The sequence below is a fragment of the Primulina eburnea genome, chromosome 2 (assembly GCF_022965805.1).
Source record: "Primulina eburnea isolate SZY01 chromosome 2, ASM2296580v1, whole genome shotgun sequence".
NCBI classification, from domain to species: Eukaryota; Viridiplantae; Streptophyta; class Magnoliopsida; order Lamiales; family Gesneriaceae; genus Primulina; species Primulina eburnea.
In genome coordinates this window covers 10,027,263-10,088,899 of record NC_133102.1, presented here as the reverse complement: position 1 = coordinate 10,088,899, position 61,637 = coordinate 10,027,263, and the positions used below count along the sequence as shown (strand labels likewise).

General features: G+C 34.9%; 2 protein-coding genes, 1 non-coding gene and 1 pseudogene across 3 annotated transcripts; 3 read left to right on the top strand and 1 right to left on the bottom strand.

The window, feature by feature from the left end:
- Positions 1-5,379: 5,379 nt before the first annotated feature.
- Positions 5,380-5,486, top strand: LOC140824881 (small nucleolar RNA R71). The gene has a single exon (XR_012116499.1). It is a non-coding gene; the product is annotated as a small nucleolar RNA R71 (small nucleolar RNA).
- Positions 5,487-11,768: 6,282 nt separating this feature from the next.
- LOC140822946 (probable WRKY transcription factor 40) lies at positions 11,769-13,711 on the bottom strand. The gene is made up of 5 exons (XM_073183958.1): positions 13,403-13,711; positions 13,243-13,302; positions 12,731-13,030; positions 12,338-12,454; positions 11,769-12,232 (listed from the first exon to the last, which is right to left on the bottom strand). Exons 1-5 carry the CDS (start codon positions 13,481-13,483, stop codon positions 11,876-11,878), a joined length of 915 nt encoding a protein of 304 aa, XP_073040059.1. The 5' UTR covers positions 13,484-13,711; the 3' UTR covers positions 11,769-11,875.
- A 5,679-nt stretch (positions 13,712-19,390) lies between these two features.
- Positions 19,391-23,863, top strand: LOC140824100 (uncharacterized). Its single transcript, XM_073185698.1, has 5 exons — positions 19,391-21,100; positions 21,786-22,148; positions 22,293-22,448; positions 22,646-22,741; positions 22,814-23,863. The coding sequence occupies exons 1-5, from the start codon at positions 19,391-19,393 to the stop codon at positions 23,861-23,863; spliced, it is 3,375 nt and encodes a 1,124-aa protein (XP_073041799.1).
- Positions 23,864-54,372: 30,509 nt separating this feature from the next.
- On the top strand, positions 54,373-57,734 carry LOC140824098 (metal transporter Nramp1-like; annotated as a pseudogene).
- The last annotated feature ends 3,903 nt before the right edge of the window (positions 57,735-61,637 follow it).

Below are 61,637 nucleotides of genomic sequence, written 5' to 3'. Positions count from 1 at the left end.
CATGGTCTGAGATGAGTGCACAAAGGAGGAGCCCGGAGTAGTAGATGTTGCCGGAGCTTGAAAAGAACGGAAGAGATGGCGGCGGCGGCAGCGTAGAGGCGGCGGTGGCGGCGTAGGTGGTAGGAGAGTGTAGATTTGCCCGGAAAAATCGTGTCTTGAGCTTTGAAACAAAGGAGATTCACAAATATACCTGTAAATTGGCAAGAAACCACGTTAATCGCTTCAGATCTGGCGTGGGGGGGCGGAATTTTGAGAGAAAAGTGTAGGGTTTCGAGTGGGAGAGGAGAGAAGTGAGGCGCAGTTTTTAAGTGAATCGCGACTCGCTAGGGCGGTCAAAAGTGTCCGCCCTAGCGAGAGTCTTTCTGTCCGAAAAACTCGAGTGCTCGCTGGGGCGGATACAAGTGTCCGCCCTAGCGAGGGGTTTTCTGTTTTAAAAATTTTTTTGAAAAATTGCGAGTGTTCGCGAGGGCGTTCAGTTTTGACCGCCCGAGCGAGAATCTCTCTGCCCGAAATTCATGAAAAATTTGAACCTCTCGCTGGGGCGGTCAATACTAACCGCCCTAGCGAGGTATTTTCTGAAGAGAATGCAACTACCTAAATGCGAATGATGCGAATGCTAAAAAAAATCTAATTAAAATCAGAATAAGGAGTAGAAGTAGTTCTCAGTTTATAGTCTAGAGCTCGACTTTTCACCCATGTCCTCAACGACTGTCTTGGAGCCGAGTGACTCCAATTTGTGGCTCAATTGTGCCACCAATATAGTGCTTTAACCTTTGGGCGTTCACAGTAAACGTCCCTTCCTTCCCATCATGCAACACCACTGCACCTGATGGGAACACCTCGGCTATAACGAATGGTCCTGACCATCTTGACTTCAGCTTGCCCGGAAAGAGTCGTAAGCGAGAGTTGTATAACAACACCGCTTCACCCACTTTGAATTCTCTTCTTACAATGTGTTTATCATGGGCTCTTTTGGTGCGTTCCTTGTAAGATAGGGCAAGATCATACGCTGTACCTCGGAACTCATCCAACTGACTCAACTGCAACAGTCGTTTTTCACCTGCAAGAGCAAAATCAAAGTTCAGTGCCTTGGTCGCCCAATATGCTCTATGCTCTAATTCTACGGGTAGATGACATGCTTTACCAAAAAGTAACCTATATGGTGTAGTGCCTATAGGTGTTTTGAACGCAGTACGATAAGCCCACAAAGCATCATCTAACCGAATGGACCAGTCCTTTCGATTCACATTAACCGTCTTTTCTAAAATCCTCTTAATCTCTCGATTGGACACTTCAACTTGTCCACTAGTCTGAGGGTGGTATGGAGTGGAAACTTTGTGGGTGACACCATATTTGCCCATCAGTTTATCAAAAATTTTGTTGCAAAAATGGGTGCCACCATCACTTATGATTGCACGTGGTGTACCGAATCGATTAAAAATGTGTTTTTTCAAAAATTTTAACACCACTTGTGCATCATTCGTGGCACAAGCCTCCGCCTCCACCCATTTAGATACATACTCCACTGCCACCAAAATAAATTTCTTTGTAAAAGACGCAGGAAAAGGACCCATAAAATCAATCCCCCACACATCAAATATTTCACACTCAATAATGTTATTCAAAGGCATCTCATGACGGTTAGAAATATTACCTGTGCGTTGGCATCTATCACAATTGAGAACATACAAACGAGCATCCTTAAAAAGAGTTGGCCAATAGAAGCCACATTCGAGTACCTTAGATGCCGTCCGTATGGGTCCAAAGTGACCACCTACCTCACGGTCATGGCAGTGGTTCAGAATTTGACTGGTTTCCTCCTCCGCTACACATCTCCTTATCATGGCATCTGCACAGATTTTAAACAAAAACGGTTCCTCCCAAAAATAATATTTCACGTCAGAAAAGAATTTCTTTCTTTGGTGAAACGATAAATTTGGGGGAGGTGTGCCAGTGACAAGAAAATTTGCGAAATTGGCATACCAAGGGCACGCATTTACCTCAAACAATTGCTCATCAGGGAACCAGTCATCTATATCAGTGTTAACGCCATTAATTCTAACATCCTCAAGCCTAGACAGATGATCAGCAACCACATTTTCTACACCCTTTTTATCTCGAATCTCGAGATCAAATTCTTGCAACAGTAAAATCCACTTAATTAACCTAGGTTTCGCATCTTTCTTAGCAAGTAAGTATTTTAGGGCAGAATGATCTGTATACACAATCACTTTAGACAGAACAAGGTATGAATGAAATTTCTCAAAAGCAAATACTATAGCAAGTAGTTCCTTTTCAGTAGTAGCATAATTCAATTGAGCATCATTTAAGGTCTTACTTGCATAGTAGATGGTATGAAATACCTTGTTCTTCCTTTGACCCAGCACCGCACCAACAGCTGTATCACTAGCATCGCACATTACCTCAAACGGTAACTCCCAATCAGGGGCAGTCAGCACAGGTGCTGTCACCAAGCTCTTCTTGAGTACTTCGAATGCCTGCAGACAAGTAGAATCAAAATTAAACTCAACATCTTTCATCAACAAAGAGGATAAAGGTTTAGCAATTTTAGAAAAATCCTTAATAAAACGCCTATAAAAACCCGCATGGCCTAGGAAACTTCGAACTCCCTTTATCGATGAAGGTGGTGGTAGATTTTTGATCACTTCCACCTTGGCCTTGTCGACCTCGATTCCATTCTCCGATACTTTGTGTCCTAACACAATCCCCTCTTGCACCATGAAGTGACATTTCTCCCAATTTAACACCAAATTGCTCTCTTCACATCTAATGAGCACCAAATTCAAATTTTTTAAACATTCATCAAATGAAGAGCCAAAAATAGAGAAATCATCCATAAAAACTTCAAGAAAATTCTCAATCATGTCATGAAAAATAGCGGTCATGCATCTTTGAAATGTAGCAGTTGCATTGCATAGACCAAAGGGCATACGCCTAAACGCAAAAGTACCATAAGGGCAAGTGAAAGTAGTTTTCTCTTGGTCCTCGGGTGCAATTGTGATTTGGTTGTATCCCGAATATCCATCCAAAAAACAGTAAAATTCATGACCGGCTAATCGTTCAATCATTTGATCAATAAATGGCAAGGGGAAGTGATCTTTACGGGTTGCATCATTTAATTTCCTATAATCCATGCACACACGCCAACCCGTGACGATTCTAGTGGGAATCAACTCATTTTTTTCATTGGTAATAACAGTAATCCCACCCTTTTTAGGCACACATTGTACAGGACTTACCCACGCACTATCAGAGAAAGGATAGATAATACCTGCGTCCAGAAGTTTGATCGTTTCAGCTTTTACTACCTCTTGCATCTTTGGATTGAGTCTCCTTTGTGGTTGTGCTAGAGGTGAGTACTTATCCTCCATTAAGATTTTGTGCATGCAGATCGAAGGACTTATCCCCTTGATGTCCGAAACTTTCCAAGCGAATGCTCCTCTATGCTCCTTAAGGACTCCCAAGAGCTTACTCTCCATATCATCTGTCAAAGAAGAGGAAATAATAACAGGCAGTTTATTATTTTCTCCTAAATATACGTACTTGAGATGTGGAGGTAGTGGTTTGAGCTCCAAAGTGGGTGGCTCCTCTAGGCTTGACTTTTGAGGCATTAAATCTTTTCTATCCCCCAATTCCTCTAGTCGAAGCCTCACTTGCTTTCTCCAAGGTGGAATGGCATTCAAATGAGCTACCATCTCCATCCTTTCCTCGTCCAGCTCGTCCTCCTGTTTTTCAGTAGTGAGAGTAGCCTCCAATGGCTCTTGCAATCCATCCTGCACAAAATCACAAACAAGAGAATCTAAGACATCAACGCGAAAACAACTATCATCGTGCATTGTGTGCTTGAGAGTATTAAAGACATCAAAAATAATTTCTTCTTCTCCAACTCTCAGTCTCAATTTTCCCTCGTCAACATCGATCAGTGCTTTCCCTGTAGCCAGAAATGGTCTCCCTAGGATTAAAGGCATCTCCAAATCTTCCTCCATATCAAGTACTACAAAATCTGCAGGAAAAATAAACTTATCCACTTTCACCAAGACATCTTCGATAATCCCACGTGGATACTTGACAGATCTGTCAGCCAGCTGCAATGACATCCTAGTTGGCTTGGGTTCACCCAATCCCAGTCTCCTAAACACAGAATACGGCATCAAATTAATACTCGCACCAAGATCACATAGAGCTTTATGAAAATTAATATCACCAATAATGCAAGGTATAGAGAAACTCCCTGGATCTTTTTGCTTAGGAGGCATCCTGTTTTGAACTAAAGCGGAGCAATTTTCAGTCAAGTTCACAGTCATATGATCTTCTAGCTTCCGCTTGTTTGCTAAGATATCTTTCAAGAATTTTGCATAACTTGGCATATTCAGTAAAGCATCAGCAAAAGGAATGTTAATATGCAATTTTTTGAATATCTCAAGAAATTTACCAAATTGTGCATCTAACTTAGCTTTTTTCAGTGCTGCAGGAAAAGGTGGGGGGATAACAATTTTACTCGGTGCAATAGGGGTAAAAGTAGAGTTAGAAGACTTACCTCCTTGTTGTTCCACCTCATCCTCACCTTGCTTGTTCTTTTCCTCCTTAGACTCAATTGCCTTTCCACTGCGCAATTCCACAGCTTTCACATGCTCTCTCGGGTTAGTCTCCGTGTTGCTCGGCAAAGTTCCTTGCTCCCTATTAGCAATTAACTTAGCCAATTGTCCAATTTGATTCTCTAACCCTTTTATGGATGCATCCTGATTCTGAAATCTCGTCTCGGTTGCAGAAATAAATTTAGTCATCATTTGCTCTAAATTTGACTTCTCCTCCCTAGGCGGTTCTGGCTTGAACCCTTGGTGCATCCCATATGGTGGACCTCTTTGCTGGCGATTCTGGTTGTTTTGACCTCCCCATGAAAAGTTTGGGTGATTCCTCCATCCCGGATTATATGTGTTTGAATACGGGTCATTTCTTGGACGGTTCTGGAATACCACTTGCTTTACCGGTGCTCCTTCAGGCACATAGAATGGATTTCCATCTTGGCAATCCTGCACGTCATGCTCACCTCCACACTTATCACAGAAAATTTCTTGCAGACGCATAGCCGATCCACTCGCACTCATCCCATCAATCTTTCTGTTCAAAGCCTCTAACTGTGCTGACACCGCAGACAAATCAGTAACTTGATTAACCCCAGCACCTCGTCTCTGTCTATCAGACTGAGGCTGATAGCTACTAGCAGCCATCTCCTCTAATAACTCATATCCTTCCTCAGCCGTCTTCCTCAGTAAGTTACCACAGGCAGCAGCATCTATCATAGTACGGTTAGAAGTAAGCAGACCGTAGTAGAAAGTTTGAACAACTAACCCGAGAGGTAGCTCGTGGTGGGGACATCTCCTCAACAAGTCCTTATAGCGCTCCCATGCCTCGTAAAGTGATTCAAGCTCATGTTGAGCAAAAGTAGTAATGTCGGCTCTGAACTTCATAGTCTTCGACGGAGGAAAGTACTTGGTCAGGAATGCCTTTGCCATATCCTCCCATGTAGTGATAGACCCTACAGGTAAACAATTCAACCACGACTTAGCTTTATCTCTTAGTGAAAATGGAAATAAACGCAAACGAACAGCATCATCAGATACGCCATTAAACTTAAAAGTATCACAAATTTCAAGAAAGTCAGCTATATGAGAATTTGGGTCGTCAAGTGCACTTCCCCCAAATTGAACAGTGTTTTGAATCATCTGAATGATAGCTGGCTTGATCTCAAACTGGTTAGCTCGGATGACTGGTCTCACGATGCTTGGACGTGCTCCATCAAGAGACGGTTGTGCATAATCCATCATCGGAATGCGACGTGGTATCTCAACTTGTCTATTGTCACGCTGTTCCTCTCCACGTTCTTGCTCGTGTCTTTCCATCTGTTCTTTGAGTCTTTGTTGCTGTCTTCGTCTGCGGAAAGTTCTTTCGATTTCAGGGTCAAATTCAAGCTCCACGTCAAGTGATCTTGGCATGCACCACAAGAAAAATCTGCAACACAATGAGAGTATCAAATAAAAATGAAATAAATAATACTAAAGAATTTAAATGAAAAATAAAAAATTGTGAATCAACAGTCCCCGGCAACGGCGCCAAAAACTTGATCGAGCAAAACTTGCACAGTGAATGGTCCCAAAATTTGTTTTATATATGAAAGCTCGATTTAAATATCGCAAGTGCACGATAGTCAAGTTATAATAAACGTACGTGAATACGAGTATCGATCCACAGGGACTGCGTTACAATAATTTTTTATTCTCAATTAAAATTTCTTTAGCAACGATAAAGTGGTTTGGTAATTAAACTAATGTAAATCAAATAACTAAAAGAATTAAAGCACAAAGAGAATGTATGCAATAATGCAATGATTAAGTTGGATTAAATCAAATGAAAGATGACTTTGTTGGGAATTATCAGTTCACCTACCACTCGTGTTTTAATAATTACCCTCGACTCTTACTCGTGCATTCGACGGAATTCCCTAGACTAATCAATATACTCTGTCGAGCTATATTAATACTAATCATAAACATGCAGTAATCAAGTGTCCTCAATTATTTAACAGTTTAAGATCGCCTTACGTTCTCTGGAATCCTCTAGCTTTTATCCGGGTGAACTATCACTATCGACACGTACCCAATTCCGTATGTCTACTAAAATTGTAAGGCCGAGGTTTATACTATGCGATCCTATTGTTAATTAGTCTGTCGACATCGTTAACAACATGCAATAATCAAAGGAAGATAGCTAGGCTTCGCTTGAAACAAGAAATAACAATAGCATAAACAAATCACTTGTAAAAACGTCAAGAAATAATGTTAAACAACGAGTACGGGTAGGATCCCCTCAAATCCCAACAAATTTAGAGTTTAGCCAACCAAATTCATACTAGAAATCAACAATCTATGCAAGAGAATAAAATACTGAATAATAAAATACTAAATATGACGATGGAAGATGGCTGCGATGCTTGGAATTCTCGAGTTCTTCGAAAGTCTTCCTTACTCCTCACCTTCTCTCCCAGAAAAAATGATGAAAATATGATGAATAATCCTCCCAGAGGCGCCCAATCTCGTGTATTAGGTTAGTGGTCTTGGATAGAGTCCATGAAAATAGAAACAAATCTCGCAGAATCTTGCTGGATCGCGTGACTCGCTAGGGCGGTAGGTTTTGACCGCTGGGGCGAGTGACTCTCGAATAAAAACTTTGAGCCTTCTCTCTAGTCTCGCTGGGGCGGCCACTTTTGACCGCCGAGCGAGAGATCTTCTGTTAAATTCTCTTGTCCAGGCTAGCAGTCTCGCTGGGACGGTCAGTTTTAACCGCCCTAGCGAGAGGTCTTCTGTTCGATATCCTCGGTAAGGCTAGAATGCTCGCTGGGGCGGTCAGTTTTGACCGCCCTAGCGAGGCTTCTTCGTTGTTGTGCCCATTTTCTGCCCTATTTGGTTCCATTCCTTCAAAATACCACAAAACACACGAGATCAGTCATATGCTAAATAATGCAAACAAAATGCAAGAATAAACTAAAACAAACTAATATGATGTATGAATACGATTCGAAACCAACACTAAAAACACGTAAAAACGAGTCCTATCACCTGACACCAACCAATGTACAACAATATCCAAATACATAGTTTTACACAGAGTGAACATGCCAGGGAAGCCAGGGATATACCTATCAACTGATGTACAAGAATGACAAGTGGAGTAGCTAAGACGTAGGCCAACGTGTCAAGATAAGCCAAAGGATAAGTGGTAGCCACAGACAAGGGAGCGATATTTAATGGTGGAGTTGATGATGCTCCACAGCTCCAGCAACTTGGGATATGGAAGTCACCCCAGTTTCAGACATATGAACCAGAGAATTCAAGGTTAAGATCGAGTAACTCCCCCACTCCCCATTAAGTCCAGAACAAAACAAGAAGAAGTTTATACATACTGCACATAATAGTGGTTTCCTTGGAAAGCTAAGGCTAGCAACCACGATAGCTAAGGCGAATTAATGACTAAATAGCACAAACCGCCCTACTCTCCACAAGAATTTGATATAAGCAAAGAAACAAATGGTGTTGGGATATAAACATGTCAAGAAAGAAATCACAAGGTTAATAGAGCGACATAGACGGACCATGAGACGTGCAAATTTCCAAGAACAAAATTAGAGTTAGTATTAACATATAGCATAAGCTCCCTGAAGAGGCCAAAAAAACAAGAACGAAGATAGACACACTCGATTATTCATTTATTGAACCGTTGTGCTTCAAAGAAAATGGGGTGTTTTGATCTTACTTGTCCTGAATTTGTTCAAATCAGCAATGAGATATCTCTTGGTGCTGCAATCTATCATATTACAAATCGTACAGGCCTCCCATATCAAATAACCATTTACATCGACAAGGATTTGATAAGAGGAACTGGTGGGTACAATATGGATAACGAATCAATATTGGATACTGGCCGCACAAATTCTTCAATGCGCTCAGCCACATGGCTGAAACCGTACAATGGGGCGGCAAAGTGCACGGCTCAAGAGTCGGAACACATCCCCACATCACCACAGACATGGTCATCTAGTCGAGGAATGGCAGCGAGCATCACAATATGAGCGAGGAGCGATGACTGACTGAATCTAAAGTGGGGCAACTGTAGCAGCAGAGTGTCGTGTGACCAGAGTAAGCGCGTTGATGGCTTGGGTCACAAAAGTATGAATCACATCAGCTGCACAACGAGTGAGAGGATCTAGGTCGAAGCAAGGATCATGGTGGCTAGTCAGGTTGCAGACGGTGATGTGGCGGGCTACTGGTGAACATATCATTTGGGTAAAAGACTGTTCAATGGCATTCAGGTAGTGCCCTCCAGCATGCTAACATAAAGATTTGGGGTTGGACTTTTGGACAAAGAATGGGGAAGAAAAAGAAAACGGGAAAAGAAAATTTTTGAATTTGACTGTTATGATTTTTGGAAGAAGACTTGGGTTTTATGGGCTTGACCAGTAAAAGAATTGAATTGATGATTTTGGTACAATTAGGGGTGGGCATAGTGTGGTTAAAATCGAAATAACCGACCGGACCGAAAAATTCGGTTTAAATGGTTCGGTTTTATCGGTTTTTCGGCCGGTTACGGTTTCAAAATTAAATAAATTCAGTTTTTCGGTTCGGTTTACGGTTTTGATCCCTAGAAAACCGAAATAACCGAACCGACCATATTATATTTAACTATAGGGTTTTTTGTGTAATGGGCTCATAAATGGGCCTTAGTCATTTGACAAGTCTAATATTGGAATTTAATGACGGTATATTTTTTTTATTGAGAGAGTTATTGTTTGAAATTGTATTTCAAATTGTTATTGAAGCTTAGATTGTTAAGTCATAAGTGTATTGTAATCATATATTTTCTACTCATCTACTGTCATTGTTTTTTTTATATGTGTTGCATCCATCAAGCATCAAGTGATGTATAATTTTATTTCTTAACAAAATATTATAAAACCGTATATATAACCGACCATATAAACCGGACCGTATTACAAAAAAATCGGACTGAACCGTAATAAAATGGTTTGGTTTTGGACCAGATATATTCAAAACCGAAAACCGAAAAATCGAACCGTTATAGAGAAAAATCGGACCGAACCGACCGACGCACACTCCTATGTGCAATGGTCTTTTTGGGTTAAAATTATCTAGGCCCAATTAATTTGGCCCGAGTCATAAGAAAGGATGTCCGACAATTAATCGGTTAAAAGCCCATCAGTTTCCAGATAATTTGAATTAATAGAGCAACGAACATTCAGTTTTATGGGGAGACTGTGAGATGAAGTCATGGATAATGGCAGACGTAGAAAAGCTCTCCGGAAGTTGGACAAAAGAGAATGAGGCAAAAAAGTAACAAACAACTCAACTAAACAATTTGTGCAAATTCTTTGCAAAATATCTAGATTTCATCTTCAAGTTATTTATCATTTAGTCTAACTAGTATTTAACCCGTGCGATGCACGAGATGATATTATTAAAAATTACTGAAAAATGAATAGATATTTAAATTGAAAAAACATATAATTATAAAAAAATAAAAATAAAATTATTTTTTCGCTAATTTTTTTGGCTAATTTTTTGCTAACACATTAAAATCTAAAATTTTGATATATGATAACAATAATTGTTTCATCAATATCTTTATCCAAATGAGTTGTGATTTTATTTACAAAATCTCTTCATAATATACACAACAACCTATTATTCAGGAAAAAAATGAAACATGTGATCATAAGTAAACTATTTATAAATTAGAAAAGTTATTTTATTAACACTTATTATGTGTATTCCAAAACAATGTCAATAAATTTTATAAGGTGTCTTCTAATAAGATGCTTACTTTCTTTAGAATTGGTTTCATTATTTCTGTTACGGAAAATTTTATATTATCATGTATCCGTGAACTTTGTAATATAGAAGAAAATTATCACATTAGTAATACGTAATAATTAAAATCTGGTACAAATAAATGAATAATATTTTTTACTTCTCAATCATGAAAGACTTATTTCTAACTTAATGTTTCGTTGTTCTTCCATAATTGCGGATTTTAAGGATCTATGAAACTAAAATCATGTTGGGATTTTCTTTTCTTCCATTTACAGTGTCGTTTCAATAAATTTCTTTTATTTTGGTGCATATTAGTTCATGAGATCAGAACTAATTGTTGAATTTAAGATTAACTTCGTTTAAATAATTAGAAATTAGTTTTTTTATTATTATTATTTTTCATTCAAATTGATGCTTGTAGCACTTGACACACCCTCTTTCTCAAAAAATAATGCAAACACATATATCTATCAATTCCATGAAAACTTCATCTTTTGTTAACTGTGCCACATATTTCGTTGAGAATGTTTGGCTCAAATCTTCTGCTAAAACTAGTGGTACAGATATTTACCAAATCTTTTTGCGCTGCTTAGGAGTGTCAAAATGCGACACGACACGTCAACCCGACACGAAAAAAATCAGGTTCGGTTGGGGTTTTTCGGGTTCGGGTTGGGTGGATTCGGGTTAGTGCCATGTTATGCGGGTTGGTCGGGTTGGGTCGCGGGTTGACCCGCGAACTTTTTTTTAAAATATTACCTATATTTTTATATATTGTATGGTTGAACAAAATTTATTGTATATTTATATGATAAATTTTCATCATTTAATATTTATTTTGCATATTTTTACTTTTTTAATAATTTTTTATTTGATTTAGTAAATATACTTTTAATTTTCTACGATTAAATTTTCAAATTTAAATCGGAAATTTTGTTACTATGTATTTAAATTAAAATATTATTATTTTTTTTATTTTTTTGAATTTTTTTCATTAATTTTTTTAAAAAATAAATAAAATTCGGGTTAGGCGGGTTAGACGGGTTGAGTCGGATTATACAGGTTTGTGTTCGGGTTGGGGGTTTTCGGGTTGCTTCGGTTTCGGGTTGAAAAAAAATAAAAAAAATTTCGATGGTTGACCCGAAACCCGACCCGACCCACTCGATTGACACCCCTAACGCTGCTTAAATGTTTGGTGCTTTAAAATATAAGGAAAGCATCAATAAGTATAGCAAGTGTATAGAATTAAATAACATTTAGATATACAGGTTTCACGTGAAATATATCCAAGGACATGTCATGTTTTTATTCATCCAATGATGCACCATATACAAGTGTTTGGCGGAGATATCTTCAATTACACCAAGCCAAGCTTGAATGTACAAGAATCTTGAAAATAACATCCCATTGTTTTAATCGAAGTAGTGAAACAACAAAAACAAGCGACATGTCTCATTGTCTACCTTCTTATCATTTTATATATGCTCATTTTGTAAAAGAAAATTTCTTGTACTGGCAGCTGCCAAAGCTGCTATGAAATTGCGGTCCTTGGTTAAAGTCGACACCATTTGTTCAACAAGGTAATGTTGAAGTTCTGATTCATCATTCTTGCCTCTTGAATTTATCGTCTCTTCATGGCGCGGTTCTGATGTCGTTAAATCAAGAGTTATAGTTGGTGCAGAATAATGCGGAGACGTCGAATACGGTGAAGTGCCGGGTGTCAAGCTCTTGTTGGACCCGGAACTCATCTCTGCTTTCAAAGGCGGAGGATGGTTGTGCTCCCCTTCATAAGTTGCCACTACAATTGATTGATTTTCTATGCTTCTTTGCACCTGAAATAAAGAAAATAACACATCAGAAAAAGACTAATTGGTATTCTAGTTTATAAGTTCTCATTTGATTAGTTGATGAGGAGGCCTTAAATCTTGAGTTGTTACCTTCTTTTTGACAGGACAGCTTGGAGCAAAAGAACACTTGAAGTAAGCTCTTGGGCATGGGTTATCCCTGGTCACCTTCTGTCCATATTTCCTCCACTGATACCCATCCTTGACAATCTACAGTTAAGAGTAAATGGTCTTTCAATAGAGGAACAAAGACAACCAAAACTTTTTAGAATAAAACCAATTTCTTGTGGAGTTAAACAATGAACCTCGTCAAGCTTAAGCCGTTAGAAACAGGCCAGCAATATTAATGGTCCTATAAGCTAATGCCTGTCTTAATAACAGAGTTTCGTATTGATTGTATTGTACCGAGGTCACAAGACAAGAGATTCCGAGATTATCCACAGAAACTGAATAACCAAGGCATTGACAGTATTCATGACAACTTACAAGGCTTGTATCAGATGCTTCAGTTTTTGTGTAACTATGCGAAATCTTCGTTTTGATTTGCACTTCCTCCCTTGGTTTCTTGGATGAATCTTCTTCACTAGAGCTACTTTCAGAAGGCCCGATATTGTTATTGATGCTGCTTTCAGCTTTCCTCTTCTTCGATGCTCCAGGATTCTTGGTTGTATGCTCCATTAATTGGTTTCTCAGTTCTGTGTAGCTCTCACACACCACTGTTAGCATGTCTGTCAAGTTCTTGTTTTCAGCACTCACCCGCTTTAGTTCTTCAATCAAAGCGCCCCTCTGCAGACGGGAAAAGTTCAGATCATTACATAAACCCCTCAAAATAACCAATAACACTTGTTCATTCCAGTAGTAAAAGGCTCGATTCTCAAGTAAAATCTCGGTTAATTTCTCGGATGAGCTTCAATCACAATAGATATGACCCGGCTCGACTGCAGATTAATTCGAATCAATATAATAATACCAAACAGAACACACTTATAAGCACTAACCTCTTCGTTCACTGTTAAATTTCTTCCCAACTCAATGAAATCGTTCCCCACTTCTTGTTTCTGCACAAACAAAAAGTTCAGTACTGAGAAAATTATATATATATTCATTTTGCATTTGAAAGTCCTAATTTCTCCACTCAAATCGGATCCATAAACTTACCCATATAGGAACTTCATCCAGGAATCTGAAAGGTTTGATATTAAGATCCAACGAAGTGTCCAACAGACTTGTGAACTCCATAACTTCTTGTGCAATCTCCTTTTCTTCCCCCCTTGAAAAAAACTCCAAATTTGCTTAAACTTCTCTCTGTTTTCTGCGTGTACGTGCAATGTTGCAGCAGCAAATACGTCAACCAAGGAAGAGAAGATCGTAGAGAAGATTATATAGAACACGGAGAGCCGCACATTTTGATAGTAGGAAGGTGCGGAGGAAGATGGCGAAGGAAACGAAAATGAGTTGTAAATTAGAATCTAAAGCCGTATGTTGCCAAGAAAAAGTCACCCACTTGTAACAGTTGGGATATTAAAGATAACCTAAAATTGGCAAAAACTTGTGTGAGACGGTCTCACGGGTATTATTTGTGAGACGGATCTCTTATTTGGGTCACCCATGAAAAAGTATCACTTTTTATGCTAAGAGTATTACTTTTTAGTGTGAATATGGGTAGGGTTGACCCGTCTCACAGATTATGATCCGTGAGACGGTCTCACATGAGACTCACTCCCTAAAATTTGGTATAAAAAATCTTGTAAAACCTTCTATCCGATCGAAAAGTAATTTTTTTAGGAAAAACTGTTTTCTATTTTTGCGATTTTAGTATTTTATATTATAAAATTACGATTTTATTCATATATTTTCTGATTTTTTTTATAAATTTAGTCTTTTTCATCGAGATTGACATCACACACGCCGACTATAAACTTTTATATAAATAGTATTACTTTTCACTCTCTCTATAAACTGAGTAAACATGTTTCACTAGTACGGATACGTTAGACTCTACGAGACCAACTCAATTTGGAATGTATTTTAGGCTCATATGTAAAATACATTACCATTCATTTATGTTATAATTTACGCTCATACGCTCATATGTTACGTCAAACGCTCATATGTTAAAATTTACTGTGAACTGAAATTAGTTAGTCCTAATTTTGCAACTCCATTTATTTGTAATAAATTCAAAATTCTCACTAATTTTTTCCCACTTTATTATATGTTATCTCCACGTTAAGTAAATCAAGTGTTTAAACTTTTTATTTCGTAAAAAAAAAATCAGTTATATTATAAATAATCGTATAATTTACACATATAACGTGTGCGCAGTTACATCGATAACAACACTATTTATCAGTTCAATCTATGGTACATCAGATATAAATATAAATTAATGTTATGAATTCAAATAAAAAATATAGTGAAATCAACAAGAAGATCAAAATATATTCTTATATAAAATGACCATAGACCGACCCTGTTTACTAAAAGTGGACAAGAGATTCAAAAATTGGGTGGTGAAATTCTTCGTATTTAGTCAAAGTCAAGCCGACCTTAGGGAGGAAGACCAATCTCTCTAGACGAAACGTGTTTTAGGTTTTGTCTAATCGAATATGTGGGCCCCGCGATTATAATTGTTACTTTTATTGTCGAATTTAAATTTAATTTATTAGCAATATAGTTATTTAAAATTTATTGTATGAAATAATAATGTGGATCTTGTTCATACGAGCTATAAATAATATTGAATTTTGGGGGGGGGTTGGGGGGGAGGGATAATTTAGAAATATTTTATGTGAGATTTTTGAGATAAACAAATAGACTTAAGTAGTTCAATATTATAATTTATCTAATGTTTCTATTTCTTTGAACAGGCAAATGAGTTAGCTCATCTACTAGCCAGGAAATGATGTTTACATTTAAATCCATCTATTTGGCATGAGCTACCATCATTTGTAGAGAATCGGTTACTGAACGATGTTATTATGTTACATTGAATAATAAAAAACTTGTTCTTACTAAAAAAAAGAGTTGTAATTTTGTGCGTATATTTAAAAATACCACTAAGAGATGGTCTCTTTTATTTATCACTAATTAATATACATATTTACTATTATGTAATATATCTTATAATATATATATAAGAGATATTATAAAAATTTAATATAAGTAAATAAAAAAAAAATTAGATCGATACTATAAGACAAACCGGTTAAAAATCTGTTCGACCAATTCAATATTTTTCTTTTGAATTTGAATATTTTATTACATTTTTTTAAAAAAATATTTATTATATTCTATTTTTTATTGGTATTTATATATATGATTATTTGAATTTTAATTTTGTTAAAAATATAATTTTAGTAGTATTAGAGTTTATTTAATTTATTTCTTTCTTATAAATAAATAAATATATAATTATATTTTATTAAATATATGTTTTAAAATTTAAAATTTGATAAATACTTTTTATTATTGTTTTATATATATTTAAGATTTATAATTTTAAATAATTTTTTTCACTATATTATATTATCACTTTTCTGGTTTGACTGTTCGGTTGAATGATCTGACTGGTTAAACTATTTTTATAAAGTAGAATGGTTCGATCGCTAATTCATTTTTGAAAACATTGTTTTTATGGCACTTTATCGCATTTTCCTCATTTTATTAATTAATAGGTTATATTTTTCTTAGTTAACTTTCCTCAATTCTCATAGCGAAAATTATAACACAAATACATCCCGTAGATCAATTTTGTGAGATATATTTTTGACCCGACCTGACACGTGAACATATTACTTTTTATGTTCAAAGTATTAATTTTCGCTGCAAAATTATCAATTTTTTGTTACTTATCATGTATAAATATAATGTAACATATGATGATTTGAGTAAAAAATATCACTTTTTATTAGAGAGTGTAAAAAAATAAACCTTACCTATAACTCGATAAACATGAAAAAATATCGGGTTAGGGTTGTGGGTTTTAGTGTTCGGATAAAATCAGGTTGTATTCAAAATCTTATCCGAAAAAATGGTTGAGTTCGGCATGACCTGAATTAAGAATCAAGTCACTCAGCAACTTGAACCCACCCAACCCATTTATATTTTTTTTTCAGTGTTTGACTCGTACAAAAGGATGTAAAATGTTGGAAAAGTGGAGATTGAAACTTGAAAATTACTTTGTCATGTTCGAATTTTTTTTATTGTATATTGGTATCATAATATTTATTTGATCAATTAAGAGGGGTGTATTCAACGTGAGAAATTTATTGACTTTTAATGACTTTTGTAGATTTTAAAAATCTAGAGGTATTCAATCAAGACTTTTGCATACTCTATAGAAGTCTTGTGGTATTCAAAATAGACTTTCATGGAGTTTTAAAAAGTCAAGTGGTATTCAACATTGACTTTTATAAACTCTATAAAAGTCTACCGGTATTCAAATTTTCCATGGACTTTTAATAACTCCATGAATTCATTGACATACAAACATTAAAGCCTAAGGTACAACTACAAATTGTAAAAAATTGTATTTGGTTCACCCCAAAGTTTTGAATGGATTTTTAAATCCTAGCCGAACTAAACTGTTTATGTGAAACTGAATATTCTCTTGAGTAACTGATTATTTTTCGATCCAACTGATCTTCGAGCTCAACCAATCAACGAGCCTAACTAAGTATTGAAAAATAGATTAATTATAAGGCCACTGATTCAATGATCACTAATGACCCTACCTAACTGAATCAATCAGATTTTTCCGTGGACATTCTCTAAAGACTACCAGATCATTCCTTGTTAGTTATCATATTCCAATTGATGTACGAGCGCATAAAGTGGATATCGGTGGGGGTCGGATTTTCTGTTGAATATCAGAATCCATACGCACTATCCAAAGTATATTAGCTGTCAGAAAGGATGATGAATTTTTATTCAATGATAATTTTTACATACTAAAAGAATAATGTTGCATATAATCAGATCAAGTTGGTCGGTTTGTCCGGGTTCGGGTTTATAATTTTAAGGTTGGTTCAGGTTGAAAGTTTTTTTAATACCGCTGCATCGAACCAACCTGAACCCACAAGAATTGACATCCATACTTTTATGTTCAAAAGTATATTATATGATGATTTAATTAAAAATTATTGTTTTTTATGTCAAAAATATTACTTTTCATTAGAGGTATGGATCATGTTAACTTGTCTTACAGATTAATTTTATAAGACGGGTCTCCCATCGACCTAACTCTTGAAAAATATTATTTTTAATGTCAAAAACATTATTATTCTCTGAAATAAATCATTTTATTTATACTATGAAGAAATATCATGTAATATATTATGATTTGAATGCAAATTATTATGTATTGATTTGAGTGAAAAATATTATTTTTATATTAAAAATATTATTTTGCATTGCATTTATAAATCAATTAGACTCGTATCATATATATAGATTCGTGAATATAGATTCGCGAGACTGTTGCATAGAGACCTACTCAAATTTTAATATTTTTTCTGAAGGATGTATATATATTTGGGAAAAGTTCATTTTTAATCATGTATATTTGTTTTTTTCATTTATTATTTTTATCTTCAATGTTATTGAATTAAGTCTTGTTCATGTATATTCTAATTTTTAGTAATTTTAGTTCTTATTTAATCGGGAGTACTTATGTGGCTCACATCATAACTACGTCTAAATTATTGATAAATTGCCAAAAAAAACATCAAAACTGAATTTGATTACATAGATGATTAAAATCATAAAAAGACTAACATACATGATAAAAATGCAAATTTTCTTATATATTGTAAAAGTACAAGTGAAATATTGTTATTTGTGTTAAAAGTAAAAATTTATGATAAAAGTAAAAATCTCAAAATCACAAAATATATTAAACAACACACTTTATAAAATTTTTCTCTCTACTCAATTGTGTTTTTCTTCATAAATTGAGATACCTATTTATAGAATTTATTTGAAAATAATCCAAAAATAAATACATCATTGCATACATCATCACACACTATTTTTCAATATTTACAACTCTTATTTTCAAAATCTAATATTTCAACTCTTATTTTTCAACACTCCATCTTGTGATGATGATCATGATACAATGATTGTTTTCATTACGTATTTTATATAGCCTCGTTAAAAACTTTACTAAAAAAAACTCATTGGGATAAAAACCATAGTAAGGAAAAAAAGAGTGCAGTCAAGTAAACTCCCCCTTATGTTAACACGAACAATTCTTCACAAATTTCGTAGATTGCGCATCTCAATATTATATCTATGATTTCTAAATATTGTCGTAGAAAGAGTATTTGTGAAGATATTTTGATGAGTTTTCACTTGATTGAATGTAACAGATATCAATATCTTTATTCTTCTCAAGCTCTTGGGTAAATGCGATGAACTTTGGGGAGGATAAGTTTAGTTATGTCGTTTTTTATGCATCATTCTTTCATTTGAGCAACACATGCATCATTATCTTCATATAATATCACAGGCTTCTTGTCGAATGATAATCCGCATGAGATTTGGATATGTTCGGTCATTAATTTTAGCCATACGCATTCACGACTTGCTTCATGTAGTGCAATAATCTCGACGTGATTTGATGAAGTTGTTACGAGTGTTTGCTTCTGTAAACGCCAATAAATTGCAGTGCCTCCACGAGTAAATACATATCCGGTTTGGGAACGTACCTTGTGTGGATCAGATAAATACACAGCATCAGCATAACCAATTATGCTTTGATTGGTATCTATTTAATACAAAAGTCTCAAATATGTCGTTTCTTGTAGATAACGGAATATATGTTTAATTCCGTTACAATGTTTCTGTCGAGAATAAGGATTATTTAGGGAAGAATTGAGCTGTAAATCAAGTAAATATGGTAAATAGGTATTAGCTAGTTGTCAAGTTTATTTTAGGTAGTTTTCTTTTTTGGCTGGTATTCTTTCCCTCTAAACTAGTGATACTATCCCTGATTTTGGGCTGTAATTATGCTGTAAATTACTATAAAGGCAATCTCAATAGAAGAGAATAATTATTCCCTCAATTACCTCTTTTCAAGTTGGTATCAGAGCTAATATATTCTGCCCAGAATGTTTTGTGCCATTAACCCAAGCCAGAACCATGTCAGAATATTCTAGCGAATCCACCACCATTCCTCGGCCTTCCTCACAACCCACAGTGACTAGAGATATGCAGAAAACAACCTCTGATTCACACCATGTTCAAATAACCACCATCAAGCTGAACGGCGACAACTTCTTGCGATGGTCTCAGTCGGTGAGAATGTATATCCGAGGCCGAGGAAAGATGGGATATTTAACGGGCGACAAGAAAGCTCCGTCAGAAGATGCCCCAATGTATGCTACATGGGATGCCGAAAATTCCATGGTAATGACGTGGCTGGTAAACTCCATGGAAGAGGAGATTGGCGCAAATTATATGTGTTTCCCTACGGCATATGAGCTATGGGAAAATATAAATAAGATATATTTTGATTTAGGGAATCAGTCCCAAATTTTTGAGTTGACTCTCAAACTTTGTGAATTACGGCAAGGAGAAGAAACAGTCACCAAGTACTTCAACTCCTTGAAGAGAATTTGGCAGGACCTTGATCTCTTTGATGCTTATGAGTGGAAGAATGTTGAAGATGGACATCACCACAAGAAAACAATGGAAGATGATCATATCTTCAAGTTCTTGGTTGGCCTCAATGTTGAGTTCAATGAAGTGAGGGGGAGAATTATCGGTAGGAGGCCGCTGCCACCCCTTGGTGAAGTCTTCTCTGAAGTGAGGAGGGAGGAGAGCCGGAGGAATGTTATGCTCGGCAAGAAGGGACCTGCTGCCACGATTGAAGGTTCTGCTCTTGCTTCTACGGGCCTAAACATGCGCAGAGGTGCTGCCAACCTACGTAAACCAGAGGAGAAACCAAATGTATGGTGTGACTATTGCAACAGGCCGCGTCACACCCGAGAAACCTGCTGGAAGATTAATGGCAAACCTGCCAACTTCAAGGGCAGAACAAGGGAGAAAACTGGCCGTGCCTTTCCCAATGCAAATGAGGCCGAGACTACTGCCAGCACCATCAATAAAGAGCAGCTGGAGCAGTTACTAGCACTGGTAAAGTCTAATCCATCGTCCAGTGCTCCTAGTGTCTCCATGGCACATACAGGTAGCGAAATAAATGCCTTTTCTTGTGGTTTCGGAATTTCTACTCCATGGATAATTGATTCTGGAGAATCTGATCATATGACCAACTCCTTGAACTTGTTAAAACTATACTCACCGTGTTCTAAAAATAGAAAAGTTAGGATTGTAGATGGAAGTTTTTCACCTATTGCTGGAAAAGGTTTGGTCCAGATTTCCGAAAAAATAGACCTCAAGTCTGTTCTCTATGTACCTAAACTCAACTGCAACCTTTTGTCAGTTAGCAAATTATCCAAAGACTCTAATTGTCGTGTGGTTTTTTGTGACTCTCATTGTATTTTTCAAAGCCGGAGCTCGGGGAAGACGATTGGCAGTGCTAGAATGGTTAATGGTCTTTACTATTTTGAGAATATTTTACCTGGTAATAAAATTGTTCAAGGGCTTAGTAGTATTAGTTCCCTTCTCGTTCATGATCAAATAATGGTCTGGCATTGCCGTTTAGGCCACCCCAGTTTTTCATATATGAAACATTTGTTGCCTGATTTATTTGAAAAAATGAATCCCTTGGATTTTCAATGTGAATGTTGTGTTCTTGCTAAAAGTCAACGTAGAACATATGTTTCTAAACCTTACCTTGAATCAAAACCTTTTTACTTATTTCACAGTGATGTGCGGGGACCCTCAAAGGTAACTACATCATCTGGAAAGAAATGGTTTGTCACTTTTACAGATGACCATACTAGACTGTGTTGGGTATTTTTAATGAGCGAAAAAACTGAAGTTGGAATTTTTTTTAGAGAATTTTACAATTTGATTGAAACCAATTTCAAACAAAAATAAGCATTTTGAGAACCGATAATGGAACAGAGTATTTCAATCAATATGTAGAGACTTTTTTGAAGGAAAAGGGCGTATTACATTAGTCAACCTGTCCTGACACTCCAGAACAAAATGGAGTATCGGAAAGGAAAAATAAGCACTTACTTGAAGTTGCTAGGGCCATAATGTTTTATATGAATGTTCCAAAATACCTATGGGAAGATGCTATTTTAACTGCAACATATCTAATTAATAGGATGCCTACACGAGTTTTAAAACACATCACTCCGCTGGACTGTTTAAAATTTTTTTCCAGAATCTCGAATCAATTCGGATTTACCACTAAAAATATTTGGTTGCACCGCATACGTTCACATACCTAAGAGATCCCGGTCGAAATTGGATCCTAGGGCAGAAAAATGTGTTTTTTTAGGATATGCTGCAAATTGCAAAGGCTACAAATTTTTCAATCCTCTCACGAAATGTTTTTTTTATCACAATGGACGCCACCTTCATGGAAACAAAACCATATTTTACCAAAAATTTAATTCAGGGCGAGAATAATATAAGGGAACAAAATTTTTGGGAAATATCCGAACCTCTTTCAAATTTGGTTATTGACCAACCTCTTAATTTTCAAAATGAACAAAATGGGGAGTCTGAATCCACAATTGTCGACCGTGAAATTGATCTGTCGGAAAAGGAAATACTACGAATGGAGAAAAACCGAAATATCCTTGAACCTGTGGTTTATTCTAGGAGAAATGTCCTCAAAAGAAGCAAAGATGAATTAACCATTCCAGCACAAGCTTCATTGAAAGCCCCGGGCAAAAGAACTATGGATACTCCAGGTACCGATCTTTTCCCTTACCAAAAGAAAAACATCCCTTTATCTGTTATTTCTGTGCCTTCCAGTGTCAGTCTCGAAAGTCCGACCCCAAGTGTCCTACAAGAAAATGATCTGGACCTTCCCATTGCCCTTCGAAAAAGTACTTGAACCTGCACCAAATACCTCGTTGCTAGATATATAACCTATGATCATTTATCTGAAACACATAAGGCATTTACTACTAATATCTCGAAATATGTTGGGCGTAGAAACATTCAGGAAGCACTGGAGGACCAGGATTGGAGATTAGCGGTGTTCGAAGAAATGAAGGCCTTAAAGAAGAATGGTACATGGGAAATTGTTGAAGCACCCAAGGATCAGAAGATAGTAGGATGCAATGGGATTTCACAATAAAGAGCAAGGCGGATGGTAGTGTAGAGAGATATAAGGCGAGGCTGGTAGCAAGAGGCTTTACGTAGACATACGGAATAGATTACCAGGAAACATTTGATCCTGTTGCAGAAGTTAACTCAATTCGAGTACTACTGTCACTTGCGGTTAATCTCAATTGGCCCTTGTATCAGTTGGATGTTAAAAATGCCTTCCTAAATGGAGATCTAGATGAAGAGGTGTTTATGAGACTCCCTCTGGGTTTTGAACCAGAATTTAGACTGGGCAAGGTGTGTAAACTGAAGAAGTCCCTGTATGGACTTAAGTAGTCTCCGAGGGCATGGTTTGAACGTTTTGGCAAGGCTGTGAAGCGACTTGGTTATGTTCAAAGTCAAGCTGATCACACCATGTTTTACAAACACTCAAAGGAAGGTAAAACTGCTGTGTTAATTGTATATATTGATGATATCATCTTAACAGGGAGTGACTACGAGGAACTTGGAGAGCTTAAAGAGAGGCTTGCAAAAGAATTCGAAGTCAAGAACTTGGGACTGTTAAAATATTTCCTTGGAATGGAGTTTGCAAGATCCAAGGAAGGTATATTTGTCAATCAGCGCAAATATGTCCTTGATTTGCTGACTGAAACGGGTATGCTAGGATGTAAGCCGGCTGAGCCGCCTATGGAGCCCAACGTCAAACTGCAACCAGCAGGGACAAAATCAGTAAAGGAGAGGGAGCGCTATCGGAGACTTGTCGAGAAGCTCATTTATTTATCACACACTCGACCTGATATAGCCTTCCCAGTTAGTGTAGTCAGCCAGTTCATGCACTCGCTTGGGTCAGAACATTTCGAAACAGTGTACAGGATCCTAAGGTATATGAAGAGAACACCAGGTAAAGGTCTTCTGTTTAAACGTCGGGGACATCTGCAAGTTGAAGCCTATACTGATGCAGATTGGGCGGGAAGCCTAACAGATAGAAGGTCTACTTCGGGATATTGCTCATTTTTGGGCGGCAATTTAGTCACCTGGCGTAGCAAAAAACAGAATGTGGTAGCTCGAAGCAGCGCAGAAGCCGAGTTTAGATCCTTAGCACACAGAATTTGTGAGGTTTTGTGGATTAAGAAATTATTATTAGAGTTGAAGATTTCAGAATCAGTGCCAATGAAGATGCATTGTGACAACAAAGCAGCAGTTTCAATTGCACATAATCCAGTACTGCATGATCGCACAAAGCATGTGGAAATCGACAAGCACTTCATCAAAGAAAAAATAGACAATAGTGTGATTTTTGTGGACTATGTCCCTACTAATGAACAAGTAGCTGATCTAATTACGAAGGGAATACACAAGAGACAGTTCGAATTGTTAGTGAGCAAGCTGGGTATGGAAGACATCCTTAAACCAGCTTGAGGGGGAGTGTCGAGAATAGGGATTATTTAGGGAAGAATTGAGCTGTAAATCAAGTAAATATGGTAAATAGGTATTAGCTAGTTGTCAAGTTTATATTAGGTAGTTTTCGTTTTTGGCTGATATTCTCTCTCTCTAAATTAGTGATACTTTCCCTGATATTGAGCTGTAATTATGCTGTAAATTTCTATAAGGCAATCTCAATAGAAGAGAATTATTATTCCCTCGATTACCGCTTTTCAAGTGTTTCTTTGTTGAATTTGAGCTAAATATTGCCTATAAATTTACAACAAAAGATATATCATGTGTTTTACAATTTGCAAAATATATAAGGGCACCAATAACACTTAAATATGGTACTTTTGGACTAAAAAAAACTTTTATCATCTTCACATGGACGGAATGGATCTTTTTCTATGTTTAATGATCTAACAATCAATTGAGTACTTAAAGGATTTGATTTATCTATATTAAAACGTTTAAGGACCTTTTCTGTATAATTTGACTGGTGAACAAATATTCCACATTATTTTTATTCAATTTACAAACCCACACAATACTTTGTTTTTCCAAGGTCCTTCATTTCAAATTCTTCTTTCAAGTACGACACAACTTCTTGAATTTATTTATTCGTTCCAATGATGTTTAAATTATCAACATATACAACAATAATTGCGCATCCAGATGTTGTTTTCTTAATTAAAACGTAAGGGCATATTGAATTGTTTACATATCCATTTTTCACTAAGTGTTTACTTAGCCGATTATACCACATTCAGCCGGATTTCTTTAACCCATATAATGATCTTTGCAATTTCACAGAATAACATTCTCGGGGTTCTGAACTTTGGGCTTCAAGCATTTTAAATCCTTACAAATGCCACATTCCGAGTTGATAATAAACATACATGTGACCATCTGCTGGAGACATCGATTATTACCATAAATTATCTAAATGGTCCACATGACGGATGAATTGACCCACAAATATCACCCTGAATACGTCCAAGAACCATATGTGATTCAGTTTGGATTTTAGCTGGTGATGATCTTATAATAATTTTTCCAAGAAAACATGCTTTACATTGAACCTTATTATTTTGAAAGGTATTCGGGTTTTTCAGCAGATGACCATGTGTATTTTCTATAATTTTTCGCTTCATTATTCAACCAGGATGTCCTAATCGATCATGTCAATTAATCGGTATTGAAAATTTCTCAACTACCATGTTTGATTCAATTAGACTTATTTATGTATAATGCAATCCAGTATGGAGCATTGGTAGTTTTTCAACTACATATTTCTTTCCTGATTTATATGTGGTAAGACTCATATATTTCTCATTTCATTCATTTAGTGTGTGAGTATCATACCCATGGGAATATATGTAATTAAAACTCAACAAATTTATTTTCGATTATGATGAATACAAAGCATCATTTAATTTAATATTTGTATCATTAGGTAACAAAAAATGTGCTTTACCACAACCTTTAATCAAGGCTACAAGACCTGATATTGTATTCACTATTGTTTTGTTGGTTTTAGTTCCAATAAATATATTTTATCTCGGAGAATAGTTTGCATTGTACCACTATCAGGTATGCAAACTTCCATGAGATTAGTTCATTGTTTAGCTTTGTTCATAGCAGTTTTCATATTTGAACTTCAAAAATATGCAATGAAAAAAATTACCGACAATACATATGTGATTTAATGAAAAATATAAGGCATATCATAATTATACAATAAAACATTAGCATATGAGCACATAAAAAATAAAATATTTTACATTTCAATTCCACCAATATATTGATCATTTTCGGAGAAATCATTCAGAAAATCTGCAGCATCAAAATGAGTTGAATCACTCAAACGGCCATTGTGTTTAGTGAAGTTGGTCTCTTTTTCTGTCCCCTTTATCGATTCTTTATAGAGCTTACAAAGGTGCTCGAGGGATCGACAAATACGAGACCAATGTCCTGGAGTGCCGCATCTAAAACAAGAACTTTCAAATCGTTTTGAGTGATTTTTATTAACACTCATGTTCTCATGATGCCTTTTCAGTGGATAGTTCGTGACGCCCTTTTGAGATGAGTTATAGAAGTAACTATCTCGATTGTTTTCAAAACTACGGTCGCGACCACGACCACTTCCACGTTTACGTCCACGACCACGACCTCGACCAAAACCTTGTCTCTGAATTTGATTTTGGTTTTCAGGTTTAAATTCATTTTTATCTACAACATTTACTTATGAAAATGTTGTTGATCCAGTGGGTCGGGACTGATGATTTCTCATTAGCAGCTCGTTGTTCTTTTCCGTCACAAGAATACATACAATAAGTTCAGAATATCTCGTAAATCCACGCACTTTATATTGTTGTTGTAGATTTATATTTGATATGTGAAAAGTGAAACATGTTTTCTCAAACATTTCCGATTCCGTAACCTCATGTCCACAAAATTTTAATTGCGATATTATTCGATACATCGCCGAATTGTAATAACTGACTTTCTTATAATCTTGGAATCTTAACGTATTTCATTCATCACAGGAGGTCGGAAGTATAAATTCCCTTATATGTTCAAATCTTTTTTTTAATCCTTTCCATAAATCCATTGGATCTTTTTCAATGAGATGTTCACATTTTAATCCTTCATCAAGGTGTCGACGCAAAAATATTATCGATTTTTCTTTTTCTTGTGAAGTTGAGATGCCATTTTCTTTAATGCTCTCACTTAGACCCAATGACTGAAGATGAATTTGATGCGATCCTTCAATCACGAAAAGCAAACGCACTCAAAAACAGATCACCCACTCGATTCGATGAAACAAAGAAACGACTGTGTTGTCCCGATCTTTTTGAAACAAGTAATTGTGTAATATTCACCTATAAATTACGAAGAACTTAGTAATAAATGTTAACGAATATAAACAATTGAAATTCAACGAACCTTCAAAGAACTCTTCTTTGACATTCCAAGTGAAGAACAATCGACAAACGCCACAAAGTATTAAACTTTGATAAGTTTGATTTGAGAAACACACAAAAGTATATACAAAGCTAAGCTTTGAAATTGAGAGAAAAACTCACAAATATGATTAAACGCAATGATTAATTGTCTACAATGATAAATTTTCGAGTATATATTGTTTACAAATCAAAAGGATATCAAAAATCTAGTTGTCAAAATAATAAAAACTCTAAAATAGGAAACTAAATTTTCTAAAATTGTGCCGCGCGCATATGCGCGGAAGTCTCTGTCTTCAGATTTTACGTCGCGCGCATATGCGCACCCTATACCCGCGCATATGTGCGGAACTCTCTGCCCGTGTCGCGCATATGCGTGTCGTAAATCGCGCATGTGCGCGAGACACTCTATCCCGTGAGCCCTTTTTTATTGCTCATGAGTTGACGCGATGCCTTCTTGCACCTTTGTCCAATCCTTTGAACGCCATGCCCGACCAGATTCATATCATACTCTCCTTCTTCAAAAAGATTTGTCCTCAAATCTTGCCTTCCTACACAAAAATGAAGCACGCCAGTAATAAAAAGAATTAAATTATCAACATGCTTACCTTTCAATTCAAGTTTGTAGGTGCTATCATTTGCTCGCTCCATCAACACTGGAATTCCAACATCACCGTTGTCTTTCCTATAAACTCGTCAACTTTACCACATACCAAAAATAAATGACACCAAATGATAAAATACCATTAAGTATAACAAAAATAAGATATCTCCCCTTCTTAGACCTAGTTAACGCACAAATGAAATCCATACACGTGTACGACCATAGCTTACTCGGAATAAGACATAGTTTATGCACGATATAAGAATCTAGCCAAAATGTCAATCTCTTATATGCAATGCATGTTTCACAGTCCCACTCAATATACCTCTTCGTATACAACCAACACATATAATAATATATTTTATTAAAGATAAAAACACCACTATATGCATCACTAGTACGTAACTCATGCAATGAATATAGAATGAAGAATTTATTCTCCTTTAAGTTGTATTCATTATGAACATAAAAATTCTAATATTCATTCATGCTCTTTCCAACACCATAATCAAACAAATATGAATCATGCAAATAGGACACAATAATGTACTATCCATGCAATCATTTAACTCATCACATGAATTTAATTATAATGCACACAAGTCACTGCCATGACAAAGCCTTATCAATTTGCCAATCTTTGAAAACTCAAAATCAATAAGATTTGAATTTAATTCATGCAATATATCGTCATTCTCAATTTTATGACACTTAGACAACAAGATTAAATCACATTTATACCTCCTAAACATCACATTTTCAACCCGTTTTCCCAATTCTTGAAAACAAAACAACAATGACTTAAGGTAAGGAAGCAAATCATACCTCATGGTTGTTGCGTTGGCAACTAACCTGTTAGATATGAATTTTATTGTGGCGATGTTAACTAAAACCAGTAGACCAGCAGACCAGAACAACTAGATAGTTTATCAGTAGCTGCTGCTCTAGTAAAACTAAACCAGTAGAAAAAGGGATAACTATACAAACCAGTAGAGAACATTTTCTAACGTTGCTATCTTAATTGTTACCGTTAAAGTGTTCCTAGTACCAGTATTAATTGCAGCATTAAATACTATACAGAGTCATTTAATGCATATTACCAAATTGAGTATAAAACAAGACTGATTGTTTTATAGCTTTTCTGCAGGAACCTATTTCGGTAATAAAGATGATTGTATCAGTTATCTGAAGACTTCTCTGATTATGAACGTTGAACTCAGTTGATTATATATACTTGGATCAAATCCTTGTTCGACACGACACTTCGCACAATATCATTTTCAAGGAACAAAGCTACTCTCTTATCAGAAAAATATCAGTCATCCTTGAGCGTTGTTAAAAAGTTCAACACAAAGAAAAGTAGCACACGCTTCATAGCTTATATCTGATCTTGTTAAAGATCATCTTGTGCTACTAATTCTTACACTCTTGACAATCGTTACTGCACCAATATTTTATCAGAAGAGTCTGTAATCTGAAAAGAGTCTTTTCAGAACCTTGTGTTCCGCATTTTTTGTAAGTTGAGAAACTAAGAGTTTCAGTAGGCTGAGGTGTAAGTCCTTCTGAAGTGGGTGTGTACAAGTGTTGTACTGTAATATCCAAAGTCTTTTAGTTATACCTTCTGGAAACAGAAGAAGGGGAGACGTAGAAGAGTTTATCTTCGAACTTCCATAAACAACTGCTGTCTACTGCTTTATTGTTTTTCAACTACTTCATCAGATTATTTCCGCACATTCTACTGTAATCAGGTGAAAGTATTCTCACAAGATCGACTACTATCCTTAACAGGATTCTAGTACTTCATCCTTACGAAAAACGAGTAGAGTTTATTCACCCCCCCTCTAAACTCAACTTCGATCCTCAACATAACCTTACCTCACCTTGATTGCACCCAACGTCATGCGGATTGTAACGTCCCGAAAATTTGAATGTCCACGTGAACCACGTACATGCAAATTATTAAATTTCTTTGGTATTTTATTAAAATATTTTAAAGCATAAATTAATACATGTTTATTTTTATTAATTATGTGTTTAATTATTTTTATGCATTTTATGCATAATTTATGCATGATAGAATTTATTTAATGAAATTTTAAAGGTTCATGCATTAAAGATTTTTAAGTTGCATTTCGAGCTCGAACGAGGAACGAAGACCGAGATTTATCAAGAAATTGTTTTTATAACAAGATGTATTTTTATTAATTAATATAAGATGTTTTAAAGGTATTTTTCAAAAATGAGATTTTTGGGTATTTTTAACCGCATGATTTTTATTTTTAACAGTACGTAAAAATTTATCGAAACGGGGGTCGTTTCGAGGCTTCGGCTAATATTTTTAAATTCTTTTCAACACAAAATATTTTTCGGGAGTGCGTTTAGATTTAATGGGCCTATTTTAAGATTGTTGAGCTTAAAACCCTTAATTATTTTATTAAGACCCATTAACCATTTATTCAACCAACTAATTATTATGAGATAAATTTGACAGCCGTAACCCCACGCTGTCATATACGTTTCTTGTCTATTCAAATTCTCTCCCCAATCGGTTTTAAAACCCAACCAGCCGACACCATTCCACAATTCCAACTCTCCTCTCGGTTTTATCATCTCCAGCTAGAGTCCATCGGTTTTGGCTTGTTCTTGAGCTTCACACTCCAAAGGCACGCTTGTATCTCCCTTGCTGCATCATTCATGTTATAGTACTGATTTGTATGTGTTTATGCATGTAAAACTCTCAGTCCAAGCATGTGTAGGGAAGATCCATGAATTTCATGAGTTTCTTGCATTCTTATAATTGCTACTCACGTTTTGTTTCTGTTTTAAGTGTAAGGGGCTGCGGCTTAGGATTGTTTAGAGGCTGAGGGTTGTGTCATAATGGAACCCTGGAGTGAAACTGATCGATAATGTCCTAGGAGGCGAGATCGAAGGGAGATTGGCTGGGATTCGTTCGGTAGGGGCTGCTGTCAGGTCTGAGATAAAATGGTTGGTGTGAGGGCTGAACCGAGGCCAAGACAAGACCCCTGGTGGGTCTGAGTCACGGTCCTGGAAGAGGCCACCGCTGCTGGAACCATAGATGAGTCGGCTGCATGTCTTGTGGAGTGGGAGTCCGGGTAGTGTTCTTGGAGAGGTTCGAACATTTCCCTTGTAGGATTCTTACAACAGCATTTCACGTGAGTTTGGCTTAGTTTAGGAGTTCATTAAGGACTAAATGGTGATTCATAAAGGTTGGACATGTGGTGGTAGTTGGGTGGACCGAAGGAAATTAAGAAATGGAGCCATGTGTTGGGTTTAGGATGTTGCTTGTGGGGGTGGCCGAGAATTATTGAGTGAAGTGGATTAGCCGTAGGTTAGAGAGCTAATTCTGAATATTTTAGGGGCTGTTAGAGGGTATAGTAATTGTGGTAAAAGTTTGAGAAATTTTGGGTTAAGTTTCGAGTCGATTCGGGGTTAAAACCGGGACCCCGGTCCAAGTTTTAAAATGAATCGATTAAGTTTTGTTTTAGGCTCGAATTTACGTCTAGGTAAGCTTTTAATAATGTTTTGGGATATTTTAAGGAGTTTGGTAAGCTTCAGGTCAATTTTAGAGGTCCAGAGTTGAAACGATAATTTTCGGGTTTCTAGGGGCAAAATGGTCATTTTGCACCCGGGGTGATATTTTGGTCCTAGCAGCGCCCTGAGCACAAATATATGATATTTTAAATGTTTATGCATCATTTTTATGATTTTTACGCAATTACGATAAATACGTTGCATGCTTGTTTTAAAGGAAAAGTTACGCATATGCATGTGTTTATTAAGTGATGAAAATGATGATATTTTTGAAGGATGGGAATTGGTTGTGACTGACGATGTATATGTATACGATGACATGAGATATGATGAGCTGAGGTCCGGGCTCAGTGGGCGGGTAACGCTGTCGCTGATGTCCCCCGCCGCCGGGTACCACGGTTTTTATAGATGGATCCATCGATAGAGCTGATACGAAAGTCACAACTAATGAACTGAACTCAATTAAAAGAAAATGTTAAGTTTATGATGACATGATGAGCTGTTTTGACACGTATATGATGATATGAGATTACATGATATGAGACGACATGAGTTGACACGACATGATTTTATATGACACGTTTACGTTATGCTTTTAAGTTCATGAAATATATGTTGAGTATGATATTTTTCACTGCTATGTGCCATGTATATGTACTTGTTATTAACTGTACATGTGTGTTGAGTCTTTAGACTCACTAGGCGTGTGTGATGCAGGTGATCTTGTTATTGAAAGGACTGGAGGTGCTGAACACTGAGTAGACAGACCTGGTGGGGTGACACGACCCGAGGACCACATGTTTTCCGCATTTTGTTTTTATGAAATTTGGGATGATATGAACACTTTTATACGCTGGTTTTGATACGCTGTTGATTTTCACAATTTTTACTCGTTTATGTTTACGCACTATTTTTATTGTCAAATACTTAAGATCATTTTCAAATGTTATTTCGAAAATGCGAGCTTTTATTTAAAAAAAAAATATTTCCGCGATTTTAAAATTAGTAGATATTTCAGTTGGTATCAGAGCAAGGGTCCTGTATAGGGTTGTAGCCACCGCCAGCTTCTGCCGCTCAATCTTCAAGCCTCAAGTTTGTAAGCTTTTATGATTTAAATATTCTAAATGTTTTTAATGCTATCACCTGCATGTTTACATAATATATGCTTACAATACATGTTTATCGGTTACTATGTTTTGAATTTTAATGTTTTAAAATTTTTATGCATGTTACTACATGAAATGAGAAATTATATGATTTTCATGCATACTGGTTTTGTGGTGGAATTGGACATGATAAGAATTTTGCTATTGGGCATTAGGAAAAGTTAGAAATGATTTTACTATATTAATTTTCGGTTAGTAGTACTGATGTTCTACTTGTGGGTCATAAGTTAAACTTTAAAATTATGAATGCTTTTGGGACTTATAGATTTCCTAAGAAATTATTGATGGTTCGTGGTTGCTAGTTGAGTTAATTTTGAGGATTTCATGTAAGGAATAATGACTCGAAGACTATGACAATTTTTGGAAGTATAAAAACGTAGAATTTACTTAGGATACACGCTCTATGTAGTTAAACTTAAGGAGTTGATTGCATGAATTGAGAATTTTAAGGACTTAAGTGTAATAACCAATAATTTGATTACCTAAGCACAAAAATAAACTACTAAGAGACTATTTTTGAATTTACCAAATTTTGGGATTTAATTATGAGTTTTGAGAATGTAAATGAGGATAAAATCGAAAATATTATGAGGACAAAAATACAAATTTCGAAGAGTTGTAGGGCCAAAAATATAAATTTGGAGAACTTTAAGGGCCAGATTGCAATTTTCAAAATTTTTAAGGATTAAATGCGAACTTTTGAGGAATACTTGGGATTTTAAGTATTTATAGAAATGTAAGACGGGTTATGGGAATTAATTTTGGGTTTAATAAACATAAGGCTATTGAACCTTATGTACGAAAAACCTATAAAATGAAGTTGGGAATGTCGAGGACTTATGGGTAATTGTAGAATTTCCGAGATTTAGGAAAAATTGGATGATTTTCGAGGAAATTAAGAATTAATTTTGTAATTTTTAAAAAATTTGGAGACTAGTTTATCAGTAAGTGAGAATCGAACAGTTTAAAAGATAGAAATTTCGATGATTTAGGCTCGCAGGTATATTTAGAACCTCGAAACATTTGGGTTATAATGTTATAAGGAATGGTAATCAAGGACATTGTAGCAGGAATCGATATTGGGCTCGAAAATCTGAGCGTTAGTAGAGTAATGTGTGACAAATTAAGAATTTAAAACTATAGCAATTTAAGGTGAAGTTGATCAGATAGTTAAATTATAAGAATAAACATTGAGTTCGCAAAATTTTGGGAACTTAAGTTTGATGTATCATAAATTTTAATGGTGATCTTAAGAGTTAAAATTATACCTTTGTTGGAATTTAATTTTTCTAGAAAGTTGGATGTGATTGATGGTTAAGATATTTGATAGACGCATGTAAGAGGTGAGGTTGACACCTTGTCTTGAGGAATTTTGAAAGTCATTAAGAAAATTGCTAAGCGGATATGTGTATTGGAATTATTTTATCCAAAGCTATTTGGATTATGTAAGTTTGAATTTCAAATTTATTGGATATCCGTTCATACGAAAATTTTTGGATGAAACAAAAACAAAAAGGAATTAGTTGTGTACAACATCAGTTATCAATGAATGAATATTAAGATTTTTATCGACTAAGAAATCTAAAATCTTGATATGAGAATTCTAGAATTCTATGGATTATAAGTGAAGTTGATTTACTAGAGTTAGTCCAACACTAACATGGGATAACTTAGTAAGTTTTATACGCTGGAATTAATTAAGTATTGAGGATACGTGAGTATGCGACATTTGTTCTAATGAGAAAAGATCAAGGGTCTTAGGCCTGAACTATATTGTAAATGAGAAGAGAATAGTTTAAGCGTGCAACTTATGTTGGAAAGGTTTTAATATTAGGTGAAAAATCGGTATTGTACATTTTGGGTTTTAAGAATTAACGTACTCGAATTTAAGATGTACAACGATTTTATATTTGAGATGTACTTATAAATAATTAAGTTAGGTAAGTTGGTGCCGTAAGACAAAGATTCGATTCAAGGATCTTATGCTAATATTATTATGGGGGTTGAGATAAGGTTTAACTTTTAAGTGTATTACTAAGGATAGAAGTCGATCAATAATTTTTGGTGCTAAGGTTTCACAAGTCAAGCTGCATAAATGCTAATATAATAGGTCAATGAACATCCTGGGTATATAATAAGAAAATAAGACGCAATAAATTCGGACTGCCATTTCTAATATTGGAAATTTTGAGAAAAGTTGAAATTCGAGTTTATATAAAAATAGAACTAAGTTACTATAAGTTGTTTTAAGTTGCGATTTGCACTCAAGGATTCAATAGGCAATTTAATTAGGATTGATGAGACGTAAGGAAAACTCAACACTTATTTTATCAGAGTAGCGCAGCGGAAGCGTGGACTAATTAGATTCTAGAATATAATTAAGAATCTAAACTTTTTGTTCATCGAGGGTAAGCGAATTTCGGGGACGAAATTCAATTTAAGGGGGGAAGATTGTAACGTCCCGAAAATTTGAATGTCCACGTGAACCACGTACATGCAAATTATTAAATTTCTTTGGTATTTTATTAAAATCTTTTAAAGCATAAGTTAATACATGTTTATTTTATTAATTATGTGTTTAATTATTTTTATGCATTTTATGCATAATTTATGCATGATAGAATTTATTTAATGAAATTTTAAATGTTCATGCATTAAAGATTTTTAAGTTGCATTTCGAGCTCGAACGAGGAACGAAGACCGAAGATTTATCAAGAAATTATTTTTATTACAAGATGTATTTTTATTAATTAATATAAGATGTTTTAAAGGTATTTTTGAAAAATGGGATTTTTGGGTATTTTTAACCGCATGATTTTTATTTTTAACAGTACGTAAAAATTTATCGAAACGGGGGTCGTTTCGAGGCTTCGGCTAATATTTTTAAATTCTTTTCAACACAAAATATTTTTCGGGAGTGCGTTTAGATTTAATGGGCCTATTTTAAGATTGTTGAGCTTAAAACCCTTAATTATTTTATTAAGACCCATTAACCATTTATTCAACCAACTAATTATTATGAGATAAATTTGACAGCCGTAACCCCACGCTGTCATATACGTTTCTTGTCTATTCAAATTCTCTCCCCAATCGGTTTTAAAACCCAACCAGCCGACACCATTCAACAATTCCAACTCTCCTCTCGGTTTTATCATCTCCAGCTAGAGTCCATCGGTTTTGGCTTGTTCTTGAGCTTCACACTCCAAAGGCACGCTTGTATCTCCCTTGCTGCATCATTCATGTTATAGTACTGATTTGTATGTGTTTATGCATGTAAAACTCTCGGTCCAAGCATGTGTAGGGAAGATCCATGAATTTCATGAGTTTCTTGCATTCTTATAATTGCTACTCACGTTTTGTTTCTGTTTTAAGTGTAAGGGGCTGCGGCTTAGGATTATTTAGAGGCTGAGGGTTGTGTCATAATGGAACCCTGGAGTGAAACTGATCGATAATGTCCTAGGAGGCGAGATCGAAAGGAGATTGGATGGGATTCGTTCGGTAGGGGCTGCTGTCAGGTCTGAGATAAAATGGTTGGTGTGAGGGCTGAACCGAGGCCAAGACAAGACCCATGGTGGGTCTGAGTCACGGTCTTGGAAGAGGCCACCGCTGCTGGAACCATAGATGAGTCGGCTGCATGTCTTGTGGAGTGGGAGTCCGGGTAGTGTTCTTGGAGAGGTTCGAACATTTCCCTTGTAGGATACTTACAACAGCATTTCACGTGAGTTTGGCTTAGTTTAGGAGTTCATTAAGGACTAAATGGTGATTCATAAAGGTTGGACATGTGGTGGTAGTTGGGTGGACCGAAGGAAATTAAGAAATGGAGCCATGTGTTGGGTTTAGGATGTTGCTTGTGGGGGTGGCCGAGAATTATTGAGTGAAGTGGATTAGCCGTAGGTTAGAGAGCTAATTCTGAATATTTTAGGGGCTGTTAGAGGGTATAGTAATTGTGGTAAAAGTTTGAGAAATTTTGGGTTAAGTTTCGAGTCGATTCGGGGTTAAAACCGGGACCCCGGTCCAAGTTTTAAAATGAATCGATTAAGTTTTGTTTTAGGCTCGAATTTACGTCTAGGTAAGCTTTTAATAATGTTTTGGGATATTTTAAGGAGTTTGGTAAGCTTCAGGTCAATTTTAGAGGTCCAGAGTTGAAACGATAATTTTCGGGTTTCTAGGGGCAAAATGGTCATTTTGCACCCGGGGTGATATTTTGGTCCTAGCAGCGCCCTGAGCACAAATATATGATATTTTAAATGTTTATGCATCATTTTTATGATTTTTACGCAATTACGATAAATACGTTGCATGCTTGTTTTAAAGGAAAAGTTACGCATATGCATGTGTTTATTAAGTGATGAAAATGATGATATTTTTGAAGGATGGGAATTGGTTGTGACTGACGATGTATATGTATACGATGACATGAGATATGATGAGCTGAGGCCCGGGCTCAGTGGGCGGGTAATGCTGTCGCTGATGTCCCCCGCCGCCGGGTACCACGGTTTTTATAGATGGATCCATCGATAGAGCTGATACGAAAGTCACAACTAATGAACTGAATTCAATTAAAAGAAAATGTTAAGTTTATGATGACATGATGAGCTGTTTTGACACGTATATGATGATATGAGATTACATGATATGAGACGACATGAGTTGACACGACATGATTTTATATGACACGTTTACGTTATGCTTTTAAGTTCATGAAATATATGTTGAGTATGATATTTTTCACTGCTATGTGCCATGTATATGTACTTGTTATTAACGGTACATGTGTGTTGAGTATTTAGACTCACTAGGCGTGTGTGATGCAGGTGAGCTTGTTATTGAAAGGACTGGAGGTGATGAACACTGAGTAGACAGACCTAGTGGGGTGACACGACCCGAGGACCACATGTTTTCCGCATTTTGTTTTTATGAGATTTGGGATGATATGAACATTTTTATATATGAACATTTTTATACGCTGGTTTTGATACGCTGTTGATTTTCACAATTTTTACTCGTTTATGTTTACGCACTATTTTTATTGTCAAATACTTAAGATCATTTTCAAATGTTATTTCGAAAATGCGAGCTTTTATTTAAAAAAAAAAAATATTTCCGCGCTTTTAAAATTAGTAGATGTTTCACGGATCATCCCATTGCATTTTTATACCATCAACACTTGCTCTCCTCCTCATCATGGCATTACCATAATCCTGCAAAGAAGAAGTAACAATGCTCGGGATTGAACCGGCTATATCATCACAGTAATAATAAACCTCTTTGTACAAAGGTGCTTTAAGAGGTTTATACAAAAGTAAATAACTCTCAAACTCACTCTTTTCATTCTTTTGGGCTTTTAATTCATTTTTCTTTTCTTTTTCTTTGGCCTCTTTTTCTTTTTCATCTTTTCTCTCTTTTTTTTCTATGGCCATCTCACTCTTTTGTTCACTCTTTCTTTCGGCCATTTCACATTTCTTTTCACTCCATTCATGAATAAATTTCAATTTATCCTCAAGGACATTTGGATTCAATTGAACCAATGAAACATTTAGTTCATCAAGAAATTTACGTACGATAACTTCTCCTTGCCTACTCTCTTTCTCCAAAATAGACAAATTAAGCATTTCATCCCCACCTATTGATTCATTCTCCATTGTATATCATTCAACATCATTCAACTCACCAAGTAGCGGAATACCATCATCATCAACTCTATTAACCACAAACTCAAATTCAGGTTCCACTACAACATCCATTCCAAGTTCAGGCTCAACCACACCCTCAACTTCAGATTTAGGTTCAATTACAACCTCAACCTCAATTTGAAATTCAAGCTCAATAGATGACCCTACTAATGTCACACCGTAACTTGGACATTGGTTAATATTATGACCAACTGGTAAACACCAACAACATATAATATCACTAGTACTAGAATTTGACTTTTTAAATGTACCTTGATATTCATATTTGCTAGCTTCACGTCTCGACTCCTTCTTTGGCCCAGCACTGATTTACTCTCCCACGCTCGACCTCCACGTGGATGTCAATGACGCCCTATGCACATCACGTTCACCTCTTCTGCCCACTCCTCTATTCTCCTCACCTTGTCTATCATACACCTCCTCTTCTTCACACCTCCTATACCTCTCACGTAGAGACTTAAACTTGTTCTCCTATATTATATCCAACCTTCCTAACATTAATTGAAATTGACGATCGTCAATCATTATACCTGCAAGAAAAGGTTAGTATAAAACAATAAAGAATAAAGTTTCCTCACCACGAATCCTCACTGGTCACTCCAATGAATATTCACTCGACTCTCTTCTTTTTTTTGTCAATCTTTTTTTCCGTCCTCACTACAAATACCTCACACGTCACTCCAAGAAATAAACTCTCACACTCAAATATTTCACTTGATTTGGAGAGTTCTCTCGTAGGGTACACTTTCAGGCTTTGTAGCTTGTGTGCATTGAACTCACAAGTTCAAACTTAACGACACTTGCAAACTGACTTACACGGACTGCGTAAAACAAGAAATTTGAAATATTTTTTTTGATTGTGAGAGTCGCTTGAATATGACACACAAAAAGAACAAGATACAATGCTGAATAATAGCACAATAATTATATTTTTTTAATTGTGAGAGACACTTGAATATGACTCCCACAAAAGAATATAACAAAATACCAAAACCAATTTATGACAGAATTTCGAAATTTTTGTATTCTTTTTTTTTTAATTGCACAAGGATCTTTGTGCACTCGAAAAAAAAGAAAAAAAATCAAAAGATTTCGAGAATCAAAGATTCACGAAAGACAAATAACGACAAGATAAAACAGAATTGATAACAAACGAAGGATAAACACAGATTTGATAATAAAAGGGATAAAATTACTTGAATCAAAGGGAACCTAAAGCTTTGATACCAAATGATGTGATCCTTCAATCACGAAAAGCAAATACACTGAAAAACAGAGTCACGCCCTCTATTCAATGAAACAAAGAAACGGTTGTGTTGTCCCGATCCTTTTGAAACAAGTAATTGTGTAATATTCACCTCTAATTTACGAAAGACTTAGCAATAAATATTAACGAAGATAAACAATTGAAATTCAAGCGAACATTCAAAGAACTCGTCTTTGACAATCCGAGTGAACAACAATCGACAAACGCCACAAAGTATTAAACTTTGATAAGTTTGATTTGAGAAACACACAAAAGTATATACAAAGCTAAGCTTTGAAACTGAGAGAAAAACTCACAAATATGATTAACGCAATGATTAATTGTCTACAATGATAAATTTTCGAGTATATATTGTTTACAAATCAAAAGGATATCAAAAATCTAGTTGCCAAAATAATAAAAACTCTAAAATAGGAAACTAAATTTTTTAAAATTGCGTCGCGCGCATATGCGCACCCTATACCTGCGCATATGCGTAGAAGTCTTTGTCTTCGGATTTTACGTCATAGGGCGCGCATATGCGCGGAACTCTCTGCCCGTATCGTGCATATTCGCGTCGTAAATCGCGCATGTGCGCGAGACACTCTCTCCCGCGAGCCCTTTTTGATTGCTCATGAGTTGACGCGATGCCTCCTTGCACCTTCGTCCAATCCTTTGAACGCCATGCCCGGCCAGATTCATATCAGAATTTCTACATCGAGAGTCTATGGAATATAATTTTTTTCTCGTAATGTCGAGCACAAAAAATTCGAGCTTTGTCAAGTTTGACATTGTGGTACTAGAAAAATAACAATGTATTTTATTAGTTAAGTTCTAAATCTATTAAAATGACAATAAAAAATAACAAATAAATTATTAGTACAAGCTTTTTTAAAAATAAAGAAAAAATACACGTCGAATATTCTCCGATAAATATAAGACTAGTGTGTATAATAACCAAAATAATTATACAAAATAACTTTGAAAGAACCATCTTCTTCTTCTTCTTCGACAATCTTGATAAATAAAATTTTTAGGGAGGAAGAATAAGTTTGGAGTGATTGAATGTGTTTGTGAAATCATATTTATAGGGTAAAAACTAGCTTGTTTATGACTGTTTATGACCATTACAAAATCTTAAAAAATAAATGTATGTATATGTACATTTTATGATAATAATATGGTGCATATAATGTTAATCATTTTTAAATAATTACGTATACTATATCACAATATTATAATGAGGTGTCAGAGATTCATTTTATATAATAATGTGATATTACACAAATATATATAATTATATATAACACAATAAAAATATATAAACAATGAAATAATCACATCACATTATTATAATGAAGTGTCATAGAATCCTTTTATGTAATAACATGATATTATTCAAACGTATATACAATAAATAAACAGTAACACAATAAAATCATATAAGCAGTGTAAAATATAATCACATCATGTTATTATACTGAGGTGTCATAGACACCTTTTATATAATAACATGATATTATATATTAAATATATACACAATAAAAATAACTAAACAGTAAAATAAATATTCTTATTTTTGAATATTGTTACCTTTTTCTTGTGTTTTGGAGCTTGGAAAAATATGGAGAACCGAACCTTCGAGTATCGTGCTGATAATGTGTTAAAAATAAAAATTTACGGCAAAAAGTAAAAATCTCAAACTCACAAAATATATTAAACTACATACTTTATAAAATTTTCTCTCTACTCAATTGTGTTTTTTTAACAAATTGAGAGACCTATATACAGAAATTCTTTGGAAATAATCCAAAAATAAATATATCATTACATACATCATCACACACTAATTTTCAATATTTACAACTCTTAATTTCTACATTCAAATATTTCAACTCTTCTTTTCAACAATTTGGAAATTGGTTGTCGCCAAAAGCAATTTTTGATTCAAACAAAATATTTCAAAATTTGTTTGTTTGATAGATATGATTGGGAAATATTATATTAATGAAGAATTTTTTAAAAGAAATGGTTAATATTTTTTTCATAAAAGATAAATTGTTAGGTATTCATAATTACAAAGGGAAACGATTTTTCCTTTTAAAGTTAGAAGTAGAAAATAGAAAAATAATGTAAGATTATAATTACTTTATCTTGAAAAACAAAAAAGGATACTTAAAAAAATATCCTACTTAAATTTATTCTAAAAATTATCTAAGAAATATTTTTGATTTTAATATAATCTAGAAAATTATTTCGTACAAAAAATTATATATATAAAAATAATTTATATGAATAAAATATAGGTAATATCGGTACCAAAAATAATAATTTTAAAAGAAAATTAAATGACCTAAAATAAAAAGGACGGGGGGTTCATTCATTAGGTACGTCATATTCCTGATGTCATTATCTAAATAAGGCGTTTACCTACATTACAAATGTCATTAATAATATATTATGATTATTATTATTATTATTATTATTATTATTATTATTATTATTATTATTATTATTATTTTGAGAATATATATTTGAATTATTTTTCAGATTCGTTACACATGGCCGACTTGGTGTGAACCAGTATGGTCTATTATATCTTTTGGATGTGTATTTTCTTTTAAAAATTGCATCTACAATATTAAATTTAGTACATATTATATAATTCCGTGCATAATTATATGGCTGATCTTCTAATTTTTAATAAATGACTTGTTTTACACGCACCCAAATTCAATAATTGATAATATTTTTTCCCGAACATTAATTTATAATAATTTCGAGAACTTAGAAAATAAATGAGAAGCCGACTTCTTGATTTAAGTATATTTGACTAAGTGGAGTTGACTTTCTGTCATTTTCATTAACATATCAGGTCATAGGAAAAGTTGGATTGATTAAGTTAATCTTATATAGAGCCCATAAAATCTGTTAGTGTAGATGTATTGGCTAAAACATGGATAAAAAGTCGTTTGGGCTCGAGACTAACATATGTGATGTTGTTTACCGCGTTCCTTAGTAAGGGCATAGAGATGTCCAAACATGCAGATGAGTAGTCATATGATGATAATACCGAACAACACTCCCTCGGACTTTCCAAGTGGTTATCATTCATCGAGAGGATAAGTCCGTGGTTATGATTGTACATCATTAATACTTACGACCCGGGACAACACTGAGGCTCTATATGCTAGAGTTGTGCTTTGACTCGTTTACCGACTGCAGGAGAGTCATCAAGTGTCGAGATTGAGTGCAGTTGCGACACATGTAGGAGCCAGTGCATTGTAGTCGGAAATTCACCGCTCACCTACAGATGTAGATATCCTGTGTGATTTGATAAAATAATAGTGCATGAAATATCTAACCAGAGTATGACATGTACGTTGGAGAAGGAGTTTTCCAGTTGTACATGATATGCAACTATTTATTCTCAAATATGTGTTACATAGTTATTGAATTCTTATGCAACCCTTGATAACCAATGGTTGCATATTCGATCGAGATATATGAGATGAAAGGACCGTACTGTACGTTAATCATAATCGACTGGTTCTTGCAGGCACTATCAGTGATACCTAGGGAATCATGGGGCGATGTTACTAGATGCTCTTATCATGATTCGGTGGGTTTAATCAGAAATATGATTTCTGACATTCTTATGATCAATTGTTGATACATAGAATGAGGCAAATTAGGGTAAGCCCGAATAAAAGATTGAATCACAAAGAGTTGTGAGCCCACGACTAGCTGTATCCCTGAACCATTGAGAGTCACACTGTGGGGACCCGGACTCTAACTCAACTCTATCTGGGATTAAATGGATCTACGAGAAAATGTGGGTCAAATTTTCGCTTTTTAACATTAATTCTAATGTATATAAATAAGCATAAAATCTTTACTTATTATACAAACATACAAACATGTCTTGTTCTAATACAAACATATCTCTAATGTTTATTACAATCCATAAAATACAAGTAGTACAAGTCTAGTCTGACACCACTAGTGATCTTCTGCACCCGGAGACACCACTCTAACTCGAACTCATCTGTTGTGACCCAGATCCTGCTGCACCTGTTGTTATGCACACATACAGACATAACAACAGCCGGAAACTCCGGTGAGAACAAATCCCAGTATAAAACATGTATACATGCATATGCATCATAAAATCATAAAACACAATATCATGCATGTGATCTACATCATAGGTTCCATAGTCTATAAAACCAACATATATAAGCATGCAATGCAAATCATCTCATGTCTTGACTCTACTCTAGGGATCCCGGGGTGAATAAGACGTCACTGTCTGTTACCTACCCTCTCAATTGGGGTAACTGTACGTCTTATTCCTAGACTTCGGTCGTGTCTGTATCGAATGTATACAATCGGAGGAAGTCTGCTCCTATGCGTCGATACACCGAACGTCTAGTTTTGACAAATCTGTCAACGACTCTCCTATCTCAATGCTTGAATATAAATCTATAAACACATCATTATCATATCAGGAGATTTGAACATAATCTATAAACAAATTGTAACATATCAAAAGATATAAACATTAATAAATCTAGTATGTGATTTTGTTGGGAAACTCTAATCAAATCTGATTCGAGTCGTGTCTTCCCTATAATCACATGAATTATACCTTTCTTGTCGTAGGAATTGATCGGGATCTTGAAGTCGAAGATTAAATCTTTCAATCAAATCTGAAATGACAATGCAATGATGCTTTCTATCAATATATCATTCAAAGCAACTCCCATCAAGTCTTGTATAATTCAATAATCAGTCTCGGTATGAATCGACAGCATAACGGTGTATTTCTTCGATACCGATAACTCAATAACTTTATAATCAATCCAAATCAACTCATAATCTCATCAAGACATCCATACATACACTGAAATCTGTATAATTCTCACATAGTACATGCTGGAATCTCATATTAATCGCATACGATATCTGATAATTAAACCGTTTACGATTCTGCTATGTCAATGAGCTCAAGAACACACATTTACAAGCATATCAGAATTTCCCCCAACATGTAATCCTCCAAACATGTTGAAACTGAAAGATACTTACATCCTCTTGTAGCCTTTGAAGCAAGGAACAAGAATATCTATTTGAATCAAAGTTTGGATGTATAAATCTTACCAATTCGCAAGCGTAACACCTAAGGAATTGAAGCTTCTCCCTTAGTTCTCCCGCTTCTCAGCTGATGGAAATGGTAAAAGTGAAGACTCAGCACCATTAAGTATATATACCATGCCATGTGTCATCATAAGAAACAAAGGTGGCTTTCTCGCATGCAGCACCGCGGGTGCGCTCATGCTTGGCAACTCTTTTGTTTTTCTAAAATCATCGACCGCGGGTGCGGTCTCATCGGCACCGCGGGTGCGGTCTTGACACCGCAGGTGCGGTCTTGTTCTTACCGCGGGTGCGGTATCGCAATGTCAAAATTAGGCACCCTACTGGACATCTACCGCGGGTGCGGTGTAGCTTCGGCCTGCCTTTCCAAAAATCAGAATTTTATGATCGCGGGTGCACTCCTGTTCTAGGCGCGGGTGCGGTCCATCTCAAATTCAAAACTCTAATTTCATGTCATGCATTCTCATATATTCTGAATCTCACGTCAATAAAGATTAATAAATCAAATCTCAAACCCTATATCATGCATACTCATATCTTCCGAGTGTTTTGTCAATGAAGACTATTAATCTCGAGCCTTACACACACAATCACTGTATCATTTGTTCTCGTTGAGAGAAGAAATTCAAGTAGTTGAATTTATATAAAAATATGCTATAGTAAATTTAAGGAGTTGAATTTATAATAATTAAATTTTGAGAAAATAATTCAAGGAGTTGAATTTATATGATAGTAAATTCAAAAGTTGAATTTATGAATTTATAAAATTTGGAGAAAATAAATTCAAAGAGTTGAATTTATAAAATTTAAGAATTTAATTTATTAAACTGAAAAGTTGAGTTTATTAAATATTAAATTAAATATAGTGGGAAACATGTTTAATGAGTTTGTAGGAGTACAAGTCCAACATACTAAATAATTAAAGTTCTTAATGGACTTTGATTAATTAATTAAACTAGTTGGACTAGTCTAATTAATTAATCAAGCTCATTAATGTTAATTATGTAAATTAGGTCATGACTTGATTATAAAAGACAGTATATGAGCTAAAACCCTAGCCTCCAAGAGACTCCAAATTTTCGAAAAGGCCTCCCACTCTTCTCAAAGAAATTTTGGCCATCCTCTCTTGAAGAAAAAAGGGTTGAGCCGTCTCTCGAATTTTCTCTCCAACGTTGAAACTTATTCCAAATATTCTAGTGCTATTTGAAATAAGAACAAATCTTTCACTAGTAGACTTGATAGAAGGATTGATAAAAAAGGAGCCTCGAAGGAAGATCGTAAGAAATACATCAAGAGATATCTTTGCTAATCTCGGAATAATTGGAGCTTTGTGAATCTGTCACCAAAGGTAAAAGTTTTAAACAACCTATGTATGTTTAAATATTAAAACCATACGAGTGCTCAAACAAATATTTTAATTGTCAAAATAAAATAAAAATTTTAAAACTTCCGCTGCATTTTGGGCACGAAAAAACCGAGATCCAATCGTAGTATCAGAGTCAGGTTCTCTATATTGTATGGTTTTAAATCATAATGAATTATTTACTTCTAACCACACAAGAAATTTTTTCAAAAAATTGTTGCACCATAAAATTTTGATTTTTAAATAAATAAAAGAAATACGGATATGCCCGGAACTGATCCGAGTAGACCGTGTGTAAGGCTGTGCCCGCAGCACCATGCGCGCCGTGTCCAGCGCTCGACGTGCGCAGCGCCGCACCGCACCGCGCGGCGCAGCGTGCGGACGCTGCGCGCACAGGACTCCTGCGGCTGCCCGAAACGTTTGGGCAGCGGGCGGTTGCCTAGGAATGTCTCGGGTACTGTGCTGAATAATGGGCTTGAATTGCTTGGGCTTAGGGTGCGATTTTTTGATTTTTCAAAACTATGGACAAAATTGATATTTTATGAAAATTAGTTCAATTTATCTTTTGAAAAATTAATTTTTGGAAATTAATAATTTTCTAGTAAAATAAATAATTAGAATATGATTTTAATTATTTATGGTAAAAATGAGTTCTACAAGAAATCAATTATTATTGAATTAATTGGAAATTAAATAAATGTGTTTATTTAATTTATTAAGTTCTTTAATAATTGTGATGGTTACTAATAAAATTATTAGATACATTATTTAATTTATTAAATTCTTTAATAATTGTGATGGTTACTAATAAAATTATTAGATACATGATTCATCAATTAATTAAATTTGTTTAATTAATTGATGTTAATATTGATATTAAATGCATGAAAGATGATCAAGAGCTTTGACCAATGTGTTAGGTGTATGTTAGGATATTTTACTGTTTTATTCATTTTGTTAATATTTGATATTATAAAGTGTGCCTGGTTTATGGCACATTCCCACCCGATGAGATGTATCCCTTATGTAAAATATTTGATATTATTATATCTGAATGTTTTCCAAATTCTAAATGTAACCAACATACATTTAAATATAAGTTTCTAATCATGCAGCATATACTAATATCTTTTTAAGTAACTTTAAGCATATATATCATTTAACCTCAAAAAGCTTTTAAACGTATAATGTAAAACGTATAAACCATGTAAACATGTGTGCATCATCGTAAAACTCATGTAAAACAATTAAAATTACAGACTTGAGGCTTGACAACTGAGATTTTTGAAATTGGAAGTGGCACAACCCTTTGCAGCAACATTGTTCTGATACCAACTGAAACGTCCACTACTCGTTTTTTTTAAAGTACTAGATTTTTTTTCCAATTCATTCGGCTGAAATACCAAGAATTTAAAATATGAATATTTTGCACCATTTAAAAATAAACCAACCAACTGTTATTTGAAAATCTAAAAGAAAGTAATTCAAAGCATAAAGTCGTGAAACGTCAACCAACCTAAACTTAAATTATTTCAAAAATAAACTTAACTCTAACATTATCTCAAAAACAGCATAATCATAAATTTTTAAAGTAATCATAAACTTATTTTATTTGCGGAAAACTAGCGACGATCCTTGGTTGTGTGCACCTTCAGTCCAGCAAGATCAACCCTGAAAACCTCCATTAACATCAATCTCATGCCCACCTGCATCGATTACACCTAGTGACTCTATTGACTCAACAAACATTAACCATGGTAGCACGTAATACATATACATTCACAAGCAACTGTGAAAATACTTTTAATAAAATAGTTTTTCATTAACATAAACTTAAACATATTTCCTTTAATCATATTCCTTTTCCTTTTCATCATATACGTATACGTTTCCATCTTTATTAAATTCAGATCCTCAATTATGACTTTCGTGTTAGCTGTAGGTCGATGGATCCATATATATATTACAACGGTACCGGACGACGGGGACATCAGCAACACTCTCACCTGTCAACTGAGGATTGGCCTTACATATCATCGTATAATCATATTAGTCACAATCAATTCATCTCCTTCAAAATTTCATATTTCAAGCACTTATAAAAATTCATGCACATATAAATCATTATTTGAAACCAAGCATACAATATGTCTTTTAGCATTAACGTTTCATCATAAAATCTCATAAACATTTGAAATAAACATTTTAACATATATTACAGCATTCAGAGCACTGACAGGACGTATAAAATTTTTCAGGTGTAAAATGACTGTTTTGCTCCTAGAACTCTAACTTCCCCAATTTATCCTTAGGCCTTAAGACTGATAATCCAAATCCATCCAAACTTACCATATGACCTTAAAATATACCCATAAATATTTCTTAGATGTAAACTTGAGCTTCTCGACTAATTTCCTAATTCATTTTTAAACTTAGATGTACATCTCGATTTTGACTCGTATTGTACTCGAAACTTAACCAAACTTGAACCATAGCTTAATAACACCTATTTATACCATATACAACCCAATTCAAGCCAATCAAGACCCATAAACAATCATATGACCTTGCTGGAGATTCTAAATGCTTCGAACCAAGCCCTAGCTTGAGCTTACCCTCACGTCCCTCGACTCCAGCCCTTAACCACCATGTCCAGCCCTTAGTTACCCATCCTAGAACTATGACCAAGCCCTTAGCAACCTACTAGAACCACCCCTACTGCACTTGCATACGCAGCTTCCAAAACCGCAAGCCCCCAAGCCATGCACGGATCCAAGCTCAAGCGATCACCTAGCCCTTCGAACCTAGCATCGTGCAACCTACCTAGGATCATGGCTCAGCCCTATTGAGACCCCTGGACGAGCCATAACAGCAGGTAGCAGCCGCCTTTACCTAGGAAGCAAAAACTGAAACCCTAACCCATGCAACTCTTAATTTTTGTTCAGCTTTATTTCCTCTTCGTCTACCCTTACCTATGCATATAAGGGTCCTTATACATGCGGAAAATCATCCCTTCAAGTACCCCTATCATGGCAGCCACTTTGTGCATTATTTGGAAGAGTTTTAAAAAAGGAAAACTCTACTTCTATACATGTTTAGCAATAAAAACGAAAATAAAACTGGTGCATCATATTCCTCATGCAAACATAATTAAAATACATAATATGGTGTGAAAGATGTTTGAAAGAAGATTAAGGCGTGGATAAACGCTCGAAAAAAATTTGGCGATCTGAGGAACGTTGGCGGAGAGGCGACCCTTGTTGAATTTTTTCCTTCAAAATCGTGAGTTCCTCCTTCAAAGCTTTCGTGTGGTGTGTATTTATAGGAGTCCCATTATTTTTTTTCGGGGGGGGGTGGGGGGTGAGGTTTATGGTGAGGGGTTTTTGGCTTTTTCAAAAAATTAGAACACATGGTGCAAGCTTAGGCCCATTAACCTAGTATAATATGCTCATTAAGCCCATTAGTTAATATTTAAAATATTTTGTTAAGGATGTTTTATGAAAATATTTACCGAGTTCTCGAAAAGTTCATATTTTTATCGAAAATTTAATACCGTTTACAAATTCGACTCGTCATATAAAAATACCTCAAAACACACCATTTTCAAAATTCAATTTAAAATACACCACACATTAAACAATTAAAAATAATCATTAATAAAATATTTTCTCTCATATGGTCTCGGTCTCTGTTACTCAATCGCGTCTCGAATAGCCTTTTAAAATACAATTTTATGCATTCATATAGAAAGGTATATTTTAAACATGTAATCATGTATATCATAATTAATTCATGCATATAAAACCATTTAATTAGCCATTTTCCATTTTCCCTAGATCTGCAAGCAGTTGGATTACGTCGTCGTATTTTGGACCTTACACTTAAACCATTTAAACAAATTAAGACAAGTCAGGATCCAATTACATAACAGACTTAATACCTATCTGTGCGCATTGAGTAAATCACCGGACTAATTCGTAATCTGCAAACCATGTTAGTTAGGTAAATCGTACTGAACAAATATTACGTGACAAGATCATCCGATAAAGTGTTGGCAGAAGGAATCGAACTTCTGATCATTGATCGATCACTCACATACTCTACAAATTCGGACTTCAATGACATATATTCTATATTTTATACAATATAGTAGGTATAAAGTTGGTATGATGAAGAAATTATTATATTTCAAGTTATTTGTTGGATTCAATGGGGGGTAGCCGATTTGAGTCAATGGAATAGGGAATCCACGTAGTTTAAACATGAGAAACATGGATCACTGATTAAGTTTACAACTTTGAAACGGATTTCATTATTTTGTTTTCTTGCATTTACTTTCGACTGAAATCTTCCACTTACCAGTCCTTTAAAAAAACAAAAACAGTTCTTCCACTTGGCTATACCCAACCACCACTATGAAACACAATTCAAGATTGAGGATAACTTTGTTTCCAAGAAAACGATGTATGTTTCTTTGATTCTTTTCTTCCTCAAATTCTTTGAGGATAACTTGTCACAAGATAGCTACATTTTCTCTTCTTGCAATTTGGGGCCAAATGTTTGGGATCAAAACCATTTTAATTTGGTCAATTCTCTGTTAGCATTTAACGATTAATTCATATAAGAGATCAGATACGTCTATATTTGAGATGGATGGACATTTTTGTCGCATCGCAAACAAGATGAACCAAAAACAGTTTTTAAAAAGAGGTTTATAAGCTCAGGAGCTGGGCAAATTAATAAGTTAGGACATCGACCAAGATTTAGAATTTTATGTCTGTCTATAACACTGGTAATTAGCTATTGTTTAGGAGATGTAAATCACACATGCAATTTAGACATTCTAACAATTGTGTTTTCACAAAATCTTATATGAAATCGTCTTGTATATTAATTTTGTAAGATATATCTCCGACCCGACTTATAAAAATATATCATTGTATGCCAAAATATTACTTTTATGTCAAAGTGTATTATTTTTTACTCCAAATATGGATCAAATCGACCCGTCATATAGATATAGATTCGTGCCGAAATATCTATTAAATATCAATACTGATCGGATTTGATTTGATTTGATTAAATGTAATCCTTAAAAAATTGAAGGGATTTTATTGGGATTTGTGTTATAGGCAAAATAAAATTGATTTTTAACATTAATTTTGTACATCTTGCTCATAGTTTTTTAATTTTTTTTCCAACTTAATGAAATATTATATTATGTTGGGATCGAATTATAATTTAAAGGGAATGAATATATTTTTAAAATTTTTTTTAAACTTGAGCTAAAATAGCTTGTTTTTGAAATATTAAAAAATGAACTGAGTATTGAGAAATTAAATCGAGTTTGGTTTTATAACTAAGCGGAAGAAACTCAAAATAATCTCTCTAAAAACAGATTAAATATTTTTGTAAAATATTTAAAAGATCTGCAAGTTGTAATAATAAAAATAATTTGTTTGAAGCATTTTATCAAATATTTTTATGAAATATTATGGTATTTGAAATACACATAAAATGCGTCAACAATGCATCTAAAAATAGTAGTAATAGTAAGTAGACACCAATTTATTTATAGATGTTTTGAGATTAACAACTCATGTGTCAATCTTATTTTCCTTGGGAGGTATCAATATAAGATTTTGATTTATACAAATCATTGAACAAACTCATTTCGAATTAGAACTTATCCATTGCATAATCGAAACATCTAGCATATTCTCGATTCTAAGCCACAAACTCTCAATCTGCATAATGTTTAACGTCTCTTATGCCAAGACTACAAAAACAATCTTTTACGTCTTTGTGGAAAGACTATCACTCAACTATTCATTGAAGCTCAAATCTCATTTATATGTGTAAGGATTTTGTAGGACCGAGCGCTTGCCGCTTTACCAAAAGCTATAGCTGGTGGTAATGGTGCAACTCAAATCTTTTAAACCGCACAACAGCTCAAGCACCACGGTTCGATCGCTCTAACAAATAGGGACAATTATTACACCCAACAATCTCCCTCCCAATAATTGCACTCCTTGCAATCAATGGGAATCGAACCCGTGACCTTGGCTCTGATACCAATTGTAGGATTGAGCGGTTGCCGCTTTACCAAAAACATAGCTAGTGGTAATGGTGCAACTCAAATATTTTAAACCACACAGCAGCTCAAGCACCACGATTCGATCGCTCTACCAAGCAGGGAAAATTATTGCACCCAACAGATTTAATCTTTTACAGTGTATTCATCTGTCAAATATTTCATCAGACATGAGGTAGCTCTCACTAAACTAATATAACTATTTAGATTCTCTTTCTTATGCTTGCTCTCATTCTAGCTTATTTTTCTTTATAATCTGCCCTTGCTTTTCATTTTCATCAAAAGCTTATTGTTTGACATTCAAAGTATTGTATTTATAGCCTCCAAGAATGATATAGACGTTATATACAAGAATATGACCGTTTGGAAAGGTTCTGCACATTTTTTGACATTGAAACAATCATAATACTTGCTTGCACTTATTAATATCAGGTTGGTAGCTTGACTTCGGAGCAGTCTAGTCGGAGTTTGGTTGCTAGACTTCTAGAGAGGTCTGGTCGGAATTTGAGCAACTAGAGTTCAGTCCGGAGCAGCTGGATTTTGAGCGGCTGGAGTTTGATCCAATTTTTTCTGGTGTCTTATCTTGGTTATAGCTATTGATTCGTTGATTTTTGGACAAAGTAGTGAACATGAAAATTGTATTATTTTCTCTTAACTTTCCATATAATAAAGAATCACTCAATTCTGAATTTGTATAAGAGGGGAATGCTCGAAATATCAGAACTTCTCATTTCTAGCATGAATCTATATATGTGTTATAGAATCAACAACTTCATCGCAATATATCAACTTCTTAAAATTTGATTCAGACATTGACTTTGGAAGATGAATTGTAGATCATTATCGTAGCTTTCTAACGCATGTTGAATTGTTCAATTATGACAATTGATTTGAGAGATATGACCAAAATATCGGAACTGCTCCAGTGTAGCCGTTTACTATATCCGTGACTTCCAGTTGGACATTGCAGCGTCCCAGTAGCAAAGAGAAAAGTCCGAACTAACCTGAAATATGACTTATAGATAATTGAGTTGACCTCCAACCATTTTGCTTGTTAGCATTGGAACACTGGTTCGTGAGATATTATCAAAACACTTCAACTCACCATATTTTTATTTTGACTATATCTGAGTTCTAGCATCTCAAATCTTCCGAATTGACATCTAGCAACTACACATTTGAGTAAATATATTAGAAATACAATAACAAATTCTTCTATTATCAAAATCAAGATTACTAGCGTTTCCACATCTCAATATATTCTTAAATATATGTATTATAAATTCACCCACACATTATTTTATATTTTGAGAAAGTAATGTTTAAATCAAATAATTATACTTAAAAAAAATATATAACTTGTATATTTCTCTTAAAAACCTCCAGTATTATTATTATTATTATTATTATTATTATTATTATTATTATTATTATTATTATTATTATTATTATTATTATTATTTAATGCTAAAATTTCAATTTATCAAATTTTGATCTAAATTTCCTCACACTGAATTATTAATATTTTAATTATTCTTAAAAAATTATTTATTAAAATACGATTTTTTAGTTTGTTTTTTTAATGTAAAATTTTCTTCTATATTATGATAAAAAAAATACGAATATTCACATAAATGTTATTAATAACTAAGGTGTACAATAAGTTTTAAAAAATGAAACTAATCAACTCCCTAAAGTGTAAAATAATATTAATTAAGTTTGCTGTAATAGTGCTCTCCCCCAATTTACAAGAAACCAAAAATGGCAAAAAGTTGTGTGAGACGTCTCACCGGTCGTATTTGTGAGACAGATCTTTTATTTAGGTTATCCATAAAAAAATATTATTTTTTATGCCAAGGGCATTACTTTTTATTGTGAATATGTGTAGTGTTGACCCGTCTCACAGATTAGGATCCGTGAGACGTCTCACATTAGACCCACGATCACCAAATATATATCTCTCGTAACAATAATCGGACAAGTAATTTGTTCATGTAAACTTGGATAATATGAGATCACATTGAGTGTTAGAGAATTTACAATGATATAAAATTTTTAATATCTAATATTAAATAAAATAATTAAAAAAATTGTATACAAAATTTGTAAATCTCGCCTGAAACAGTTTCACAAACAAGATCTTTATTTACAAAAAATAAATAATATTTTTACATAAAAATTAAATTTTTTTTTGTTGCAACGATTCAAGAAATTGATATGATGATACATCAAACGTCATCATAAATTTAATTCTTAACCAGAATTTCCAAATTTACTATTTTGATATAGATCATAGTTTATTGAAGAAGCAAAGCTCAATGTGGCAGTGTTCGGAGATAGGACAGTGTGCAGGGAAAATATTTCTTTGCTTTCTGGGACGAAATGTGAGCACCCTACGCTTCTTTTCATCAAAATCTTATCGTTTATTCATTACCCATTTGTTTCTATTTGTTCATTTTATCTGGCAACGAATCAAAACTGATATTTTTCGCCATTTTCTTGGATCTACGCTCGCTCAGTTTCTCTGTTTATCACGACATGCACAGTTTAATGAAACAGTGATATGTACACATGGTAGTGATTCCGTATTTTACGTAACGCGGTTGAGTTTTAAAATAAATTTATACTTATTCTAATGAATTTCATGCATTTTCTCTGTTTCTTGAATCAGCAAATTTCGGATAAAATGGCGGCGGCGTCGGGAACCGAACAGTCTCAGTTTATGAGCAGTATTGGGTATAGAAATAATCTCAATGTGTCGCTCATTGAAAATATTGAATACGACCAAATTGTCGTTCCTGTGGCAAGCTTTTTCTTTTTTATATTATATTTATTGGGATTTTGTGGTTATGGTGCGCACTTTTTTTGAAGCCAACATGGTTTCATTTGAATCGATCAATTCAAATGAAATTGATGTAAGTATTTTAGGCTTTAGCTTTACAAATATCTTTTGGTTATGGTTATTTCATAAAGCGTGTTGGTTCCATGCTTCACAGATTGAACGATCTGCGTGTATCATACATTATATGGGTTCTATATGTAATGATGTATGCATAAAAATATGTGTTTTCTACATGTATTTCATGTGGAACCCTTATATTCAATGGTAAGCGACGTGTGGGTAAACCGAGGTAAAGCAAGACATTCTCCTTTGTTCATTCTTGATCCTCGATCACCTAATGACTTGCGAATGTGAGAGTGTGATAATCTAAAATTTTTAAATTTACTAATGACGGGAGTCGGTATAGGGAGTGGTTTTTAGATCCCATGTCTTGATTGTAAGTTAAGCATTTTAGCATATAGATTTAGTGACCAACTGACACGAGATAATACATTGGGTATTTCCAATTATAATGTAACTTCATTTGTGATATTTGTTTTGGTTTTTCAAAAAAATTGGCAGGAAAACAGCTGGAAGAACTTGTTTGCGTATATGGGTCCTGGCTTTCTTGTTTCCATTGCCTATATTGATCCCGGAAATTGTAAGCTCCCTGAAATTTTTTAGTAGTAACCAAGTCTTTTCCGTGGTTGATACGTATTTTACGTCGTTTTCAAACAGTTCAGACTGATTTGCAGTCCGGAGCACAATACAAGTATGGGGTGAGTATATTAGATTTTAACTTTCATGTGGTAATCTCTCTCTGTTGACAGCAGACCTGCTTTATTTTATTTTTTACTTTATATAATATCTTGATTTCTTATATGTACTATTTGTGATCCATTGTCCGTGCATTTTTATTTAGCTTGCAGCTGCTCTGGATCATATTATTGGCTTCATGTGCTGCTCTTATCATTCAATCCCTGGCAGCAAACCTAGGAGTTGTTACAGGTTAGTTTTGTTACAGGTTAGTTATTTCTTGAAATGATCCTTGTTAGTGTCTATTTTGCTCAGTGATTTACTGTACGAATTGTTCTGCAGGGAAGCATCTAGCTGAACACTGTCAGAAGGAATACTCAAGGGTTGGATTCTTGCTGAAATAGCCATAGTCGCATGTGACGTACCTGAAGGTTAGGGTTCATCACTTGAAAATGAACATATTCAGTCGCCATCTGCCATGGAGTCTCTTGGAAGTCTTTTACACTTAACAATGTCGTATGCACTTTTGTCTTAATTTCAACATTTAAAATTTCATTACTTGAAGATCATTTGGTTCAAAATTATTCAATTACAGCAGTTATTCAGCAAAAAGTGTGTTTGAACGTCATAATTTATCGATGCTAATGAAAAATATATTATTTTCCTTTAACAAGTTACCTTTACCTCTGCCGCCCTTCCAAATATCATGCTTGATTTTTCTGATCTTTCTTCATTTCAGTGATTGGAACAGCATTTGCTCTGAACATGCTCTTCAAGATACCACTGTGGTGTGGTGTACTTATCACTGGACTCAGTACACTGGTCCTTTTATTAATATGGGGTATTTACATGTCCCTTGACGACATAGACGACATAAATTAACATTGTCTATATGATATTATTAAGTAATCAAATCAGATATTATTTGTCCCATGTTGTAAGAAAACACAATTTTACTCGATTTTGATATTCCTCAAGATTCTATGCATTGTCTAGAGGACTTTTGATAGTGTAGAAAACTTTTCAGGTCAGAAAACTTGAAATCTTGATTTCTCTCTTTGTCCTTATGATTGCTGCCTGTTTCCTTGTGGAGCTTGGATATGCAAAGCCCAAAGCTTTGGAAGTTTTGAACGGCTTATTTGTTCCCCAACTCAAGGGAAGTGGAGCCACTAAATTGGCAATTTCACTCCTTGGTGCCATGGTTATGCCGTAAGTTTAAATTACGTTCTTTCTTCAATGTTTGATTAAGTTCATTGATAGTCATCTGTCATCTATGAGCTCACTTAAATTTTATTGTAGGCACGATCTTTTCCTCCATTCTGCATTGGTGCTTTCGAGAAAAATCCCACGGTCTGTCAATGGTATCAAAGTAATATTTCTATCTGAAGCGACTTTTAATCTTCTAGTTTCTTTAATCGATTCTGCTCAACTTGTGGTAAAATTCCCTTGTTCTTATATCAGTCATGAGCTGATATAATGAATCTTGTAGAGCACTTGACAGATCTCTGCTCCCATGTTCTTTATTGCTGTGGTTAAAGCAGACTCTAAATTCTCTTCGAGTAATCTACTGATTAATAACTATCAAAGTCGATAATGTTGCTCATTTGTAGGTGATTCTACTTTCTCGAATCAGATTTCTCGATACATTTTTTTCTAGTTGTCTTGTTTTTGTGTTGTTATTAACAACAATATCTTCAACAGACTAAGGCATTGGAAGACTTGTCTTATTTACAGGAGGCCTGCAGATTTTATTTGATAGAAAGTGGTATTGCTTTAGTTGTTGCTTTCCTCATCAATGTATCAATTATATCTGTAAGTGGATCTGTTTGCAATTCGTCAAGCATTAACCCGAAAGATATTGAGAGCTGTAAAGACTTGGACTTGAATGAAGCTTCTTTTTTATTGAGAGTTACAATAGTTAGTGAAATATTCATCATCGAATTCAAATGTTTCAAGACTTCAAATTAACCAGTTAGCACTGAAATGTATTTGTGTTGCACAAGGGACATTCATATCCTTGTGAAATATATATCTGCTCACAGTTTTCTTTTACAAATGACAGATTTCATCAACAACTTGGGTAATAGGCTCCGTAATAATGGGCATAAATGTTATACTATCTTGCAGAAACGTTGGTACGTAGTTTCTCTTCGTGATAGCGGATCGAACATTGTAGGCACCGTATTTTGTGGAATACAGCTGGGATTCTCAGCGATGCTTGTTTATTTGGCTGGTATCATCTCACCTTCTCACTTTAACTGCTTCGGAGAATCCCGAGAGCGCTGATGCTTTAGCCAATGCATCGGTGCATTGTCTGCCTAGAGAAGACATCGTTGATACGCAATTGCCTCAAAGGAGAAGTGCTTCGGATGTGTAATGATCAAAGTTTTATGTTCAGCATTTTCTTTGGGAGAGTTGCTATATATATTGGATTGGATGTTGGCGATTTTTTTTCATACATCAATCAAATTTTGGCTACGTTACCATGATACGACATAAAAAAAGCTATAGATTCTTTCCTTCTCTTGTATAATGTTAACTCATGGTGAGTTAAACGAATTGATTTGTAATAATTTGGATGATATTAAATTTATGTCTCTTCACTTGTCTTTGCATTATATGTGTTTATTATTTAATTTACATTATTAATTATGAACTAAATTTAGTTGTTTAATTTTGAAAATCCCAAATCATCTACATAAATGGAAAACTCCATGAGGATATATATTTAAAATTTTAATGTCATAAGACATATATGGAAATTGTATTATATATATATATATTTATTTTATTAACTTTAATTTTCTAAAAAAATTATTATTAGATTAATATATCAAATTAAAGACTAATATTAATCACGATTTAAATTTTATAACCATTATTTCACTCTGTAATTTCTTTGAATACTCACAAATGATCCACCTTATTGCAATTATTGTTTGAAATATTTGTTAATTGCTAAGGGCTTACGATTGAATAGTTTGATATTTTTTTGAAAATTGTATATGATCATAGTTTTGACCTCTAGTTTCTCTTAAGAAAATACACATGGATAAGTGCAAAATAAAGAGAGAACAAATCATTTAATTTACTTATTTGATTGTCGTTTTTTTTTTTTTCAAGTGTAATGTCATCTATTTTTTCCTTATTGTACTTACTATCAACTTCTATGATATATATTTAGCGAAGTTGCAATGATAGTAGATCTTTGAGATTAAACTTTAAATTTAATTTGAAATATATTGTATTATCTATATATTCTGCATGTAATTTCACATACATCTAAATTGTTGATCTTTTTGTCACTTTTCCTAAAATATGGTGCATGGAAGGACAAATATTTTTTTGAGTTTGTTTCAATCGATATTATATATATATATATATATATATATATATATATATATATATATATATATATATATATATATATATATATATATATATTTTATTATTATCATTTGCTAATAATACAAGATTTATATATTGAATTTTAAACTTTCTACAAATATTTTTTAATTCATATTATATATAATTAATATCAACATATATCGTACGTACTTCATATTAGTATCATAAAAACTCTTGAGCACCATAAGAGCCATAATATAATACATGCATACTATTTTCTTTTTTAAAAATGAGTACATATAGACCTATATGTAGCAGCAGGCCTGGACTATTGTATGAGGTGTACACCATTTTTTTTCATTTGGAAAAATTAAGTATAGATCCACCAATACGTACGTGGAAACTTGAGCACCATAATAACAGTAATATAGTACACGTAATGACATATCGATCACATCTAACAAAAAGTATTAGTGATGCGATCAGGTTGAATTGAGTAAGTTGGGTCGAGGTAATCCATCGAATCTGATAATAGTTTTGTTAAGGAAAAATGAGCAATGAAATATATCTTGATATGAAGATATATTTGTATGTAATGGCTGTAAAAGTATCCCGCAAACAAGCAAATGAACTCGTGAATGAGCGTCGTAGGGATGTCCTCTCATTCTTCATTCTTTTTTCGTTTGTCAGATGGAGGATAATGCTTTCTTATTATCTATCCGACTAAAAACTCGATTCCTTGATGACATCCCTACTTCCCAGAAGGGATGGAAAGAACATTTCTTTTTCATTCGCCTCTGAGCCCCTCTTTCTTGTTTGACTGGCTTTCTTCCTACTCTTCCTCCTCAACCCCCTCTGCCTCGTTCCTACAAATTTGAGGAGTCTTATACCCGAAGCCAATAACTGGTGGAGGGTCATAAATTTTCTTCTTCTTCCCCCCTCTCAGAGGAACATTTGTTAGCCTATGATTTGAGTACCCGGGCTGAGGACCCTGCAGACCAATTAATTGATGAGGTAGCTAGCTCACGTGTTCAGCTTGGTAATTCTTACTTCTTCTAGTACTTCTCTTTATTCTTTTATTATTTTGTAATCATATTGACCACTTTTTTTCCCTCGTGCAGATAACTCAGAGATGCAAGAAGCCTTTGCAAGGAAGTGGGCGGCCGAGAAGGTGGCGAAGGAGAAGAAAATGCCAGCCCAGAAAGCTGTGGCAAAGAAGAAGGTGGTGCAGCCGGGCACTGTTGAAACTCGGGCACTTTCTTTGGCAGAGGAAGAGGTGCCTAGACAAGATATTCACAGGGAAAGGGAAATGGTTCGGCTGAGTCCATAGAGGATTTAGCGAATCATGTTCCTCCGATCCAGAGGAAAAGAAAGGCAGTGACTAGGCTGGAGCTAGTCCTCCTTGGGAGTAAACAAGATGGATAATACGGCGCCTCCCTAGCCTCCCAATCTTCTCCTCCTCTCCAGACTCAGCCATTCACCGAGCCCTTCTCTTCCGGCCAGCCAGGAGCCCGAGATAACATTTTCTTGGAAGGAGCCTCTCATGTCCAGTTAATGATCTTCAAGAAGATTCTTCTGCCGGCTGAGGAGGCACATTTGAAGGGTTACCCTGCCGACCCCCAAACTTTTCAAACCATCTAACCGGATCCTCTCGTAAGTTCTTAAACTGCTCCTCTCTTTTTTTAAAAAAAAAATTAACTTCTTCTGTACAGGGTGTTCAAATTCTGATCTCGGCTTTTGAAGGAGTAGCAATGATGACTACTAAAGAAAATAATCGAGCTCGGGAAATCCAAGAACTTCATGTCCAGCTTCAAGGGGAATTGTCCCGGGTTCGATCTGCTCATGAAGAGACGGTAGCCGACCTTCAGGCTGCTTTGGATACAGCTAATCAGCAGTTGTCATTGGCTCAAATAGATCTGGCAAAGGCTAGAGAAGAAGTGGATGATGGCCTAGCCCGGGAGGAGACTTTACAGAGACATATTTATGTCTTGGAGTCATCATTATATATCCGAGCACGTAGAGACACAAAAATCTTGGGTGGAAGCTGCTGAGAGTAACCTGGCGGCTGCTGTATACTCTGAAGATAAATGGAAAGCTTCATTCCTTCAGTCTCCTGAATTCAAGGCTACAGTCGAAGATCATGCCTATTCTTTCTTCCAGACTGGCTTTGACAAATGCCGAGAGCAATTTGAAGAGTTCGGGCTCCATCCTAAAGATAGGGAAGACTTACCTGATTTGGTCGGGCTATAGCGTCTCTTCCAAAGAATGTTGAAGGAGAGGAAGACTCTAGAGAGGAACAACCGGACCAAATAGATTGAGTAGGATGTAAATTTTTCTTTCCTTGATTGTAATATTGGCCTTCGGGCTTTTTTATTAATAAAATATTTTTCTTTTCAACTGCCTTGTCTTTACCATATAATACTTGCAAGATATCCTATCTTCGGAATAATTAAATTCTTCTTATCCATAAACTTCTTTTGAATGATAAATCTCCGAATTTTTTGGAAAATAGCCGAGATATAGAGCCCGAGTTAGGGTGTTGATCCCTGGTTTTAATAAATGATCGAGGTGCGGAGCCTCGAGCCAGGGTACGAGTCCCTGGACTTAAGAAATGATCAGTGTGCGGAGCCTCGAGCCAGGGTACGGGTCCTTGGGCTTAATAGATGATCGGGATGCGAAGCCCCGAGCCAGGGTATAGGTCCTTGGGGCAGGGTACGGATACCTGTAATTAATGAAGAACCAAGGTACAGAGCCCCGGGCCAGGGTACAAATCCCTAGACTTAATGAATAACCAGGGTACGGATCTCCGGGCCAGTGTACGGATTCTCGGACTTAATGAATAACCAGGGTATGGAGCCTTGGGCTAGGGTACGGATCCCTGGACTTAATGAATAACCAAGGTACGGAGCCCCAGGTCAAGATACAAATCCCTGAACTTAATGCAATAACTTGTTGAATGATACTTTTATTTCACTGAATGAATTACAATATCTAGCTCCCTT

What these genes read in the sequence shown, in the direction of transcription:
- LOC140822946 (XM_073183958.1), bottom strand. Translation starts at nt 13,483, where the DNA reads ATGGAGTTCACAAGTCTGTTGGACACTTCGTTGGATCTTAATATCAAA. An exon ending in ATTTAACAGTGAACGAAGAG is followed by an intron (nt 13,031 to 13,242) that starts GTTAGTGCTTAT and finishes TCCCGTCTGCAG; the next exon opens with AGGGGCGCTTTGATTGAAGA. An exon ending in AAGCATCTGATACAAGCCTT is followed by an intron (nt 12,455 to 12,730) that starts GTAAGTTGTCAT and finishes TCTTAACTGTAG; the next exon opens with ATTGTCAAGGATGGGTATCA.
- LOC140824100 (XM_073185698.1), top strand. Translation starts at nt 19,391, where the DNA reads ATGTCAGAATATTCTAGCGAATCCACCACCATTCCTCGGCCTTCCTCA. An exon ending in ATGTGCGGGGACCCTCAAAG is followed by an intron (nt 21,101 to 21,785) that starts GTAACTACATCA and finishes AATTTAATTCAG; the next exon opens with GGCGAGAATAATATAAGGGA. An exon ending in TTATTTCTGTGCCTTCCAGT is followed by an intron (nt 22,149 to 22,292) that starts GTCAGTCTCGAA and finishes GAAACACATAAG; the next exon opens with GCATTTACTACTAATATCTC.